We start from the raw sequence: 69,780 nt of genomic DNA on the forward strand, positions 1-69,780 counted from the left end.
TAGCTGATGTTGAAGAGTTTTTAGTGATTTCTTGAAGGGGGGGGGAGGGGGGGGGGGTCTCTGTTTTTGCGAGTGAGTTGAAGACCCTCTGAAGGCTTTGTTGGTGACACTGGGGGACGGGGAGCGGTCTCGGGTTTATTTACAGAAAGCAGACCTGTTAAAGCTTCACTTCAGTCTAATAAGAAGTTTTAAAAAAAACAAAACGTGAAAACAACAAAATAAATTTAGTAAAAAACATACAAGATATATTAGAAAATAAAAGGAAACAGGAAACGACTAATCTATTCACATTATATTTTAATCTAATATTCTCAGAGCAGAGTCACGTGACGAGCAGCGTCCGTCGTTTGGACACGTTTTCATGTAAACGCTGCAGAACGTTTCGACTGTTTCAGAGAAGTTCATTTTCTAACTTTCAAACTCAAATGTGTCGTTTTCATATCGTGCGATGATTTGATTTCAGTTTGATATATTCAATAAATAGTTCATGAGATGTGATCACGCTTTCATTGGAAACAAGACATTAGCTTATTACAGTAGAGATAAATAAATAAATAATCTTCCATTCAGCGTAATCCAGGTGAAATGTTAATTGTATTGATTTAAGGTGGTATAACGTCAGGTGTTTTACTGTAAACATGGAAAGCTGACTCGGCTCGGAGGAGGAAGATGTAAGCGTTCGAGCTGGGACATGTTAGAAAGCTTTCATCTCATGACATCACAGAGTTTCCTCATGCAGATTTAAATATTATCACAGTGAACTTATAATCGTGTTGAACTTATAATTGTCTCTGTTTCCTTGGGCCAGATAAATAAACAGTATCAATCAGAAAGGTTGATAGCTGGCTGCCTTTACGTAACACTTAAAGATTATTCAGCTGATGTGACCTACTCCACTTCGATATCAGAAGTTACAGTAAGAGGGAAACGGCGATCTGGCTGCTCACATTCAGATATGACTAAAGTCTAAAACACAGAGTTCAAGATATGAGAGAGAAGTCTGTTTGCTCTATTCTGATCCACTGATTTAAAAAAGTAGGAAGCTAAAGGTCACATGACCTCCTCCTCTTCTTCAGGTGAAATCAGTGTCAGAGCTCCTCTTCATCATGTGTGTGAAGTGTGTTGTTGTAAATCCACTCTGATCCTGTATTTGATCATGTCTATAAACCCCTCTATTTCAGCCCTGCTCAGAACAGGCTGTTTCTGTGTCTGTAGCTTTAAATATGTAAATGAGCTGTGTCTGACCACGCCCCCTCTCTGGAAGGGCTCGGGTGTACTCGCTGCTTTCTGGCTCCAGAACCCCTCCCCCACCTGGGGGAGGGGCTACTGCCCTTTGTGATGTCATGAAGGGAAAATCTCCAAACGGCCTGTTTGAGCACACATTTTCTGAAAAGTGGAGCAGGCAGAAGACGGAGAGGATGGACTCTTCTCATCATTGGGGGGTTTATAGACAGACACGTTAGAGGAACATGGAGGAGAGGAGTTTACAGAACATGTGACCTTTACACGTTGCATCAAAGTTCTCGCCTTTGCTGCAGGCGGTCTCCCCCCTGCCACAATATCCTGTCTGTCTGTAATAACACAAAATATTAAACAAGAAAACAAGGAGGCATTTAAAAAGAGGTTCTGTCAGAGAAATGTCAACCTGAACCCAGGCTGCTGGAAACACCTTCCTAAAGTACGTGCTCCTCTGATGCTGTTTCTATCTCTTTCTTGACCTTTGCTCTCAAACGTTATTCAACCTCTCAGACGTTTCCCTCGAGGCCTCAAACATCCCTCCTCTAAAGTCAGCGTCTCCCTTCTTGTCCACTTCCAACAGCAGCACTGGAGTCAGAGTCTCTTTCCTTCATGTCTGATATTGAGCGACACGTCTGCCTCTCAGGCTGCAGGTCTCTGATGCCCTCCAGCGACGCAGCTGGACCTGCAGAGGAGGAACAACAGGCTGCAGCTCGGCTCTCACTGCACAGATCGTCACTTCTCTTCACTTTGACTTTTTCTTTAAAACATGATTCAGATTTCAGTTCCTGCTTTAATGTTTTATGGTTCCTTTCTCGTGTTCCTGAACTCCCTGAGTGTGTTTTTCACTTCATGTGCCTGGGTTTAGTTTTTACTGTTTCCACACACACACACACACACACACACACACACACACACACACACACACACACACACACACGCACACACACACAAACTGCCCGTAGTTGCAAAACAGGTGTTGATCTGCAGAGTTTCCTGTTTTCTGCCAACAGATAAATCTGAAAGTCAAATCTTGCTCAACAACTTCTAAATGGTTTGTCAATAAACTCGCTGCCAACATGAGAGAGGTCATGTAGGGAGGAGCGCGCGGGGCACGACACGCAGCAGAGGGCAGATTCAAACCCAGCCTCTGTACACGAGGCGTGGGACGTAACCACTAAGCCATCAGGCCCCTGTGTTCGTACCTTTCTGACCTTTGTTTTATACAAAATAGACTGAGCGTAACACCTCGCTCTGGTTCATCTGATGAATTAAAAACATTCATCGTGGACTAACAGGTTTCACAAGCTGATAAACCGTTTCACTGGACAATGCACACACACACACACACACACACACACACACACACACACACACACACACAGATATACACACACTTCAGCCTTATACACACCCTTGTGTCGTCACTGCACTTTGATTCGACATTGAAAGAGGAAATCCCAGCCTGAGACTGAAGTCCGCCAACCGCACACTTGCAACAAGTGCACTTCCTCATACATGTGTTCTTACTGTTTCAATAAACAGTGAGAGTGAGTCCACGAGCTGCACGCTGCGGGACGGCCGGGTGTTTATCCTCCGAGGGATGATTAGGACATACATGATCTCTGATTTTTAAACCTGTCTGGGATCTGAAGGACAAATGGAGCGGACATCCCAGCAGCCTGCGGTGAGTGTGTTTCTGTCATTATTTACCTGCCGCTCACTTCACCTGTGAATCATTCACTTCACGTTTCTTTAACATGAAACTGGAAAATGAAGATGGAGCAAACCTGAACACAGAGAAACGTGCAGGATGAAAGTTTAAAACAAACAAAAAAAACATGTCATAGTTTTTATGTGAAATCATGTGACTGAGGAGGAACAGAGAGAGAACTTTGATCTTCACTTTGACTTCCTGTGTTATGAACGACAGCTCAGCTTCAGTGGGAGGTGCTCACATTTTCTGACTCTGCTATTCACTGAAAAAAAAAAAAATAATGTGACCACAGAGTTCTGTGAGCACTGAGGCCTGCGTGGTTTGAGACAATAACAAGCTGAAAGACAACGAATGCACGGTAAAGATTGCATATTGTAACATAGACTTGTCTTTCTGCGGATCTTTGAACTGACCGCCTGTCAGCGGCGTGCTCCTCTTGAACACTTCAGGGGAGCTGACAGCGTTTACTTCATCTGACCTCCATCCATCAAAAGGTCGATTTCACAGAAACGAGATCTCACAGAATCCCGCGTGATCAACCACGGCTTCAGAAGAAAAACCAACATGGAGGACGATGGGCGTCGTCACCTCTGGAGACGTTATGAAGACACTTTGTTGTTGCCATAGTTACACAAACTGCTCTTCGCCAATATTCCTCGCAGCTCAGCTGTGTTTAAGTTCACCGCTGTTTGTTTATGCTTGGGAGCTGTAAAAGTACACAACGTGTGGTTGGTGACGCCCCCTGGTCTACTCGCTCTCATTGGCTGTTGGTGGTGTTCCCTCTGCAGCAGCCGAACCATTCATATCAAACATGTTGGATATTTACGGAGGCTCTCATTTTTTGTATAAGGAGCAGTAAAATAATCGTGCTGACACCACAAACTTCAGCTGCTAATCAGCAGCGAAACGCCTCGAATCAGGCCACGCCCACAATTCTAAATCCCTAAAATCATCGTGTCAGGATCCAAAAGGAAGTCAGTCGTTACCAAGTCAAAACCAGCGCTGTTACCATGAGACACAAGACTGAATAAAGACGAGCTCTCGAGAAAACAACCAAAATGTTTGCATCACCATGGCAACAGGGAGTAAAATAGAGAGGATGCATGTGAAGATGATTGTGACCATATCGGCCGTCTTCATGTTTTATTGCAGTTATGACAAACAAAGTGTGGTTCATCGTTCTTTGCTGTTATCACAAAAACAAACACAGTGTGTGTTATAAAGCTTTCATGTTTCCACGGCAACATTAACTCTCTCGTTTCCTTTCAAGCAGCTGTCACGCCAGGTGGGGAGCCAACTTCTCTTTTACTCTTCCAGTTTATGTGTGTGTGTGTGTGTGTGTGTGTGTGTGTGTGTGTGTGTGTGTGTGCTCCGTTAAGCTGTTGCTGTGTGAACCAAACTACACATGATCTAAAGATCTAGATAACATGAAGTTATAATCCAGAGACGGAGCGTCAGGAGTGGACATGACTCAGGTTGTGCTGGTGACGCCGACCTGAGGCGCACGCCACAGCGTAGACTCAACGAAGAAGTGTAAACAAGAAGGTGCAACAGCCTTTGTGTCACACCGTCATTATGTACCTTTTATAAACTGAGTGCTGCGACATCTCAGGGGGGGAAATAATAACAGACACATGAAGGCAAAGAGAGGCAACCTTACATGTAGGAAGGGCTGAGAGGTTCGAGTTAGCCCAGCGATGATCTCTCTCACAGAGAGTGATGAAGTCTTCATCACACGGACCGGGGTTTCAGATCCGACCTTCGCTGCATGTCGTCCCCCACTCTCTCACTTCCTGTCTCACTTCTTCTGTCCTGTGTGAGAAAGGTGCCACAGGTCGGACTCAGAGTCAGGTGGATGCAGCTCAAAGACAACCGTCTCTGCACACGGGGTGCACGTAAACCCGCCGCAAGGCCGTGGGCGCCCCTCGTTCTTCACCTTTACTGTAGAGTTCAGAGGCGAAGAGGTCGACAGGAAGCAGAGTTTGGTTTAGCCATGACAGGTAGTAAAGCTGTCTGCTTTGAATCAAACAGGCGAGACTGTGGTTCATGTGGTCTGAAACCACTCGTCTGCTAAAGTGCTCAAACACACAGTTCATGGTCTCTGTGCAGTGACAGGAGATCAATCACTTAATGGAGAATTAAAGAAAGTATTTTCTCCCTTTAAGAGGAGATAATGCTGCAGGGCTGATACTGAACACGACGGCCCTGCCTGCTTTAAAGTGTCATAAAGAAAGGCACAAACATCGCCGTGTGTTGTGTACCTACAGGCGTGGTCACCGTGTCTGCAGCCTGCAGCCGTCTGAGTGATCAGAGGACGAGCGAGCTCAGACACAGCTGCAGGCCACCGTTTGTGTTTGCTCTGTGTCAGCAGGGTCCATCATCTCTGCAGACGTGTTTGCTTTCTTGTTCCTGGAAGGTTCAAAGTTCAGGCGTGTCCTGCTCAACACGACTCTTTGACTTCAACAGTTTCATATGTTCACAGTCTTATCTTGATCACCAAACACTAGAAGACTCTAAAACCACGGTTCTCAGATTGGGGGGGTCGGGACAGTCTATGGTCGGGACCCAAACGTGTTAATGCTGCACTTACAGTTCAAGGTGAAGTAACCTCACACTTTAAAACAGTAGGTGGCGGTAATGCACTTAAGAGACGACCGACTCCACCACTGAGACACTTCAGTCTCTCTGTAGATAGTGGTCCTCAGTGTGTCTCTGTATTTATTTTGTCCCTTCAGTCTCTCTGTAGATCGTGGTCCTCAGTGTCTCTGTATTTATTTTGTCCCTTCAGTCTCTCTGTAGATAGTGGTCCTCAGTGTGTCTCTGTATTTATTTTGTCCCTTCAGTCTCTCTGTAGATCGTGGTCCTCAGTGTCTCTGTATTTATTTTGTCCCTTCAGTCTCTCTGTAGATCGTGGTCCTCAGTGTCTCTGTATTTATTTTGTCCCTTCAGTCTCTCCGTAGCTCCTCCTGTTTTGCATATTCATGATGTCATTAAGTATATTCGTCCTTCCGCAGCTCATGTTCACATTTAATTTGGTTCAAAACAAACAAGAAACTTAAAACTCTTTGCTTCCTGCAGCGAGGCGGACGAGGACAGACGGGGTTTCCCAGAAGAGACGAAACATTTGAACTATTTTAGGAACTTAAATATTAAAGTCATCTTATGACAAACATCTAAAATGTCCGTCTTTAACGCACACACATAATGACTCTGTGTTATTGTCCACTGACCCGGCTCTGATGCATTCCTCTGTTACTCTGGTGGTTTATATAGCCGGGGAGTTTTCCCAAAGGGAGTCCTCATGTCCTCTCATTGGGACGTCTATAAATAGCCATCGTCGTGTCTTCCCATGCAGAGCCGATAACACTCATCTGGAGAACATGCAGAAGGAGCTCCCAGCTGAGTGTTCACACAGCTGACTGTAAAAGCTGCATCATGGAGTCTGCAAGCTGCTGGTAGAGTTTGACTCAAGAACATGAAGGAGCTGCTGACTTTCTCTCTCACAACAACAAGTCATTATAATCTTGAACTGTGCATCGAGTACACCGTCCTGTTTGGTTTTATGGATTCATTTAAATGACTTTAATGTCAGAGAAAGTCTGAAACTTCGTTTCCTCGTCAGAGAAACAGGATTACTCGTTTTAAGAGTCTGTCACATGATGAAAATGTTTCAAAGTGTTTTTTTTGTTGTATGTTGGTCTAAAGAGTAGAGGCGTGTCCAGAGGGATGTCATGAGCCCACCCCTTGAATTCTTACTGGTCACCCCATGTGCAACCCCAAAATGCTTAACTCTGATTGGCTGTTTGCCCTGCGGGAGGTGGGACTACTTTTCAAATCTGAGCTGCACTGAGTTCACACCTGACATGCATCATTACCTCCTCAATCACCCAACAACACCTCCATCTCTGCTCCCTTATCGCTGGCTCTGACCTGCTACAGCAGCCCAGTCCAGGAGTGATGAGGTCGGAGCGATGAGGCCGGAGCGATGAGGTCGGAGTGATGAGGCCGGAGCGATGAGGTCGGAGCGATGAGGTCGGAGCGATGAGCTCGGAGCAATGAGGCCGGAGCGATGAGGTCGGAGCGATGAGGCCGGAGCGATGAGGTCGGAGCGATGAGGTCAGAGCGATGAGGCCGGAGCGATGAGGTCGGAGCGATGAGGCCGGAGCGATGAGGTCGGAGCGATGAGGCCGGAACGATGAGGCCGGAGCGATGAGGCCGGAACGATGAGGTCGGAGCGATGAGGTCAGAGCGATGAGGCCGGAACGATGAGGTCGGAGCGATGAGGTCAGAGCGATGAGGCCGGAACGATGAGGCCGGAGCGATGAGGCCGGAGCGATGAGGCCGGAGCGATGAGGCCGGAGCGATGAGGTCGGAGCGATGAGGTCGGAGCGATGAGGCCGGAGCGATGAGGTCGGAGCGATGAGGCCGGAGCGATGAGGTCGGAGCGATGAGGTCGGAGCGATGAGGTCGGAGCCTGGACTCCAAAGACAAACTGCGCTCTGCCTTATTAGATATTTTGAACGATACAAAAATGAGTTGTCTGACTGAACTCCCTTTATTTTGAATTTAGATGTTTTGCAAACACCATGCAGGGAGTCTGGAGTTGGACATGCAATATGCAAGATTTGCAAAAACAAGGTAGAATACTGCAGCAACACGATCCATCTTCATATGACAAGATGCCATCCAGCGACGCCGGGCGTCTGTGTGGCGTCCCAGCCGACACTAAACGATGTGTCAAGTCAAAGTTTCCATCAACTGCTAAACCAGCTCGAGGGATCATAAAGGCACTGTTACGTTTTATCTGTAAAGACGACCGTACAGAGGAGCTGGTAACAAAGCAGATCATACTCTATAGTGCACTCAATGTATCCCACAATGCATTGTGAGAAGTAAAACCGATGTTCACGATGAACTGAGTGAATCCATCTCTGCCTTCGAACATGTTGAATCTTTCTTCTCCGTCTCCTCTCAGAGTTTGGAGCAGCAGCTCTCTCCGGCCACCAGGAGGAGCTTCAGCTTCTCGTCTCTCCGAATCAAAAGTAAGACAAAAACAACCGCGCTTCCTTCTTCTGTTTCAGTCATTACTCAGTAACTTCTTTACGCTAATGTTTGACCAAACAGAACCCAAAAGGGGTTTTTCCAAAGAGGAACATTTGAGGAGAAATTCTGATGTTTAAAATAACAAGCAGGAAGGAGCACAGGGAAACCTGAGCATGTCGCAACTAAATGAAAACTCTAGAGAGGAGGGCTCACAGAGGGCTGTTTTGAATCTGCAGTGCCCATTTTAAACACTAGGTGTCAGAGTTACACATTGCTCCTTTAACAGGCAAAGCTTCAAAGAAAAATTTAAAGACTGTAAGATCTTTATTGTGTCCTTCAGCCTCTTCAATCCCAGGTTTACAGAAAGCTTTCTTTGCAGATTTATTGAATGTGTTGTGAGAAGAATAAAGAGGTTTGTGTGTGTTGTCTGCAGAGAGAAACAACAGCTCTGAGGAGGGAGGAGGATTCACACGGAGAAGAGGCCTGAAGTCCTTCTCATCCGTCCGAGAGCGATCAAGAAAAGGTCAAATCTTTGTTCCATAAATAACCTGCTCAGTCATCTCCTCTTAACGCCTGAAATCCACGATGATGATGAAAATAATCTTCTCCTGACATCATGACAAACCTGTTTTTGTTTTTTATCGTATAGTCCCCGATGAAGATGGAGCCTCACAGGTGTTCACGGTGCGGGACAAGCTGAAGAGGACAGGTAGGTGTGAGACCATACCTGACTCTGATCAGCTGTTACGCCCTCGTTTATCAGCTGCTCGGAAAGTCAGGTAACGACCAAACACATGTTTACAGGTGTGGAGTGGATTTAAGATAAGATATCTTTATTGTCACTGTACAAGTACAACGACATACTGCTGGGTCAGAGAGTCAGTGGTGCTTCTGTGTGTTCATGAGTGAGACCGCTCTGAAGCTGTAGAGCCCCCTGTGACGCTTCCCTGAGGGTGTGTGTGTGTGTGTGTGTGTGTGTGTGTGTGTGAACAGAGGGAAAAGGGTGTGTGTTCTGGGTAAAGACAAACTTTAACATGTCAAAGATGTTTGCAGCCGCAGCTCGATGGCTGCACGTTCCTCTTGTGTGTTTTGTGTTTAATCATTAACTTCAAAGTGTTTCCACAGCGGCACAAATTCTGGAGAACTCATAATGTGCTCGGCTCTGTTGAACGCCAACATGGCGTCGCAGATATGGCTTCTCCGTCTCTCTTCTAGCAATGGGACATCACTGGAAACGTATCTTTATTGTCTTGCCTTGCCATGATTGTGTTGTAAGCTACGGTATCCAACTGTCTTTCAGAGTTCTCCAGCGTGAATGTTTAAGTCTCAGGTGGAGGGAGGGTAAAAGTTGTCCCCAGGTTACACTTCCTGTCAAGCACCCCAAGGTGTTTTTCCTTCAGAGACAAATACGACCCTCTAAGGTTCCAATGAAACGGATCAAACAAGACGACTCGTCCTTCAGGCTGTTCTTTCATTGGATAGAAGCCTGAAAGTGTTGTGTGTCTGACTCCGCCCCTGCCGGCGCCCTGAAGAGTCCTTTCGGTTGTGATGGGTGTGAGGTGGTTTCTCTGTGTGAACACACGTCGATAGGCTCCATCAGTGGAGTCAGTTTATCTGCTCGTGGCCGCTTCGGAAGGAGAAACAGTTTCTCTCCGTTTGAGAGCAGAAAGTGCTCGTAAAAACAACATTTTCCAGAAATTGCCACCTGTCAGAACGTTGTTATCAAAGTGGGGAAAAAAGAAGTCATTAAAGTGAGTGAGTCAGCTCTCTGACAGCAAACAGGTTCCTCTGGTCTGACTGTGCAGAGCTGTGAGTCACCGCCTGCTGTCTGCCTCGTAGACCTGGCAGAGAGGAAAGGAGGGCTCTCATCCTTTAACATATCAACCTTGAATTTCCCTCGGCATCAATAAAGTATCTATCTATCTATCTATCTATCTATCTATCTATCTATCTATCTATCTATCGATCAACCTGAAGACATGGGATCATGTTTGTGTCAACTGAACTTTGTTTGTTCAGGGCGGTTTGTTGTGTCAGAACAATGACATGACAGTAAAAAGACAAAGTACAAAAGTAACATAATCAACACAGTGACAATGCGAGAGGCAGCAAATATTCATAGAGGAACCACCAGTCCGGCTCACATCAGAGGAAATAAACTCTTGTGTTAAAGTTTATCGGCAATAATCATCAACTGTTTAATACTCATCAGTTGATTTTTTCTCAACATTTTTATTTAATTCTGGACTTTTTTATTTTTTTTTCTTGAAGTGTAAAATGAAAAAAAAAAGGAAAAATCGAGATTCTTCTCTTCTGATTTTCTAAACAGACTCATTACTTCCAAAAATGGATTTGTGTTGTTGTTGTTGTTGTTGTTCGGGTTAATCAGTTAGTCCCTGCTAAGCACTATATGGATCTGTAAGTCAGTCAGTTCAGCCAGTCTCACAGATCCTGAAGTAAACACACTTTGACCTATAAATCGAAAATAGACTCTAAACCGAAACATGACCCGAAGAATCGAAATCGAATGAGACTCTTAGAGATTCCCTTCTTCCTCCAAACATTCATTATTTCTCATGTCTTCCTCGTCACCCTCTTCCGTGTAAATAACGCAGCAGGAGGTGGAATAAACCTGACGTGACTTTTGTTCGGGTGTTTTTTTTTGATGTGTTCACTGAGAGGAGGAAAAAGGAAACACCGGCGGTTCAGTGTTTTTTGCGCATGACTTGAACGCAGCACAGCAGAGGAGCTCTTTGGGCTCGTGCCAACAAGCGCCAGGACAGGAGCTCGAGCCTGTGGAGCACGAGGACAGGTGGTGCGTGCTGGTTCCAGTGAGCGCGAGCCGGGATGAGATGAGATTTTACGGGAATGGAGACGACGAAGTTTGGATGACTTTTAAGAGCGAGATAAAGGATTAAAGCAGCGATGAGCGAGGCGGTGACGAGGCGGAGGAAGGGAGCCCGACTGGCGGACTTGAAGAACCGATGGAGTGAGTACTGGACCGCTGACACAGCCCAGAAACCAAACTGGGATCCACCTCACTTTTAGCATCAAAAAAATAAACTATCGTGAGAGTTAAAGACCGTAAAAGAACAAACAAGACCCCAAACAACCCCCCCCCTTCCGAGTCTGTTTTTATCGACTGTCGCTCACCTGTCTGAACGTGCACAGTGGCCTCGCGCAGGTTTGTCCGCCTGTATATCCGGGTGTCAAGTTTTCAACCTGTTCACGTTCAGAAAAACGGCAACTTAACTTTGACAGTGCAGCGAGTCCTTTACTCAGACAGGTGAATATAACCCACTACAGGTGACATGAAATACATCAAGGTGATCGATCAACACGCCGAATTGATTTATGGACTCCTGAGATTTGTTTGGTGACGTTGCCAAGTCGGTACATCAGACAGCCGAGGCGTGACGTCAAATTCACGGAATGCTGAATAAGGATTGGCCGATATTAAAACACTGATGATTAATAAGTTGATTCAGTCTGCGCTCTGCTCATATGTTAACATTCACCTGTATATATAGATACATTATTGATTGATCTGATCAATCAATCAATCAATCCATCAGTATATCCTCAGGGTCTTTGTCTCCTGTTGATTCAGTGTTCAGTAGTTTGCTGCATGTTGTCCTCCTGATGTCTCAGCCTATCGTCTGTTTGCAGGTTAAAATAATAAAAGCAGCTCTTCTTCTGTGGTTCATGTCCAGTAGATAACAACCAAGTCAAGTCCATGTAAATACAAAAGGCCTTTTTTTGAATGAATGAAATATACAAGAGTCAGCTTCCACGTCCTCTGTAGTTCCTAACATGGTGAAGAGGTCAGTGTTTAAAACAACACGTGGGACATTTTACATTCACACATGTCATGGTGAAGTTCTGCACATGTTGTCTTATAAATCATGCTGTGTTCCCCCATGTCCTCTTCCACACATGAGTTCAGTCACCATACGAGGACGTGTGTACCTGTCTTCAGTTTGTTCATGACATGATCAGTGTTTTCAGCGTCTGGACGTGAATGTCTCTCTGTATGTGCAGTGTTTGTGTCGTAGCGTCGTGAGGAGTGTTTCTGAAACGACCTGAGAGGCAGCATGAAGTTCAGATGGACGTCGTGTTCTCGAACCTGAAACCGATCATCGTCTGTATCACTGCACTCGCCCATGAACCTGTCCTCAGCTCTTAGTCCTTCAAGCCTCACATATTTATGGGATTAAATCCTGAAGTCTCGGGTACTTTGAAGCCTGTGGAGCCAAAATGACAGCCCACAAATATCTTTAGTTTCAATCAGCTGAAACGCAGGTTGTGTCAGAGGAGAAACAAACAGACGACCTCTTGTGTTTGAACTCCACAGGCGCGAGTTATCCAACAATGTGGCTGCTGATTAATGAACATTTAGGTGCTTAAACCTTCCCTCGCTCTGTGATCGGACTCCACGCACGCCGAGTCTCTCTGCTGCAGCTTTTCTAAATGTTGATGCTGTTTTACGTCAGGCTTTTGTGACTGCACCTCGTCTTCCTTCGAGCGCTGACGGCTCGTTGTTCAGACATGTTGTGCAGCCTCGGGCTGCAGCAGGCTGTTAAACAGGACTGTTATTTACACCCTCATCATCGCTCAAGCACGGCGAGGCGGTAACGTGCACGCTAACCCAACGCTGTGAAACACACGGAGCTCACACAGGAGGAAGCTTCTGCTCGGGTTTCTGTGTGTGTGTGTGTGTGTGTGTGTGTGTGTGTGTGTGTGTGTGTGTGTGTGTGTGTGTGTGTGTGTGTGTGTGTGTGTGTGTGTGTGTGTGTGTGTGTGTGTGTGTGTGTGTGTGTGTGTGTGTGTGTGTGTGTGTGTGTGTGTGTGTGTGTGTGTGTGTGTGTGTGTGTGTGTGTGTGTGTGTTTTCGATTGCAGCCAAAGTTGTGAAAGTGCAAGGCGTTGGGCGGAGACATGTCGGTGTTGCTCCTGACTGTGCAAACACCTCACCGTGGCAACAGAGCGCGTGCATTGTGAGCTTCTTTTTTGAAGGTTGTTGTTGGGAAGCAGGCAGCAGAGCCAACATGAAGCCTGAACAATGTCCCCTGGGACGCCGTCTTTGTCCGCTCCAGGTCGTTGGACACACTCAGCTAAACTCATTCATCCCGTCCTTTATTTAGTCCTCCACGTCTGTGAGGAAGAATACTGTAAGCTTTCATCAGACAGCCAATCATTGTGCGTCCACCGGCAGGAACTGCAGGTCGGCGTTCCCAGGTTGGTCTCGACTCAGTCGGGGGAACAGATCGACTTTATGCTTGTTGAAATGTTTGAGGCCTCCGGACGCTCTACTTCCTGTGTGAGTTGTTCTGTTCTGTCCAGCTCGACGCGGGCCTGCAGCGGTGAAGTGTTGTGGCGCTCCTGAGACGCACCGCGGGGGGTCAGACTCACACAAAACCTGGTTCAGGTCCTCTGAGATCCTGATTCAAGCCCCAGAGCGTTGGCTTGAATCGTTTCTACGATGCATCGTGATGCGGACGGTTCTGCATCGATACACGGGCGGAGCAGAACCGCTGCCGACCGGGTAGACGTTTCGTGAAGCGTCAGGTCAATACTTTGGTCCTAGCGGCCCACGTGGCGAGTAATCCCCACCCTCTGCTTGTTCCTCTCAGACACTGAGGAGGGGGATTAAAGATTTCAGACTCGGAGGCTCTCTCTGTGTCACTTGCTCGGTTTCAGAAGAAGACAGAAAACAGTCACTTCCTGTCGTCTTTGAGATAAGCGGTTGAAACTTCCCTGCTGAGAAATGGGTCAGCACATTTCAAAAAAATCCCACAATGGTTGTTTTGCAGTTTTGGTTGGCAGGTGGGTTTCCTTTCCTTCGAGCAGAGCCAGCTTTGCAGAGTGAACTCGTCTGCTGTTGAATGCTAAGCTAACTGCTAAGTGGGTATGGAGCTCTGTGTAAAGTCTCAGGGACAGACAGGCGACTGCTCATTTGAACCATCACAGTTAAAGTTGAACTTCAGGTGACGTCAGGTTCAGTTAGATTTTCTCTGTATTGTTGGAGTTTCTTTCTTTCACTTTTTCTTTGGATTCACCCTCCATCAGCACACTCTGCTTCTGGAGGCAGACTCAGTGAGGACTCATCAGAGCTGAAGTGTGGAGGGGATTTTTTTTTCGGGTTTGTGTAAGTGGAGGTTGGAAGGAAGCAGCTTTTTCCCACGTCACCTGAACGCAGCACAAGTGAGACATTCTTGTGTGAGAGTTTGATTTAAGCAGACAGTCGGCAGATAACGAGGATTAAGAAATGTTCTGCTTCTGCTGATGGCTGGACTGGTTCAAGATGTGTTTGTGTCCCCGCGAGAGACAATGATGTTTCATTTGATTTAAGGGGGGGGCGGGGCCAACGCAGAGAGCATCTGTCTCCCTCCAGCCTCGTCATCAGATAAGAGCCCCCTCGAGGCTGGATTTCCATACTGTGTGTTTACAGCTCTTTAAAACACAGCATGTAAAACCTTTTGAAGAGATAATCAGGAAAGTTTATTCACTAAAGTCTTTGTGTGTGTTTTCAGGCGAGCAGCCCAAAGGTCACCTCATCTCTGAAGTCCCTGAAAAACCCAGTAAGTCCAGCGGGCCGTGTTTATATTTATCATCCAAGCGAAGGGTCTTCCCCCTCTGCTCCACGTGTTCCCTCTTCTCCTGATGTTTGATGAAAACACTTACACCACGATGACCACACGGTCCTGAATATCTGAGCGTGTGCTTGTCTTCCTCCTGCAGCGCTCCCCTCTGATGAAGATGAAGGTGAACGACAGGGGGCGCTCAAGAGGTTCAGCGCCATGTGGTCGTCGTTCCGGCGAGGGAAGAGAGACAGTGAGTGTTACTGCACGACACCACATCAAACACGAGCGAGCCACAGTACTTCCTCTTCTCATCTCACACTTCCTGTTCAGCCCGAAAGTGAGGCGGGGACGATAATGAGCGCTCACATGCTGGACGTGTTATTAGAGGTTATATAACCACTGACATCACCTGATGACGAGGTGTACAAACAGCTGCTGCAGCGATCACAGGGGATGAAGGTCAGCGCCTCCTCCCACCAGGTGAACTCTCCTGATTACATCCTGCTGCCGTCTCTCAGGCCTTCTCCGCACCGAGCCGGGTTCCTGTAGAAACAAACATCCCGCCCCGTCCGTCTAGAAAAAACTTCATCCACACGTAACCACAGAAGTGTTCTAAAGCATCTATAACATAGAAATATGACTCTTTAGTTATTGTGAAAGTTGAACCTGTGATGAAAAAAGGTTTCACATCAACACATTTCCTGATTTATTGATGTATAAAGAGAGAATAGAGCAGGCGTGATTATTATAGGCTTTAAAGGGTTAAACACGTTCATGCTGTAAACACAGGTCAAAGGTCACATTTTGTCGCAGGCAGTGACTGTTAGTGGCGTCCACATGCAAACGCCTCAACGGAGAATTCACATATCTTCAGTTTGCTCTGAGGTTTTTAAAAGCTTCGTTTTTTGATGCCGTAAATCTGCGTGTTCGTGTGGATGAGGCCGGAGAGATACCCGGCTACGTGTGGGCGGGGCCTAAGTCAGCTCACTCTGACTTCCTGCAGGAGAAACAGCAGGAGGCTGGAGGAGACACATTCACACACGACGCTCGGCATCAGAACATCTCTGAACCCAAACAAACATTTAGATTCTTCACATTAAAGTTCAGAAAGGAGAGAAGTGTGAACCCTCTCTCTCTCTGTTGGCCGTGTGAAGGGCGAGTTGCATGAGCGAGGGTCATGTGACCGATCTCTGTTTAAAACCTCCGGTCACATTTATTCATCAGCGCGTCGTGTTTGGACTCGGCTGCTGTTTCACCGGGTAACGCAGCTGTTTGTTTGTCCGTCGTTTAGATTTTTCATGAATCCTTTCAAACACTCGTCTCCCGGTCGGAGCCGCCGTGAACGAAACGCAGACGTCTGGACTGAACGTCTGCACGGAGCGAGGACGCCAAAATATCAGCCGGCGCTTTTTTATTGAGTGGAAATACATTGTGCAGAGCTGTGATCTGTAAAACACAGGAGCACACACACACACACACACACACACACACACACACACACACACACACACTGAAGATCTGTGTTTAACATATTTGACTCGGAGGAAAACATGTTACTCAAAGTTTAGCTCACCTGAAAGGAACCAGTTCTTCAGGTGGAAAGTTGAATCTCTGCACACTTGAAACTTTAACGATTATTCAAGTGAACGAGTGCCAGCTCAAAGTGTTTATTCATGTCACTGAGGACGGATTACTGCAGGAAACGTTGAACACTGAGCCAAGCTGAGGACAGAGGAATCCTGGCTGCTACACAGACCTGAGCAGAGTCCGGACCTCTGCACAGAGCTGGAGAGGTTCATGTAGACAACCATGAGCTGATGAATAACCCGAGGGACGGTCAGGTGACACCTCCACTTTTTATACGCTATAAATCAGAAGGAAGACGTCTGTTGTCGTAGCGGCGTTGCTGCTGGGTCGCTCCCTCCAGGTGAGCTCTGGGTGTCACAGCAAGGCCGAGTGCTGCACGGTGAGGTCGAAACAAAACGTCATGAAGACGTGTTCAACAGACGGAGGGATGTGAGTGAGCGGTGCCTCTGGGTCGCTGTCAGATGACGACACGCCTCACACACTCACTGTCACAGCTTGGTGCTCGTTCTGTAAATCTTTTCCATGTGACGTTACATCGCTGACCCGTCTCTTGTTTCTCTGCAGAGGGGAAAGAGGCGGAGCCTGCTGAGCCGCAGAGCACCACAGTGGAGGACAAAACCTCCCGGCAGCACAAATACGTCAGCGGTCAGTACTTCTTCGAGTACCTGGTGGTGGTCAGCCTCAAGAAGACCAAAGACGGCAGCAGCTACGAACCTCAGATCACCTACCAGTTTCCAAAGGTCAGCGCTGCTGCGACAGGAGCTGAAGCTTCGCCGTCTAACCCGAGTCAGGCCTCAGTAAATCCCTCCTCCTTTTCCTTTCAGAAAGACGGGATGGCGAGGTATCAGAAGGAGGAGGAGGAGAAGACGCTGAAGGCCATCACTCTCTTTTGTTTCCCCGAGGGCATCAACTGGGCTCCTCTGACAGAGTACCACAGGTACGCCTCTCCCCTCTTCATCCACCTGTGTGTGTGCTTCACAGAGCTCAGCTGCATGTCTGTCTGTCTGTCTGCAGCGAGACCTTCTCCTTCGTCCTGACCGAGATCGACGGCAGCAGAAGAAACGGATACTGCCGGAGGTTACTGGTCAGTGTTTGGACTGAACGTGTCCTTAAAGAGGACTTTATGATGTTTATGAACTTTGTCGTCTTTTCTCTTCAGCCTGGAGGGAAAGGAGCTCGACCTCCTGAGGCGTACTGCATCATCAGCTCGCTCGCTTGTTTCGGACTCTTCTCCAAAGTGAGTTCCTGAAATCTCAATCTCAATCTCAACCGTGAACAGCTGATCTGTTCAGAGCGCCTGCTCGCTTCCTCCTCACCTGGTTCAGCCTGTTTGTCTGCTTTTATCTAGAGCCTGATGCTAATATTAGCTAAACTCAAAGTGTGTGATGGGCGTCTCTCCTGTGAGTGTGTGACACACCTGTGTCAGGTGTGTGTTCACTGAAGGTCACGGAGGAAAATGTTCAATAAAAGATGGTCTCAGATGAAGTTGGAACAGAATGATTCCTCGTCGTCCTCCATCTTTGTCAGCGTCATCAAACTGACGTTTATGACGCTCGTTTTTATCTTCTAAAGAGATTCTCTGCTCTAACCCGTGTGTGTGTGTGTGTGTTTGTGTGTGTCCGCAGATATTCGACGAGGTGGAGAAGCGGCGGCAGATCTCCATGGCCATGATCTACCCATTCATGCAGAAGCTGAGGGAGGCTCCATTCCCAGCTCCGGGACACACTGTGGAGATTAAGAGCTTCATTCCTGAGTCGGGCACTGAGGTCAGAGCGGGCGTTTATTTTCACCTCTCTGACCGCCGTCACATCACTGCGCTCACAGTTATTCACTGAACTCAAAGAAGCAAAGTACATCTGATCAAAGAAGTGAAACAATAACACAAAGCCAGTCTTTCACTTCGGCTCCGCCCCTTTTTAAAAAGTGTCTCTGTCTGATATATTTAGAAAGCATGATGTGAAAGAGAGCAGGTTAAATCTCAGGACGTCAGCCGGTCAGCTAACCACGAGGCAACCTGGGGACGTTTCATGACTCACAAACATGTCAGAGAGAGAGACGGAGAGGAGAGAGACAGAGAGAGAGACCGAGAGAGAGAGGGAGAGAGAGAGAGAGACGGAGAGAGAGACAGAGAGAGAGAGACGGAGAGAGAGAGAGAGACGGAGAGAGACACAGAGGGAGACAGAGAGAGAGAGGGAGAGAGAGGGAGGGAGGGAGAGAGAGAGAGAGAGAGACACACACACACACACACACAGAGAGACAACATGTTATCACATCGAGGAGCTTCATTGGAGTCTCTGCAGACATGGTCACATGTACGGAGGCCCAGAAGGGACAAGTGGCAGCTCGACATGTCAGCCCAGCTGAAAGCTCGCCGTTCCTCTGCGCCTCCACTGGTAGATCCTGCAGGCAGGTGTGGGTGGCGCTCTGTCTGAACATGTCCTTTACCTGCAGGCCGCCGGAGACCCAGCTCACCGGCTTCTACAGCCGTCTTCACATTCCTTTAGTAAGACGTGACATAAGAACAACACAGACGCTATATTGACCTTTTTACCAACGCCATGTGAAGTCCACACTGCAGGGCAGGAAACACAATGCAGCCGTTTGATGATGTGCACGGAGGTCATAGTGGTGGCGTGCACCGTGCAGCGATCATAGGGAATAAACGTTTCTCTGCTCCTTGACTTCAGCCCCCCCAGACTTCCTGCAGAAACCTAGAAGGGGTTTATCACTGTGAACATGAAGACCAGAGACAGATGTCTGCACAGCACACAAAGAACACACTCGGGCCGTGTTTAAAGTTGTCAGTGGACTGATGATGTGGTTGACATGTTGGTGGCGTCTCTCTCTCTCTCAGATCATCAGTCTGACTCGTCCGTTGGACTCCTGGTTGGAACACGTTGACTTCGGGAAGCTGTTCAGCTGTCTGACTGATGAGGAGGTGCTGCTCGTGTTCGCCTCCGCCGTCCTGGAGAGACGAATCGTCTTCATCGCTGATGAACTCGGGTATGACACAACACCCCCCCCCCCCCCCCCCCCAACCGTCTGACACAGTGAGCTGATCGTCTCTGTGGTGTCTCTGCAGCACCTTATCTCAGATCATTCACGCCGTGGCCGCGCTGCTCTACCCGTTCACCTGGCAGCACACGCTCATCTCCATCGTACCCGAGATCCTCATCGACGTGGTGATGGCTCCCACCCCCTACCTGCTGGGAGTCCAGAAGCACCTGCTGGACCTGGTCACGGACCAGGGGGACGTGAGTCATCGTGGACCAAAGTGAACTTCATCAGAACAAAGTCAGAATGTGTGTTTGGATCAGAAGTCAGTTTTCCTGTGTGTGTCTCAAACAGCTGCTGGTGGTCGATCTGTCCGAGGACAAGAAGGAGACCTTCATCGTGTCAGTAAGTGTGTCCACAGGTGTTGAAAGGATCTTTTCTTTATCAGATATGTCTTCTATATTCACGGTACATTTGTGTTGATCTGAACCTTTCCAGATCGGAGATGAAAGCTCCATCCTGCCTCCGAAGCTCCAGGCTGAAATCATGGAGGCTCTCAGCACCAGACAGAGAGCGTCGAGTGAGTACAAACAGAATCCAACACACGAGGATCTGATTGGTCTCAGACAAAGCACATCTCAGGAACTTAGAAACTGGGACTCGGCAAGCGTCCTCTAACAGGCAGGAACCTCCAGCTGGATTAGACTCTTGGTGAGATCTGCTGAGACCGGTACCTGAGAGATAAAGACCTGAGAGAGACACCCCCCCCCCCCCCCCCCTTTGTCCACTGAGACATTTCCAGGGCTCGTTCGTCTGTTGTTTTGACAGCCAAAGTCCTGACTCCGGGCCAGAAAAGAACGGTTCCTGAGTAGCACCAACTCCTCACTGGTCTACAAACCAGGAAGAGCAAAGCACCGCGGCCCTGAGTTTAGAGACCGGACCGTAGATAGAGTCAGAAATCAGTGAGGGAGCGAGTGGGGAACCACATGCCAGGTCAGAACCACACCCAGGGTCACCCGCCTCGAGGTCCACTGCCCCGCTACACGTGCACCGACCTCGAGGATACCAGCTCCCCTCGAGCTCCCCGTGTGGAAGAGACGAGCCGTCTCCGGGCTGTGTGCTCGTCGGACATCACTCCTGCAGAAACGCCCTCAAGAAGCTGCTTTAATCCAGTCTGGGATTTTACACAGCTTAGCTAACAGTCTTTGTACCAGACGAGTCTGTGTCCTGTTTGACGTATGACTTCTGTGTCGGCCTGTGACATCACTTAGCAACAATCCAGACTTTATAAATCTGAAGCTCTCCAACTTTATTCTGAATGTTCCTCAGGCGGTGCTGGAGGTGTAGTCTCATCATCACCTGTGTTTTCTGTCTTTTCTCCCAGCGGTGGAGGAGCTGAACCGGGTGGTGTCGGAAGCCTTCCTGCATTTCTTCGTGAGGACAGTCGGCCATTACGCCCGATATGTGAAAGAAGGTCGTGCAGGGGAGCCGGGGGTGTTTGAAAAGAGAAGTTTCTACAAGGCCATCGAGTCCAAAACCACCCGACACTTTGTCAAGAAGTTCCTCCAGACGCAGATGTTTGACCTTTTTATCCAGGACGTGGAGCAGCAGCAGCGTGGACCGCAGCAAGGTGACGACAACGCCAGATAAAAGAACTCCGATTGTTGTTGTGTCAGAACGCCCTTCCTTTCTGTTCAAGACAAAGATGAGTTTTTTTATCTGTCTTTGCAAAGCCAACAGAAACCTGGTTATTCATATCCTTGTGCACATGATGAATGGTAGCATCCTGATTTGTTGTTACTGCATCATATTTGTGCAGACTTTTCTGCAGAGATGCGACTGATTTGATTTCCTTCTGATTGTCGTCTAAACTGTGAATTTATTTGTGTTCTTTGTCCTGCAGGAATATTTCACAAGAAGATCGTTGAGTACCAGGAGAAGAAGAAACGAGAGAAGGCGCGAAAACACTAGCTGTGTGTGTGTGTGTGTGTGTGTGTGTGTGTGTGTGTGTGTGTGTGTGTGTGTGTGTGTGTGTGTGTGTGTGTGTGTGTGTGTGTGTGTGTGTGTGTGTGTGTGTGTGTGTGTGTGTGTGTGTGTGTGTGTGTGTGTGTGTGTGTGTGTGTGTGTGTGTGTGTGTGTGTGTGTGTGTGTGTGTGTGTGTGTGTGTGTGTGTGTGTGTCTGTGTGTGAGTGAGAAGAGGAGTACATAGGAGACGATGTGAATGTTGCACTGTGTGTGTTTTATGTCCTGTGTTGGTTTTAATTAATTATTGTGTGAATTACTGTACGGCTACGTTGCTGCTACTCTGTGAAACACTGGCAGAACGAGAGACTTCAGCGCCCCCTGTAGGCCACAGTCTGTCGCTGACGAGCAGGAAATCATTTCAAATAAAAGACTGTTTTTTTTAAAGTCACAGTGCCTGCAGTCTCTGATTTTTAAAGCAGCTTGAGGCGGTCCCCTCCAACCATCCAGAGGAAGCTACAGGAGCTCCAACGCACAAAAGAAAAGTTCATTAAATTGCCTCAAAGCTTTGAAGTGATGTATAAAAAAATAAACTATGATGTAATGTTCTTTTCATGTGTGTACCTTAAAACCTCTTGTTCCTCTCTCCTCCATGACCGAGTTGATTTTATGTTAGTCCTATAACATCAAGCAAACTTCATCAATCACAATCAGCTGCTGATTTGTTTAACCACATCTTTTAGATAATTCTTCTTCGTCTGTAGTTCAGAGTCACAGATATAACCAGCGGAGATTATCGAGCCTGTCGGGGCCCCGGGTAAACATTCACAGGGGGCCCCATTAAACAGCGACCATCATTGTTATTTGATGGGACTCCAAATTCTCCCGCTTTAACAAGATGGGTGGCTTCACTTATTGTTATTGACACTCTATGGTTTATACTGTAACTCGCCCATTTAGTCATTTCAGCCTGCTGGCCAAGCTAACAGTTCTACCCCTGACCCCAAGCGATGACTTGGTCATCTCTACTCACTCATTTCACTAATATTCAAGGTCTAAGAGCAAACTGCACTGACAGTAGAATGTCTCTGTCTTATAGTTCAGGCAAAACAGTAATTTAGAGTGTTAAAGCAGCAAAGCAGGATAGCAGAAGAAAAGCACAGTACAAAACTGAATTAGATAAAAATGTAAAAAGAAATGTGCATCAAACAAATAGTTAACAATAGCCAGTAACTTCAAGATGTAAGTCTGTATGAACACTGACATGCACACAGTGCACAATTTGTCCCATAAATTATTATTACAACGCAAATTAAAAATACAAACTAGATCAGGTGACATCTTATAACAGTGTTATGGCTTCATTATTGTTTATTCTTGACTAATAAAGAATTTAAAAAAAAAATGTTTAATGCTTCAGATTCAACAGAATGTGGTAGAAAATACTCAATATATAGATCTAATATTTTAAGTCTAGCAGAAAAAGAGAGTATACTAGATTCTCGGTTTGGCCACTAGAGGTCGTGTTGAGTTCTAATTTGTGGTGACGCAACAATCCGCAGAGTCGAGGAAGAGACGGCAGGCAGACAGTACCGCACCTTCGACCAAGGTAAGCGAACAAAGAGCAACTATCAAACAAAACAGAGAAGGAAAGCGACAGAAAACTTGACTTTGAGTGTTTTATTTAGTTTGTTCTCGTTCAAAAAGTGAATTAAGACGTGTTGTATCTTAAACTGTTCTGTTTTAAAACGACTCAGGCTGCTGTAGCAGATAAGTGGCTAACATCCACCAGCTAACTTTCCCTTAGCTATTCGTTTTGGTTAACTTCAGGTTGTCATGGTAGCGAAAACTAATGAAGGGATGTTCCGGTTTGTGCCTTCAAAATAAAACTCATACCAAAGAACTGACGGTCAAATTGCCTTGAATAAAGTATATTGCTTTTATTTTGAAGGAAGCATTACTCGCTAACCGAACCTTCCATCCTAGCTTGACGCAGCTTTTAACTTTAATAGCTAACTAGCCAGCTAACTGCTGTTAGCAGGTAAAACTCATTTTTAATAAGTTTCCAGATCGACTCGCTCGAGTTTCTAACTTTAAATAAGATCAAGTTTGGCTGGAGTTCATTAACTGCTGACTTGAATGACTTGTTTCAGTCTTGGAGGCTGAATTGACTTTGGTGGCTCCGTGTTGTTTACACTGTCTGAGAGAGAAGAAGTTAAAAACGTTTATAGTTTTTATCTGAGGAGGTTTCGACCCGCTGTGGAGGAACTAAACTCTGCTAATGTAAGTGTAGGAGTCTAACATGTCGGTTAATATGAGACATATTCACCAGGTTCTTCCTCCACGTCAGACTGACACAGCTGGAGTTATAAACCTGTATACATGTAGTTTATATATTAAACAAGTAAACAAACCTGTTTACACACATTTTATAGATATGTTAAACATGTAAACACTGACTGAGAGAGGTCAACATTATTATTTTTAATTATTTTGAAGTACTTTATTAATCCCTGATGGGGACATTCTGGTTCACTCTGTTGTTGAGAGACGTGCCACACACACACACACAGACCTGACACACATCCCATCAGATTTCATCATCATTTCTTCATAACAGCATGTCTCAACGTTATCAACGTCGTTCTGTTCAGGCAGCAGCTCTCCTTCCTCTTTTTTTCTGCCTCATTTCATACTTCCAACTTTGAGGGCTGAGCTGTGTGTTGTAACAGCTGACATTAAAATAACTACAGGGGTTTTTTTTTTTTGTTTCACAGTGCAGACGTTTTTTTTGGTCCAGTCGTCCATTTATTAGTCATCTTCCCTCGCTCCTTAGTGGTCTCTAACGTGGCAGCAGTCTGGATGAACATGAGTTTCCATGTTGTTACCATGACGATGTGTTGTACTGTGGGCGAGCTCTCCGTTAACTTCATTGTTGTTTGTTTTGGTGCTTCTCCAGGTAAAGCATGGCAATGACGGGCCAAAGCTCATGCTCCTCCATGAGTAACCACACCAAGGAGCGGGTCACCATGGCCAAAGTGACCCTGGAGAACTTCTACAGTAACCTCATCGCCCAGCACGAGGAGCGAGAGATGAGGTAAGACGCACATCTGTGTCATAATCTGTGAGTGGCTGCTCGAGACTTTTGTGCATGATTCATAATTTATGTTGTTGTCACAGACTGAAGATAATCTAATATACTAAAAATAAAAAGATTGCTTCTCCTTCTTAGAAGTTTATCCACAAAGAGAAAATAAGCATAATAAACGTTTTTAAAATCTGTGTTTTGTCACTTGTTAGACAAGAGTTTAATAAAGATTTATGTAAACTTGTAATTAAAAATAAGAGTTGAGTCTTTTCTTGTGTAATAATGCACATCCAGAGCAACACAGAGTTCAGCACTAAAGTCACTAAAGCAAAGAGAACGATGGCATCGCACGTTCCTCCTCTTGTGTCGGTCATTTCTCTGTCCTGTCTCTCACAATGAAATATTAAAAAAAATAAGTCTTTGAAAAAGATGAAAATGTTGGTTACATTTCTTAACCTTTAAAGCTGTATCACAGATCTTTGGTCTGTGTGAATGAGGTCGCGGTGCAGCGTTCAGCAGCGTCTCCTGGTGACTGATGTTGGTCTGCATTCAGATGGTTGATATAACAGAGTGTTTATAGTGCGTGGAGGTGATAAAAGGTAACCGTAGGTTCCCCGCGCCATCAGCGAGGTGTTGTCTGTTTGCTCTCCGTCTGACTTCTTCTGGATGTAACTCGATCGTTCGGTCTCTGAGCACGTCGTGTCAGTTGGAGGTTTATTTACATGTTTCTGGGTCACCTCCTCTCCCTCTGGTCACGTGAGCTCTGACATCTGATCCGTGCTGCGCTGTGCTTTGACTCTTCACAGAGCCGAGCGGATCTGTTTCCCAACAAAGTATTGATGACATGCTTTAGAAACGGGCGGCTCTACAGAAGGTGACAGCGGGCGAGTAATCAGCCCGACACGGACTACTCTGACAAGCGTGCTCTTCAGATTGAAGTTTTAATTTCCTCCTTTGTGATTGGCATGTCGCTGATATCCTTTAGGTGTCATGTTGTCAGTATTGTAAATGATTCAGTTGGAAACACGTCAATGTTATGGTTGACCTAAAGGTTAAAGGTCATGACCTTTGGAAGGAGGTACGAGAGTTACTGGTTGGTCAAAACAATTAATTATTTTTCGGTTTATTTGGGGCTTTTATTGTCTTTATTTGAGAGAGACGGAGCGCGTGGGGAATGACAGGAGGCAGGTTGGATACAAACCTGGGCCGCACGCTTTGAGGACTCTGTCCCCTGTACATGGTGCAAACTCAACCACTAGGCCACGCACACCCGGTTAAACAAACTCTAAAAGGCCTTCGCTGGCGGTCAAATGTGGCGCTCAAACTGCAATGCAGCCTCCCGCCACTAGCCGGGGCTGTAGCGTCGATTGATCCACCTGCTGAAAAGTGTATCGACCTTGATGTCGGTGCGTCACACAGAACCACGTGTAGCTCACGCGTGTGGGTGTTAACACGGCTGAAGGTGTTCAGAATGGTTTTCTCTTCTTTGACACACATCAGCTACACATCTGTTATTAGTCGAAACGCACTGACATCATCTCGACCAGCCTGTTCTCTGAATCACTGTTCACCTCCACCTGTGACGCTCACGGTCAGATTGTGTTTTCAGGCAGCAGAAGTTGGAGAAGGTGATGGACCAGGAGGGTCTGGCTGATGAAGAGGTGAGAGTGACGAACACCTGCCCGTGATGATCCCGTCGCCTGCTGCTGCTGCTGCTGCTAACATTTAACACCTTTTGTTTCCTGCAGAAACGAATGCGGCGTTCTCAACACGCGAGGAAAGAGACGGAGTTCCTGCGTCTGAAACGCACCCGACTCGGTCTCGAGGACTTCGAGTCCCTCAAGGTGATCGGCAGAGGAGCCTTCGGGGAGGTAAGAACCGTTCTTGAAAGACTCGTGTGAGACTGTTGGAGGTGTGTGAATGACTTCCTGTGTGCGTCTGCTCTGTCGTCTGGGACGCGTTCAGGTACTCGAGTACTTGACGTTACTACCCGAGTAACTCGCACATGTTCTTTTCCCGACTCTCAGACGCAGCCGCTGTCGACGAGTTTTTTATGTTTGTGTGTCTGAATAAACTAAGAAAAATAAAAATTCAGTTTTATTCAGCATACATGACGTGTGTGCAGCCAACCGGATTACTGCCACAGAAACTACGGAGACTCTCAAGGGACATAAAAGTCTGTTTAATGAAATCAAACCTTCAGTAATCAGAGCTGTAAATATTTACACCAGAAATGTCTTTTAATTCTGGCCGAGCTGTTATAGGCTCGTTCCCACATCTCAGTCCTCTCTCTCTTTAATCAGTGACTCACCACAGAGTCTCTGTCCGCTCAGGCTGAAGTCCGCAGACTGTCAGCTCAACAACACGTGCACTTTTAATTCTTCATGTTCACGGTTTATCAGTGAAACCTTTTTGAGGACACGTCGGAGGTTTCAGGTTGACGTGAGCGTCTCCGTGTTTGTCCTCAGGTCCGCCTGGTGCAGAAGAAAGACACGGGCCACGTCTACGCCATGAAGATCCTCCGCAAAGCCGACATGCTGGAGAAAGAACAGGTGAGGCGGCAGGATGCACGCGGCAACATGAACCCGGGTGTCGGGTGTTTGGGGACTTATTTTAAAAACTGTGCGTTGTCAGGTGGGTCATATCCGTGCTGAGAGGGACATCCTGGTGGAGGCAGACAGCCTGTGGGTGGTCAAAATGTTCTACAGCTTCCAGGACAAGATGAACCTCTACCTCATCATGGAGTTCCTGCCCGGAGGTAAGACCGGAGCCGATGGAAAACCCGCTTTAGGTCTGTGTTGTGTCGATGAAGACGGGAGCGAGGGTTCATGTCTGCTGTTTATTGTGCTGCAGGAGACATGATGACGCTGCTGATGAAGAAGGACACGCTGACAGAAGAAGCCACCCAGTTCTACATCGCAGAGACGGTGCTGGCCATCGACTCGATCCACCAGCTGGGCTTCATTCACAGAGACATCAAACCAGACAACCTGCTGCTGGACTCCAGGGTCGGTCCTCCTTCAGCATCACCTTCACCTGCACTGTCTGAGTGTTCCCCCTTGTCATAACCGTGTGGTGTTTGCAGGGTCACGTCAAGCTGTCAGATTTTGGTCTGTGCACGGGTCTGAAGAGAGCTCACCGGACCGAGTTCTACAAGAACCTGAACCACAGCCTGCCCAGCGACCTCAGCAAGCAAAGTCAGGCGACCACGTTTGTTAACTGAAAATATAAAACACCGTGACGGGTCGAACGCGTCACTAACTCATCCGTCTGCTCTCCACAGCTTTCCAGAACATGAACTCCAAGAGGAAAGCAGAGACGTGGAAGAGGAACAGGAGGCAGCTGGTAGGAAGTGTTCAAGCATCCGTCTGACTTTGTTTCTCTTTCACCTCTAACCTGCTCGTCTTCTCCGTCAGGCGTTCTCCACAGTGGGGACCCCGGACTACATCGCTCCCGAGGTCTTCATGCAGAATGGATACAACAAGCTCTGCGATTGGTGGAGCCTGGGCGTCATCATGTACGAGATGCTGATAGGTAAGAGAGTCCAGCTGATTCACCGTCGGGGCCTTCGGACCGCGCTTGACGTGATCTTAACGGCGGTTGATGTGCGTGCAGGTTACCCTCCGTTCTGCTCGGAGACGCCTCAGGAGACGTACAGGAAAGTGATGAACTGGAGAGAGACGCTCATCTTCCCCCCAGAAGTGCCTATTTCAGAGAAGGCCAAAGACCTCATCCTCAGGCAGGAACTCTCCCACTATCACCAGAAATCCTCCGCACCGTCTGACGTAGAACTCCAGGAAGTGTTTGTGTTTCGTGGTCGAGGCGTTAAAGTGATGTCGTGTTGTTCTGCAGGTTCTGTTGCGAGGAGGAGCACAGGATCGGCGCCGCGGGAGTCGAAGAGATCAAGTCCAATCCGTTCTTCGAGGGAGTGGACTACGATCACATCAGGTGGGAGCTGAACAGACGGTCACTCAGGATCAGATAGTTGAATAGACGGCCTGTGATTGGCTGAGCCACACCTGACTCGACTTAAACCTGATGTGTTTCACAGAGAGAGACCAGCTGCCATCCCCATCGAGATCAAAAGCATCGACGACACCTCGAACTTCGACGAGTTCCCCGATTCAGACATCCTCACGCCCACCGGTACGCCGCAGCTTCCTCTTCACCTCGCTTTGACTCCTCCCTCTCATCATTTAACACCTTCTCCTCCTCTTCCAGCTGCTCCGGTGTCCAACCAGACCGAGGCCGACCTGAAGAACAAAGACTGGGTCTTCGTCAACTACACCTACAAACGCTTCGAGGGCCTCACGGCTCGGGGAGCCATTCCGTCCTACATGAAGTCCGGGAAGAGATGAAGCCGGTCAACACAGGATTTAAAGCGACAGCACGGTGACACCTGAACGAGTCGTCCAAACCCCGAGAGGAGAACTCTCTGATACCTGAGCGTGACCTCAGGACCAATAATAACAGGGCTCTCTTTCTCATCTGCTGCTTTCCGCCGTAGGAACTGCCGCCTTCACCTCCGCAGTCTTCTCTTTCTCTGATTCTTCCGAGGGTACCTTTTTTTTTTTTTTTTTAATTCTTCCTGCTCGTGTGCGAGAACTGAACTGGGATTAAAGGATTCTGTGGGACGCCTTCATTCCTGATACCAGCATCATCTACATTCCCTCTGTGAACCAGCAGCAGTCTGTTGGATCTACCAAGGGCTCCTCCTCTCTTTCCACTCGTCCACTCATCAACTCAAACTTTCCTGTTTTTTTTTAGTGTCCACTTGAAGGTGACCAGGTGCTCTTCAGGGATTCTGTCCAAATGTTCCTCTTGGTTTCCTTCAGACCACCCAACCAAAGACTGTGAGCTGAACCGCGTTTCATCTGTCGCTTCTTACAAACTTTTACAGGTCGAAGGTTTGTGTGCTCGTTGATTAGAAGAGAATGATGCATTTTGTCGAGTCTTGTTACATTTTGGCAATGACCCCCCCCCCCCAACCCCCCCTCTCTCTCTGACACCTTTAGCACCTTAAAACTGTTAAATGCGACTCCAGTCCAGTCAGGCCTACAGCTCGGTAAATGTTTGCTTGCTTTGTGTGTTTTTATGGATTTAGAAAAGTCAAAGTGTGACAGCAGAATCTGCAATCTGAAGTCGACGTTTCCCCTCGAACGTCTGCACATTTAAGATCTGAGACTGAAGTGGGATCTCTGATTCCTGCTCAAATATCTGAACTTATAATGTCTGAGCATTGGGCTGATTCTGCACACGTCTGCACTCGTCTGTTCCCGTCTCGAAGCCGTGCGGCGAGCTGATGTGTCTGCTGTCTGATGGTCTATTGTGCTCTTAGCATTTAGCATTACGTTCTTCACACCACACGAGTTCCTTCAGTTATGTTTTTGAGGGTTAGCATTACGTTCTTCACTCTGAATGTTTGTGTGTTTCTTAAAGACGCTCGACCTCTTAAACAACGACTCCACCTTTCACACGTTGTTTTTTCACTTCTCTTTGCAGTTTGTAAGCACAGTGAACACAATATCCAAAATGCTGTCATGTTCAAAATGAATGTAAAAGAAACGGGGGCACAGAGACAGTTTGGTTTTTGACACAATAATTCCAAAATGCTGTTTGTGTGAATGTCGCCTGGACCTGACACCACGCTTTCATTTATCTCTCTTTTGCTTTTCCCGGCGCGCGAGGTGAAATACGGAAGCCCATTACGACCAAAAACAAGACGAGAGACTTTGTCTTTGTCTGGGATCGCAGGTCAGAAGTGCTGCACGCCCGTCCTGTCTCCATGGCAACAGTCTGTTAAATAGGGCCGCTGCATGAGCGACATTTTTTAACCACACGTTTTATATTTAAAGTTTATTTCCTGATCAGAGGCGGAGCGAGGACGATCTGTAGGAGACTGAACTACAGAGAGAAAAGAACGCCGCCTTTCTGAAAAGTTGAAGGATTTTGAAGTTGGGCACGCGGAGTGAAAAGAAGCGTCGTGCGAACATAAAACACCTGCAGACTACGACTCTGCATTTTTCTTTTAATTATATTTTGCAGAGATCAAGAGAACGCTTTCAGGACATCTGGTTTTATTTGTCATGTCATTTTTTATTTTGATATTTAATGCGATGTGAAAGGCAGACAGCAGAGGGCGCCATTACCCGTCTGCAGGAGATGCTTAAAAGTGACTTAAAACCTTTTTGGGTTTTTTTCAGATTTTTAAGGGTTAATAATAAAGAATCTGCAGGAAGTCAAAACGTGGACTCCTCGGAGGTCGTCAGTTTTTAAACTTGTTCTCATCAAGTCGTTCTTGTCTTCGTCTTTCTTGGCGTGAATGGGCTTCCGTAGTCTCGGCTCTGTCTGGTTTTTTTCTCGTCTGTCACGTGGCGCTCGATGTATTCAGGTAGTTTGTAGATGAAGCACATTTAACATGTTTTAGAGAAGCACGCCGTGGAGCTGTTTTCTATTGGGGGGGGGGGGGGGGGGGGGTCACGTTTTTTAAAGCAGCTGTCTGTTAGTTTCTGCTCCGCATGCTTTCTACCAAACAGCTGAAGAGTCGCTTAAAGCAATAGAGCTGTGCGTGTGTGTGTGTGCGTGCGTGTGTGTGTGTGCGTGTGTGTGTGTGTGTGTGCAGTTTAAATCTGCAGGTGAGGATGTGAGCATGCTCAGTAGACACGATGCAATGATGTGTATGTTGTTTTCTACACGAGACGTGTGCAACGTGTGTGTGCGCTCTGTGCTCGGGGTCACCTGTGTGTGTGTGTGTGTGCGCTCGGGGTCACCTGTGTGTGTGTGTGTGGGGGTCAGATGTGGGGGAGCGGGTGTTTGGGAAGGTGGGTGTACATTATTTAAACCACTGTTCTCCTTGTAGCGAGAGGCTGATGTTTGTTTTCTGCTATTTGACAATGAATTACTCTGCACTTCCTCCACCGTGTCCTTTTCTTCTTACGTTTGGTCGAGTGTCGCCGACGCCACGATTACGTCACAGCAACTCAAAGTACCGTCTTCCATCTTTGATTATAAACGGTGTCCTGGAAAACGCACGCAGACAAACCGTCTCACATCCCTGCTGCTGGTTGTGAGAGCTGAAGACACGATCTGATGAACTGTTGAAGCAAACGTTTTTAATCGACTTCAAACAGAAATAGAAAAAAGACAAACAGACTCAAACATCCATCGAACAACAATTTATGGCTTTAACTCGTCCTCTGGGGACACATTTCAACGCGACACAGACTGCAGACGACAGAGTAAAAAAAAAATGCCTGAAAAGAAAATAGAAAAAAACCAAGCACACTTCTTTAAGATGGTGACGCACACGTTCAGTATTTCACATCATCAGTAAGACTTGAAGTTTAATTCGAGGGACCTTCATGCGTTTCTTTTCTCTTTATTATAAATTCATAAATATTTATATTTAACTAAAACCATCCAGATGTTTCACACAAACGTGTTATTTCCATGTGATTATCAGTTTTGATTAAAGGGCGCACACGAGACAAACCGCACAGCGCCCAATCAAACGCTTCACCGCCAAAGTCCAGTTTCTGTGACGAGTGCGAGCGCTCCTCTTCCTCGCCTCTGGCACGCTTTGTCACGGTACAGTTCATGAACGGCGTGGACCGCCTTCGTCTGGAGAGCGCTGTGTTGTGTTCTCCGTGTTCATAAAGGCGTGCACATGTTGCATTGTGACATCATGATTCAGAGGTCATCGTGAGGAGGAGGAGGAGGGGGGGTAACAGTGCGCCCACACGCCACACAGACAGAAACATAAATAAGACTTCAGGGGGAAAAAAAAAAGGTTGGAAATGTTTCCATTTGGAGATTTTTTTTTTCTCACAGGACGAAGGACTCCATTACCCATGAGCCTCAGCAGCCTGACGGTTGGATGAAGAGAAACGCCTCTGTTGGCTCCTCCTCCTCGAGTCTGTGGAGGACGAAGAACGTCCCAGGAAGTGATGATGTCAGTCCTCGATGGGCGGCACGGCGCTCACGGGCACCCGGCGGAAAAAGAAGCTGGATCCTCTGAAGAGGTGACCCTGACAGGAAGTGACACAAAGCGACTTTACACGACCCGTTAGAATGACGGCGTCCCTCCTGAATGTTTCACCTTCTTCACAAAATGAAACTTTTCAGATGAGAAGAACAAAAGATGGATGAACGTAAGGTTGATTAAATATGCTCAACAGCAGAGTCTTTTATTCTGAAAATACACAGGATGTTTTAATGTCTAACTTCCTGTCTCACTCGCTCTGAAGCGTTGTGTAGTGAACGAGACGGGCTGCAAACGCACACGCAGGATGTGTGTGGCGCTCCCGCTAGGCGTGGCCTGTTGCAGTTTCACAAAACCAAAACGCAACAGGAAGTCACAGACCGGGACGCCAACGCACGCCGCTGTGGAATCAACAGTGATGTCTTTAGGCGGTAGTGACGGCGCCGCTTCGTTACAGCGCTAAAGACTAAAAGCGTAACATAGTTTGTTCCATCAAAGTGGGGGCGTGGTCACTGTGGCGAGCAGGATGTGACGTGTGACGACTGTGTAAAGAGGGCGCCGCCGTGCGGCTGAGAGGCGTTACCTGTCGGCTCAGGTGATTCCAGCAGTGCAGCCACGAGCTGAAGACGGGAGAGCGAGGAGGAAGACCTGCAGCCAAACTGACGACACAGAGCCACGCCCACATTAGTCACGTCAACAAACCTGATGGACAAACGGACGCAGTGACTCACCCGCAGTCGTTGACCGCCATCAGGTCGGACACCAGCATGAACGGATACGTCAGGACGCTGACGGCGATCTGCAGAGGAGAGCTCGGTCAGTAAAGGGTTAACTCTGCGGAGGAGGAGGAGGAGCGGCGGTCTGAACTTACGCCCATCACGAACTTGGTGTAGCTCCTCACCGCAGACGCCTGCCTGAACTGAAACACAAAGACCACAGAGTGAACGCCATCGCTCTGCACGCCGCAGGACGTTTAGCGTTTGTAAACGTGAAGCACGGGCCTTTCTGATAGGACGAGCAGAGAGGACGTAGAGGGGGTGTGGTCATGACATCATCAGGTCACGACAGGATGTGAGAGAGTTCAGGCTCGTCCAGGAGGGGCGGGGTGCAGAGACCATGAGGAACACAGACACGGGGTCGACGGCGGCGTGCAGCAGCCGACCTACCTGAAAGGCCGCACTAAAGACGACCACCATCTTTGTGAGAGAGTCGAGCACTCACGCTTTCGTCCACGGCGTAGGTGTTGATGAAGTGAGCGAGGAGGTTACAGCACCACAGGAAGAGGACTTCTCCCAACACGTGAGGTACGATCCCTCTGCGAGCACGCCACAACAACACGCCGTCAGAAACCAGGGCGCTCACCACATGTTTACATGTTTCCTGATGAGGACTTACACGTAGAAGCCGGCGACGCCTTCTTCCTGAAAGATCTTCACCATGCAGCTGAACATCCCGCTGAAAGACACAAACACGCCGTCACTCATGAAGAGAAGAAAAACCAACGAAGAAGAACCTTCCCCTCGTTCTGCTGCCGTGAACGTCGTTCATATATTCAACCGCGTGTCTGAGCAGTTCAAACACGACAGCTACAACTAAGACGAAGAGGGATCATTCGCAATGGATTATGGGATGTGTAGTTTCTTGACTCTGGATGATTAATAAGTCCACAGTGTTTAACCTTTGACTTTTTTTTAACGCCTTTTTTGGCGCCGAATCAAATGTTTAACCATCAGGAGTCTCAGGGGATCTTAAAGATAAATCACGTCTCATCTCTAAAAGTGTAAAAATGCACAACTGGGACCAATCATAAAACAGAGATATAGTTTATAAAATCTCTAAAACTTTAGTTTATACACTTTTTTAATGACTGCTGATGTAATAAATATTTCCTCTTACCCGTACTTGACCTCTCTGCCGACGAACTGGGCCATACATCGCACCGACATGACTGTGAGAGGAGACAGAACAAACTCTGAGTCACTTTGAAGGAGGAGCAGGAGGAGGCTTTCACTACGACTGTAAATATTACTGCACGACATCACCTGTCTGCTCCTGCAGGGGGCGCCAGAGTCCCCATGGACGGCGGTCTTTAAATGCTGTCTCAGGCTAACTCTGAGTCAAGCTAACGACAGGCTGAGAGCTGAGGCGGGTTTTAAGCCTCCTGACAAACCGTTACACGGCGCCCACCTGTCAATCAGCTCAGCTACACGCCTTATTGTGAATAACTCTGATCCTTCATCCAATCAAAACTGCTGAGTCATCAAAACATTCCCCCCCCGTACAGTGTGTGTGGATGGAGACATGAGCTAATCACACCTATTTGGTTTTTTGAAGCAGGCTGTAAACATGTTCATGTCTGCTGTAAAAACAGGCTGTTTGAATGGGTGTGTATGTGACTTCCTGTGCTGCTGCAGCCAGCCTCTAGTGGACACTCCAGGTACTGCAGCCAGCCTCTAGTGGACACTCCAGGAACTGCAGGATTTTAAAGTTGGCTTCATTTAGACATACCATGAAAAGGATGAGTGGCTACTCTGGACAGGCACTGAATGATCATCTCCTGTGACGTCTGAAGACAAAACAACGACGTGTTTAAAGGTCACAAAATAAACGGGAAGAATTCAAATGTTGTTTGACATCGTGTGATCGCTCACCTCCTGGAAAACCTTCCTGAGAGAAGTCTGCACGTCGCCTTTCTTTGACAGACGCTCCACCTGCTGAATAAAACAACCTCCATCGTTTTAGCCTTCTTAAAGGAACAGTTCATGTTTTCATAGAAGTGGGTGTGTCATAAGATAACAGTCAGAATGGCGCCTGTCTGAAGGAGACGGCGGGATGATTGGACACCAAACGAGTGAAAGGCTTTTTATGTTTCAGTTACACATTGTGATGTTTCATTTCATTGTCCATGATTGTAATAAATTATTCATCGTATCGTCATATTCTTCTTGTTATTGTTTGCGACGTCTCGTGATATTTACGCCCCCGGACCGCTTTGTGGAAACAGGTCTGGACATGTTTCACGTCTCGTCAGTTTCACCTGCTTGACTTTGCTCCTGACCACGGTGGAGATGGTGCTGGACACGATGCGAGGCGAGAGGCCGCGGAAGAGTCCCCTCTTCCCGTCCACCTTTACGATGTGCTGTGCTGAAAACAAATTCATCTCCTGTCAACGTCTTCACAACGTCACAAAGGTCCAGTGAAGCCATGAGACTACGGGGGGAAAGAGAAGACGTCGCTCACCGTAGGAGAAGAAGCCGGGCAGGTATAAGACTCTGCGTCCAAACATGGTCGAGCCCACAGTCGGAGGAAGAGGTTCATGACCCACCTGGAAACAACAGAACAGGGTCAGGGTCCTGGTCCTGGTCCTGAGATCATCTTTTTAAACAAATCAAAGAAGTAGGTCTCTCAATAATAAAGTGGAAAACCAGAATCTCTCTGGGATTAATAAAGCATGTAACAGAAGACAGATCTGGATTTGGGGGGACCAATCAGATTTCAAGACTGCGGTCAAGCCAGCCGCCCGATCGACATACGATGTGTGTCTACTCAGGGACTGACGGTATGGGTGCTTGGAGAGCCCAAAAAGCAGGAGAACGGCTGCATATTTTCGAAATATGACAATAAAATAAACAGTGAATTACATTAATTATTATGGCTCTTGACAGAGTTATGTATTTTTCTAAACAGTTTTAATGATATTTCAAGTTTAATTGACTCTAAATTTCAAGGAGAGATATTTTGGTCATATTTAAATGTTTTAATATATAACAAAATATAAGACCTGTGAAAGGTGACAAAGATCTTTCAATGGATCATTGCACCTGATGCACCTGACTATTAGCCCTCGAGTTTACTGTAAAAAATTTTTTAAGAAAATTAAAGGCCCTGTGATTTTCAGCAGATTTTACTGTATAATCTTTGAGAAAATTAAAGGTGAATTCTGCTAAATTTTCAACAAGACATTTGAAATTTGAGTTATATTCAGTATTTTATTTTGAAAAATCTAAAAGAGGTGACAAAGATCTTTCAATGGATCCTGGTACCCAAAGGCCCTGACTATTACCCCTGTGATTTTTATCAGATTTTACTGTTTAGTCTTTGAGAAAATTAAAGGTGAATTCTGCCAGTTTTTCAAAAAGACATGAAAGGTGAGTTATAATCAGTATTTTATTTTGAAAAATCTAAAAGAGGTGACAAAGATATTTCAATGGATTATTGTACCCAAGGGCCTTGACCATTAGCCTTGTGATGTTCAGCAGATTTTACTGTTTAGTCTTTGAGAAAATTAAAGGTGAATTCTGCCAGTTTTTCATTGAGAGTTAAGAAATGTGAGTCATATTCAGTATTTTATTTTGAAAAATCTGAGAGGTGACAAAGATATTTCAATGGATCCTGGTACCCAAGGGCCCTGACCAGTGGCCCTGTGATTTTAAGCAGATTTTACTGTTTTTTACAGGGCCCTTGGGTACAATAATCCATTGAAATATCTTTCTCACCTCTCTCAGATTTTTCAAAATATAACACTGAATATTACTCAAATTTCTTATTTCTCAATGAAAAATTGGCAGAATTCACCTTTAATTTTGTCAAACATTATACAATAAAATCTGCTGGAAATCACAGCGGCAACAGAGAGGGCCCTTGGGTACCAGGATCCATTGAAAGACCTTTCTCACCTCTTTTAGAACCACGAATACAGAGCAACAGATTGTTTTTTTAGGGTTGTAAATAGTTGAAGAACTAAAAATTTACTTTATTTAAATCCATGTGTCCTTCCACTCGTGGACCACAGGGTGTCCTCCTCAGAGATGGGACCCAGGGTGTCCTCCTCAGAGATGAGACCCTAGGGTGTCCTCCTCAGAGATGAGACCCCAGGGTGTCCTCCTCAGAGATGAGACCCAGGGTGTCCTCCTCAGAGATGAGACCCCAGGGTGTCCTCCTCAGAGATGGGACCCCCGAGATGGGACCCCAGGGTGTCATCCTCAGAGATGGGACCCCAGGGTGTCCTCCTCAGAGATGGGACCCAGGGTGTCCTACTCAGAGATGAGACCCTAGGGTGTCCTCCTCAGAGATGAGACCCCAGGGTGTCCTACTCAGAGATGGGACCCCAGGGTGTCCTCCTCAGAGATGGGACCCCAGGGTGTCCTCCTCAGAGATGAGACCCCTGGGTGTCCTCCTCAGAGATGAGACCCAGGGTGTCCTCCTCAGAGATGAGACCCCAGGGTGTCCTCCTCAGAGATGGGACCCAGGGTGTCCTCCTCAGAGATGGGACCCCCGAGATGGGACCCCAGGGTGTCATCCTCAGAGATGGGACCCCAGGGTGTCCTCCTCAGAGATGGGACCCAGGGTGTCCTACTCAGAGATGAGACCCTAGGGTGTCCTCCTCAGAGATGAGACCCCAGGGTGTCCTACTCAGAGATGGGACCCCAGGGTGTCCTCCTCAGAGATGGGACCCCAGGGTGTCCTCCTCAGAGATGAGACCCCTGGGTGTCCTCCTCAGAGATGAGACCCCAGGGTGTCCTCAGAGATGAGACCCCAGGGTGACCTCCTCAGAGATGGGACCCCTGGGTGTCCTCCTCAGAGATGGGACCCCAGAGATGAGACCCTAGGGTGTCCTCCTCAGAGATGGGACCCAAGGGTGTCCCCCTCAGAGATGAGACCCCAGGGTGTCCTCCTCAGAGATGAGACCCCTGGGTGTCCTCCTCAGAGATGAGACCCCAGGGTGTCCTCCTCAGAGATGGGACCCCTGGGTGTCCTCCTCAGAGATGAGACCCCAGGGTGTCCTCCTCAGAGGTGAGACCCCTGGGTGTCCTCCTCAGGGATGGGTGTGTTGTTGTTAGCCTGTTAGCTTCGTTAGCTCCCTGTACCTGTATGAGCAGCTTCACGTAGAGCAGCGGGTGAGTGATGGCCGTCACCCCGGCTCCCAGCACGAACACAGCCGTGTCCACGTCCACGGGATTCGGTGTAGCTTCCTGCTCCACATCGGCCACCTGACCGGACGGGCTTTCAGACGACTCCATCTTTATTTATTTTTATAAATCACCGTGAAGGAGAAACACGGTTCATCACGTTCACCACTGGCTAACGTCAAGCTAGTATGCTACATTATGCTACATCGTCAACTTCCGGTCTGAACTTTCAAAATAATAGGACATGTTAGAGGCAGTAAGCGCTTCTGTCTAGACCAGCTGTACTCTACGGAGGGATTAATGTTATTTTACTGTCTACATTATATTAGCTTTCAACCAGTTAACGGACACACGCGGAGTTTGGCACATGAACACGTTATTATATTATATATTTATATATATTATATAGATTTATGTCAAACATCTTGATCACTCTCTGCTCTCAGAATATGTTTGAGTGGTTATTCTTTTCTAAATTTCAACATACATTGATAAGAAGGTCATTAGATATAATACTTATTTTTATTTCATGTAGATTAGATATGAGTAGCGCTTGGCTTCCAGCAGGCGGCGCTATCAGACTGTAGATGGCCCCGTGTTCTGCAGTTTTAACCTCAGGATGCACCAAGACTGGTGGCGTTTAGATCAACACTTTGATTTAAGTAACCTTGATGTCACCTGAAACAAACAGGACTGTGTGTTTACTACGAACAGTAGTTCTCAGTTTGAATTATAGGAATTCAAGAAGAGAAGTAAGAGACCATCCTGTGCAGCTTTGAACCTAAACTCTGTGCATGTGGTTCCAACCAAACCATCATGAAGGAAACCTGCTGTGTTGAAGCGTCTCTGACAACAATGCAGCAGCCAGTATGTCCTCCTTCTAACTTTAGATTCTGCTCCTGAATGCTCTGGATCTGATTGGACCAGAGGAGGTAGGCTCTTTGAAGAAAAGTAAAGCCCAACAGAGATGTCTACGGCTGTAATGGACTGAGCTCCCTCACAACAGACAGAGATAAAGTAATAAAGCAGCACTGATTCATGCATAAATAAAACCTTTGATTCCCTGAAGGAGAAAACAGAATGAAAGCTGCGCTGGTGGAAATGTCAAGGAGACTCTTTCATTAACGGTCATCTGGTGTCTTTGTTTGTTCATCTTCAACATGTCTTTGACCGGGATCTGTTAACAACATCCGTACGAATGTGGATTTACATCACAGAGACGTCAGAGCTGAAGTGTGTGTGTGTTGGTACACACACACACACACACACACACACACACACACACACACACACACACACACACACACACACACACACACACACACACACACACACACACACACACACACACACACAGAGGCGTGATTGAGCTGCAGACTCTGTGGGTTTGGATGATTTACCGTCATGATGTCTGATGGTGGTTTCAGCTCACTGACTGTCTCTGTTCTCTGACAGACTGAAGCTGGTTCATCGTTTATCTCACTCCGCCGTCGAGCTAACACAGATGAAGTGGTTGTAAAAAAAAAAAAATGAGGCTTTAAGAAGAAATACTCTCTGCCATCATGAAACACCCGGTGCTCATGTCTCGTTCCTCGGTCTGACACTTTTATAACTCTGATGTTGTTTCTTCACGTCAAAGAGCCGGTTATTCTCCAGGTGATGATTCAGAGGGAAATAACACCAACCACAGTCAATGATCATTAAACACTTCAAGATTATTGTTCACTACATCTATTTTATCAATGTATGCTAACCAAAACAGGAGCAGCCAGCATGTTTCCTTCCCCTCTGATCACAGAGGAAGGCCTGATGGACACTTCTGTAGCCTTCTATAAATGGTGGATATAAAAATAAAAACACTCCTCTTTAATAATGCATGCATGTTATCATGTTTCGGTTGTACTGTTTTGCACGACTATCCATCCAGTAGTTTGACTGCCGGCTCTTCTCTCCCCTCAGTGTTCAGGACTGAAAATAGACACATGGAGTTGACGTGACCTCTCACGTCTTATTCGACTGTTGCTGAACGAATGGATCCCAACTGATAAAAAAACATAATGGCGTCAGGACTCTGTGCATCAGCTGACTATAAATTAAAATGATGAAGTGTGCTCTGATCGTTCAAACATGCAGCCGGTTAAATTTCCCCTGACTCAGTTTAATTAAAATGTGTTCTTCTTTCTGTTTGTTATTGATCCCGGGGGAATCGTTCATGCTCGTGACGCAGCGTCTCGTGTTTTATGAGCGGCAGGATGTGGATGGATTTGTGCTGAACGTGTTTCATCCAGGAGGGTCGGCGTGGTCGTCGTCACGTTCACACCGGGTCAGACTCTGACAGCAGGTCAACAAATAGTAAATTAGCGTATTAAAGTGAGCGCTCTTCTCTCTGCCTGTCAGATCGTTGACATACGGAGAGGCATTACTGTGAGCAGACGGAGTAAAGGTGGTAGAGTTGATCTGAAACGGAAGTTCTGGGCTTCCATCCCCAGTTCCTGCAGCCACATGTCCGACGTGTCCTTGGGCAAGGCACTTAACCTCAGACCGCTCCCCCTGCCTTGTCTGCAGCGTGTGAATGTGGATGAATGGATGAGTTAAAGGTGCAGCCTGCTATCACTTTCTCATTCCCGATGTGTGCAGATTTTGAAACATAACTGAAAACTACAAAGATGTCCGTCTTCCTCCACAGTCTACGACTCCCCGTTGATTGATTTTTAATCGGGTTAAAACTCCAATCGAGCTAAATTCTTTATTATTGTTACTTCCTGCATCTCCAGGCAGCTCCTCCTAAGTTGCACGGTCTGACTAATTGCATCATTCACTGTCCAAACAGCCTGAACCTGTGCAGAGCTGTCCTCACATATCTGAAGCTGTGATGGAACCTGCAGGCTGCACGGTGTGAAATGAAAACGTCTGCGAGCTCAGATTGATATAAAGCAGCTTGAACAAGCGTGCGTCTCACTAATGTTTCTTCTGACGAACACATTTCTCAAGAAGTAAAGTCCTGCGCCGACATTTTGAAAGAACCTTGTGAGAGCTCATCAGGAGTTTGGTGTTGAAAAGAAGTCCATTCATCAGTTTGCGTGAACACTGAACAGACTGCAGCCTGACAGCGTGTGACGCACGCTGGATCATCATGACGCAGGAACAAACGTGCACGACATGCAGAATCAGCTCCTTGTTGCAGCACGCTGGGAGTCACCATGACCAAACGTTTACACATCCAGGAAGTTTTAGTTTGGAGGATGCATTTCAAGTTCTCATCATCGTGTTTGTGGACATCTTGAATGGTAAACGGACTCGAGCCTCTCCGGAGTCTTTACACCCACTAAGGGGCACTACTGCTGGACGTCTTCATCGCTGAAGAAGAAGGCCCTGCCGCTCGCTGCTTCTCGTCCAGATAAACAGTTCGAAGGACGTTTCGTGTCCTTTAGTCTCGTTTCAGTCGTGCGCCTGAAACATTCTTCACAGGTTGAGCGTGCTCCTTTCTCGTACCTACACATTCACCCTCTGCAGTGTAAGTGACCATCAGTTACTAACTCATCTATTCATATTCAATCGTACTCCTCCGAGGAAAGCGTTCCTTTATCGTGTTCCAGTGGTGCTGAGGTCATGAGGTCGTTCGTCACCAGCGTCTCGGAGTAACAGTCGACCGTAAACGCTCACTAATGAGTGTTTCTCCGTCCGGCTGATTCATCTCTGCAAACAGAGATTCCCTTCAGAGCTGCAGTGAAGGATGATCACCCAGACTGTGGTTAATAACACTCTTCAGCACTTCTGTCAGATCATCACTGAATCACCACCTGCGTCTCACGTTTGTTTAGTAATCAAGTTGTGGGAAAGATCAACCAATCAGGGATTTGTTGATTAAGATGACTTTGTTGTAAACAGCTACATGGAAACCTGCTTCCCTTCCTTCTAACGACCTCGTCTATTAAATACGTTGATTCTGACATTTCACCTCCCGCACGCTCTCAATCTGCGATCTAAATGATGTTTGTGCACTTCAGTAAAATCATCAGTGAATACGAATCACCAGCAATCAGCCGCCACGCCACCCATCAGCGTTTTTTGTCCTCTGAGCCGCAGCCTCGCCTCCCAGCATGCTTTGTTCTGCAGGCTGTTTAGATGTCCTTCTTATGTGCAGAGAGCGGCTGATGAGAGCGTGATCCTGCAGGCCGCTGATGAGGACAGAGGACTGAAGATGGCCCCGCGCCTGAGATGTGACGGACTCATCAGCAGCGGAGACCTGTGCCTGCCGAGTCGAGAGACACACACACACACACACACACACACACACACACACACGGTGAGAAGTCTTTGGTGTTGATCGTCATCAGGGTCGAGTTCTTCGGGTCTGGATCTGATAACTGAGAACATCACAGCGGGAGTTTTTCTCTGAGTGCAATCAGTCACATCCTGCAAGTCCAAAGCTCGTTCCTTCATCTGAAGAGTCGACGGAGAGTTTGAGAAGTTATTCTCAGGAGGTCTCAGGCTGCCTTCAAGTGCTCCTCAGAGGTATCATGTTTATACTACATACAGGTCAGGAGCAGATAAATGGCCTTTCAAAGTTGTAATTACATGTGGGAGATTTGGAAGGGCGGGTGTCAACAGTTGACAGAAAAAAATATGCAAAATTTATTATTGCTAAGTGTTATGTGTCTGTTAGCTGACGCAAGCTAGCATACGTTTGACTCCTAAGCACGCCAGGTGAGTTTAAGGTCATTGATAAAAACGCTTACCTGACGTCTGCTGAAGCACGATCCAGCTCAGGACTCGTTTGTGTTTCAGCCAGAAATAAAAAAAACAAACTAACTTCTTGCATCAATGTTTTTTTTTTCCTTTTTTCAACCAGAGCACATTTTTGTTGTACAACTGGGAATCACGATATTCCCGAGGCTCCAGCTCGTCTACAGGCTGGAGGAGGGTGCACACAGTCAACTGGTTCTTTTAGACCAAGGCATGTTCTGTCCAAACGGAGAGAGAGAGAACGAACCAGGTGAAGCCAATCTGCAGTCACAGGTAGGTGGGCGGAGTCTCCCAAGTAACCATTAGGCAAACCATAACCAACCGCCAGAGGACGCCAAAGATCTGAACCAGAAGAGAACAACAAGCAGACCAGCAGAGGCAGCATCAGGACCAGAGTGTGTGTTCAACCTGATGATTCATGCTGCCTGAGTTAATAAACAACCGAACCTTTGACCTTTGACCTCCACTGAGAGACTGTGTTTGGAGCCCCACATGACTCTGCATTTATCTCACATTCAGCAGCTGATAAAAACAGGTTTGTCTTAGATCTACAGAGAGAATCCAGTCAAAACAGTCGGACATCACAAACGTTTTTCAGCTCCGTCTCTTCCGTCCCTCGGCTCGGTTTTAAAGGAGGCTGAGCGGTGGGAGCAGTCGTCGTGCTGCAGAGATTAGCCTGATCCTAAATCAAACCGGCTCAGCGTCTCTGCACAAGGATGTGAAGCATAATTTTTTTATGATCTGTGCTGACAGAGACCGACAGGCGGGATTAGAACAGGAACACACAGATCAGTGTGATTTACACTCTGCTTTCCCCGTTTAACCTCCTGATCTGCTCTCAATAAACAACGCACATAAAGGCCGTGATACTGGAGCATCTCGCCCTCACTGTGTTTGACCCTGCAGCACAGCAGCAGCTCTGAAACCGGCTGACTTCATGTTGCTCCTCATGAATGTGACGTTATCGTGTCAACACCGTCGTTAGCATAAAAGACAGATGAGATTCATCTTCACTGGATGCATCTGAAGATTGCAGCATATTTATTGATGCTCTGCAATATTGACAAACTTTAAAGCTCCACCCTATATTCTTCTCCATGTTTTATGTACGTCTCCTGTGTTGTTGTTTGTACAAAGACAGAGCGACAGAGTGTTTACTGACTTTGCAGCCCTTCAGAGCTTTTAGGCCTCTAACATGTATCTGGAGTCTACAAACCCCCCAATGATGAGAAAAGTCCATCCTCTCCGTCTTCTGCCTGCTCAAACAGGCCGTTTGGAGATGTTCCCTTCATGACATCACAAAGGGCAGAAGCCCCTCCCCCAGGTGAGTGTATGTTCTTGGTTACATTCAGAGCAGATGAGTATCAGCGTTTCTTTAACTGCTGCTGTTTGAACTCCCCACACCTTCGACAGTAAATCTCCTTCCTCACGCCTGTCAAACAAAACACTTTGATTCTTCATCTAACTGATTTACATCTCGGAGTTATTGATTATCTGAAGAACTGACGCGTCACAGAGAATGAAAATGACACGATCAGAGGCGCGAGAGGTTTATTATAATCAAATATTGATCCGTCAGATGTTGGAGAAGGAGTGGTGAGCTGTTTGCCTGGATGTGTATCATTGTTCACCACAAGAGGGCAGTCTTTAGCCACGTGTCCTCAGTGGCAACCTGCAGCCTTTAAGACTGCAGAGACTGGAGGACGGTTCACACACACGACAAATCGAAATGACAAGGAGTTATTGGAAAAGTTATTGGGGGGGGGGGGTTATTAGAGAAGGAGCAGGTTCAATCAGGATCCTCCAGAGCCTGGAGTCTGGGGCCTCATAGGGGGGCACCAAAGACCTCAAGGGGGGGCAACACCTTTTAGAACTGAATTTCCCCTTGTGGGATTAATAAAGTGTAAATTATTATTATTATTATTATTAGATAGTGTTTTTAAACGTGTTCCACTCTGTGATGCTTCAGTGTGTTTTATGTGTTTTGTCTTTAGTGCTGCCCTGTAAATGTTTGTATGCTCTCAGTGCAAAGACAAATTCCCCTCGGACCAATAAAAGTTTCATTCATTGGTTCTCTGCTCCGAGGTTGTAAAAACGATTATTCCATTGATGAATTTAAATCATCATAACACATTTGTTAAAGGTTTCTTGGTGTCTCGGCCTGTTTCGTAATTTAATCAACGGTAACAATTAACAGTGATATTAATTCTTCACAGCAATGACGTGCTTGTTTCGTGGGGGTCCTGAGGGGGAGGGGCTTAGCCTTTCTTAGCTCTCAGCCTGTTGGTAGCTTGACTGAAAGTTAGGCAGCATTTCCAGTATGGAGACCACCATTGAAATGAACCCTCCATGGAACATTTGCTGGCTGGTTTAAAATGTCAGATATCATAAATGATGACATATTTCCTGTTTATAAGAAAGGACATAACCTCAGTAATGTCAACCACTGGTTTTCTGCAGAGCTGTTTTGAAAACCTGCGTACTCTCCAACATCCTTGGCTTCAGTTTAAAGTGCACACTGAAATAAAACAACAGAAGAAGAATATAGAAAGTAACTGTAATTAAAGTAAGATGGGCTGTGTATGGTCTCAACTCAACTTTATTTATAAAGCACTTTAAACAGCCGTAGCTGTGACAAAGTGCTGTACATACATGAAGAGCACAAAACATAAAACAGAAGTAAAACACTAACAGGGTTAAAACAATAAAAACACTAAAACAAGAACAGAGTCTCATGCTGGGTTAAAAGCAAAAGAATAAAAATGTGTTTTAAGATGAGTTTTAAAAACGGACAGTGAGGGGGCGTGGCTTATGTGCAGTGGGAGGTCGTTCCAGAGTTTGGGACCGGCAGTAGAAAAAGCCCTCTCCCCTCTGAGCTTCACTTAGACCTGGGTACCTCCAGGAGCAGCTGGTCAGCTGACCTGAGGCACCGGGCAGGAGTGTAGGGATGGAGCAGCTCAGAGAGGTAAGGTGGGGCGAGACCATTTAAAGATTTAAAAACAAATAAAAGAATCTTAAAATGAAGTGCACAGGAGGGAGGCCAGAATGGGTGTAATGTGCTCCCTCTTTCGTGCTCCGGTTAGGAGGCGAGCAGCAGCGTTCTGGACTAACTGGAGCCGTGTGAGGGAGGACAGGCTGACTCCAAAGTAAAGAGCGTTGCAGTAATCCAGCCGAGATGTAACGAAGGCGTGGATTACTGTTTCAAAGTGCTTGTGCGAAAGAAAGGGCTTCACCTTTGCCAGCCGCCTCAGGTGAAAGAAGCTGGACTTAACAGCTGCACTAATTTGCAGATCCAATTTAAAATCACTGTCCATCTTAAAGCCCAGGTTTGAGACCGTTGGCTTCATATAGTCAACAGGGGGGGTTTCAACAGAGCCACTCGGGCCAAACACCAACACTTCAGTTTTGTTTTCATTAAATTTTAAAAAGTTCAGAGACATCCAGGACTTAATGTCTTCAAGACATAACAGAAGTGGATCCAGACAGAAGGCATCTTTCTTCTTCAGTGGCAAATAAATCTGACTGTCGTCATGGTAACAGTGAAAAGAGGATTTGGTCGGATTTGTTTACAGGTAGTAGTATTAATAAATTATAAATAGATAATGCAGAAATATAAAATGAATATTTGCACAGTATGAAATGTAAACTATTGCAGAAATATGAAATAGATATACAGTAATATCAAACAGCAAAGTAATGGTGACATAGAAAAATCCAAAGAAATCACAAGAAACTGTGACCTGCAGTTCAAATATGAGTGATGTGTTGTAGTTCCTGTGCTGGCAGACAGGGGGCAGCACCGTCTACACCCTGGGTGTGTGTGTGTGTGTGTGTGTGTGTGTGTGTGTGAGTGTATATGTGTGAGTGATGTGAGCCTCATTGAGCTGCCGTCAGTTCACTGATGAGGACACTGAGCTGTAAATGTGCTGGGACATCGTGTACTGAACAATGTGTGCTACTGTTGCTACTGAATACACACACGTGCACACACACACACACACACACACACACACACACACACACACACACACACACACGCAAATAACCCAAAAACTCTGAACCGCTGTCATGTAGAAGCCTCATATTTACGGAAAAGTTCATTAAATTTTTTGTTTTTGGACATTATGTGCAACTTGTATTGAAATAAATGTAAAGAATATTTTGCTGTAAATATTTGATGTCTGTTTATTTTTTCACTTTGTTATATTTCATGTTCAGTTTACTACTTAGTTTTCTCATTAATTATCTGGTGATGAGATGCATGCTGCCCTGTGCGAGTGCTGCATCCTCTGAAGCAGTAAAGAAAAGAAATGACTGCATCAAGCGACAAATAAAGAATTCTGTATATTAAAACACAGATAGACGTTAAAGGTCAAATCTCTTCTTCAGGTGAAATCAGTGTCCTCGCTCCTCTTCAACATGTGTGTGAAGTGTGTTGTTGTAAATCCACTCTGATCCTGTATTTGATCATGTCTATAAACCCCTCTATTTCAGCCCTGCTCAGAACAGGCTGTTTCTGTGTCTGTAGCTTTAAATATGTAAATGAGCTTTGTCTGACCACACCCCCTCTCTGGAAGGGCTCGGGTGTACTCGCTGCTTTCTGGCTCCATGTCCTATTGTTTACAGTGAGAAGGCAGACTCAGAGGGCAGAACAAACACCTAGCTGTGGGAGTGTCACCCACCTGGGGGAGGGGCTACTGCCCTTTGTGATGTCATGAAGGGGAGGGGCTACTGCCCTTTGTGATGTCATGAGGGGAACATCTCCAAACAACACATTTTCTGAAAAGTGGAGTAGGCAGAAGACGGAGAGGATGGACTCACCTCATCATTGGGGGGTTTATAGACAGACATGTTAGAGGAACATGGTGACGTTTGTTTACAGAACATGAGACCTTAAAGTGATTCTGTGGGATGAAAACCATCTTTGCTCAAGTTTTTTAAGCTCTAAAATTTAGTGATATCACTTTGCTGTGATTTAAAAAACAAAAATTCAAACAGTTTTCTGACAAAATTTATGACACAAATTGTTTTTTAATGCGTTAATATTCAGCCGTGCAGCCCGATACTCAGACAGAGTGGACTAACGTTGGCTCTTATCTTTCTCCTGAAATGTAAAGAATGTTTACACACCCCTCCTCCTCCTCCTCCTCCTCCTCCTCCTCCTCCTCCTCCTCTGCAGACCTTTGACCACATTCAGCATTTTCAAACTTGTGCAGAGAGCAGAGTTACTCTTTAACCTGAACATGTTTAAAGTTTACAGGATGACGGAGGATTTCTGCTGCTATAAAAACATGACTGTTTCTGGATCCTTTTCATGTCGCAGTGAGACATTTTATGATAAAGATCTTCACACTTAAAACTAACCACTCAGTGACTTTAGTGCCCGCCCTCTTGTTTTGACTCGTGACCTGATTAAACCTCGAGTCAGGCTCGCGTCAGCAGAAGAAACCATGTTTGACTCACGGCTCCTCTCTCTCCTGTTTTGTTGCACCTGTCGGAGTGGGACAAATATAACCTGACAAGGTCATCCCGGGGGAAAAGAGAACACGTCAGAGCCTCTAAAAATGTAAACATACCGACCTCTCTCCTCACGGTAAAGTGTCAGGGTGCAGGATCAGGTTCATGCATGTTCTTGTTTAAGTTAATCGCCATGTTTGAGCCAAAAATTCCCTCACGGCATGATTCTGAGAAATGTTTAAGAGTCTGTGCCAACTTAATATGTTCATTAAAAGAATAACAAAAATTATCAAATGTATAAGTTTATCCTTCAGGAATTTAAATAAGTCTGCCTTTAAGCTCCACTTTTGATCTGTAGGGGGAGCATCCCACTTTTAAGAAGATGAACAAAAGATGTCTGATGATGAGTTTGAATCACAGTCTCATTTATAATCTACACTCGGTACAAACATGGGGGCGAATGGGACAGCGATACAGACCATGATTCAGACTACGATACAGACTTCAACAAGGAAATGAAGATGAACTGTGATACGGACCACAGTACAGATCCTTCTGCCTGTTTGTCCTGAAAGAAAACAGACACAGATCCAACGCTGCAATACCGACAGAACACACGGGGCAGCGATGAGCATTTAAGCTAACAGTTCAAACAAGACCAGCAGGTTAAAAAGGAGGTTTTAATATTGTCCCGCTGTGTCATCCTCAGAGGAAACATCAGGAGGACAGAGCAGGCCGGGCCAGCCTGCGTCAGAGTCACAGTTTGTTCTCACAGCAGATTAAAGTAATGCAGGTGGATTAGGGTTAGATTAGCTGTAACACTTCCAGCATTTAATATGGGTGGGAAGAGGAGAGGTCAGGAAGTGAGGAGGGTGTAGGAAATTAATCAGTGACCCGGGTCAGAGGAACGGCGTGCTGCAGGATTTACTGTCTGGTTTTAAAACACACAGACACACCGAGCTTCAACAAGTCCCAGACCGAGCAAAGCTAGATCACAGAGCCGCCAGTTAGCTTGTCTCTGTGCTGTCTGAAAGGACGTGAGAGAGCTGAGAAGCTAGGTCACAGAGCCGCCAGTTAGCTCGTCTCTGTGCTGTTTGATACGAAGTGAGAGCAGAGAAGCTAGGTCACAGAGCCGCCAGTTAGCTCGTCTCTGTGCTGTCTGACAGAACGTGAGAGAGCAGAGAAGCTAGGTCACAGAGCCGCCAGTTAGCTCGTCTCTGTGCTGTTTGATACGACGTGAGAGAGCAGAGAAGCTAGGTCACAGAGCCGCCAGTTAGCTCGTCTCTGTGCTGTTTGATACGACGTGAGAGAGCAGAGAAGCTAGGTCACAGAGCTGCCAGTTAGCTTGTCTCTGTGCTGTTTGATATGACGTGAGAGAGCAGAGAAGCTGGGTCCCAGAGCCGCCAGTTAGCTCGTCTCTGTGCTGTTTGACACGACGTGAGAGAGCAGAGAAGCTAGGTCACAGAGCCGCCAGTTAGCTCGTCTCTGTGCTGTTTGATACGACGTGAGAGAGCAGAGAAGCTAGGTCCCAGAGCCGCCAGTTAGCTCGTCTCTGTGCTGTTTGATACGACGTGAGAGAGCAGAGAAGCTAGGTCACAGAGCCGCCAGTTAGCTTGTCTCTGTACTGTTTGATGCAGATATTAGCCTGTACCGTTAGCGGCGTCATCGTTGTCTCGTGTTTTGCGGCATTACAGTCTGCAGAAAGTCGTCTAACCCGAGTCATGTCTCATGTTTGACACGTCTCACATGTCAACAGCCAGCATGTCAGGAGCAGTCCTCCTGAAATGATTTAGATATTTTCAGGAGTGCGTCTGTGAAAACAAGTCATAACAGACAGAAGCACTGAGCTGGGTTTGTTTAAGACTTTACTGCCTTTTTCACTTCTTCTTCTTCTTCTCTTTGGGTTGATGAAGCATTCATCGATGTCAAAAGGATTCATGTAAACAAGGCACGAAAAAACGAGGTGACATTTAGGACGGACCGACACAAAGAAAAAAAAACTGAAAACAAACCTGAAAGTCACGTAGCATCAGAGCGCCCTCCTTTCACCGAGATGACTCAGAGAAACAAGCATCAGGCGTCTGCATGATTTCAGAACAGGACAACACAAACAGATCAATACTCATGAATCCATTAGGTCCATTAATGAGACACACCATGTCTGCTTTGATATGAGTCAGGGCTGCAAAGAGCTCACCACATTATCAACGCACAGCTGAAAGGACGACATCTTTAAATGGTGCCTCAAAGGCTTTCTCTAAAAATCTTTAAAAGTGCTGAATCACCTTTGAGATGTTTTTATATTCAGACTCATCACGGATCAATGTGCAGGTTTTCATTATTAATCCGCTAATGAGGAACAGAAGACGGTCGCTGGATGGATAATACCTTTGAGTAAAAGCAGATTTCAAGGCCCAGCTGTGCTGATGATCATCCTGATGCTGTGTTCATCTTCCCTCATTTAAAGGAGGATTATTGTCCTACAACTCCTCGGCAGAGACGTAAATGTCTGTGATCGTCCTCGCTCGTTAACAGGACTGAAAAGGGCGAAGTGTGATTGAAGATTTTGGCTGTGGTCATGGTGGTCGTTTGGAGTCTGAGGAGATCACGTGTGGACGAGTAGTTGGAGCAGGAGCACAGCGACGGGTCTGTGAACGCTCCAGTAAATAATCAGGGACCCATCGTTTATGCTCAACTTATTCATTTCAGTCTCTTTCTTCCCCACAAACATTCAACATTTTTCAAACCTTGAGTTGGGACGTTACATAATCATTACTGCGACTCTCTCAATGTTGAAATCGGCTGATGTAACTTTGGCCCCGTTTACACGGAGACGCTGTGACAGTAAAACGAAACAGTTGAGTATCGGATTGGCCTTTCGTTCACACGGCGTCGGTGTTTCACGGGGGTGAAAACTCAAGCTGTTGAATTCGACCTCCAGAGTGGAGCGAAACGAATACGGGGGGGGGGGGCGTATCACAGCCATGTGAACGGAACGGACTCTCTGGCAGCGATGACCTCACCCCCCCCCCCCCCCCCCCCATACATTTGGACATGCGCAGTAGTCGAGAACAAACATAAACAACAATGGCGGTGGATTCGCTTGTTCTATGTGCTTCAGCAGCTCATTGTATAAACTGAACCTTGATATGAGACATCGTGTGTGTCGCCGCCCAAAGAGCATCGAACACCTGCAGCAAACAGTTCAACCTTTACCCAAGCACAGGGCGACCATACGCAGGGCGACCATACGCAGGGCGACCACACGCAGGGCGACCATACGCAGGGCGACCATACGCACAGGGCGACCATACGCAGCGTTTAGATAAGACCTGGGAGAACTAGCCGCTAAACAGGATGTTGTGGAGGGAGTGGTTATACTGGTGAGTGTCGCGCGCGTCGTGTTGTAAAGTTCCACTGCCCACTACTGGCCGGGAGTGAGAACTACATCGTTTTCACTCAGGCAAGACCTACTGTGTAGACGGTCTGTAGTTTGAATCCGGAGTGGGGTCGTTTCTGTCACAGCGTCTCCGTGTAAACGGGGCCTTTGACATGAAGACACACAATCAGTAAAATCACTCACTAACCCGGAGCCTCGAAAAGCTGCCTGCAGAGATGGATCCATCACAGCAGCGTCCTTTGCTCATGATTCCCCCTTAACAGTGTCTGTTTGTGTTTAGGTGGCAGCGCCCTCTAGTGGTGGATGTTCTATCAGCCAAAATGTGCGCTCTGTTAATTTATTTGGAGGCTGATGTTGGGCTGTCTCATGAGTACATTTTTACTTTGCATCTTCCCAGCAGTTCAGACTCTGAATTGAAAAAGTTTAAACTTCCAAAACACAAGTCCCGACTCGTCTGCCTGTGTTATTAAAGATGAAGTCATCAGATAAAACTGGATATGTTGTGTCGTTGACAGACAGCTGGCACACGTCTCATGCATGTGTTTTTCAGTGTGCTCACACATGTGGGCGGGGACTGTTTCCTGTTGTGTACACTGACACCAGGCTACTATATGATCCCTGAGTGTGTGCAGCCCCTCCCCCCTCCTATACGTCGAGGAACATGTTGTTCTCTGGCGGCGAGCCTGAACACACAGCAACGTGTCGGCCGCCTGCTCACATATGTTCAAACATGTTGTAGTCATGACTGTGAGGAGTTCATACAGAGAGCGAGGGAGTGTGTGTGTGTGTGTGTGTGTGTGTGTGTGTTCTAAACAAAGGAAAGATCATGAAGTCATGTTTAGGTTTGACATGTGAGATATAAATATTAGTTGTAAATGTTTATTATTTGATGAGAGGGCTCAGATCCTCTTCCGCTCTTTTCTGTTCGTGAGTTTTGATTCAGTCAAAACTTCTGGTTTCACTTTGAATCAATAAAAGTTCCTTTCAGGTTTCTTTATGACCACAGTAAGACCTGCACGGTGCTGTCCCCTCACAGAGAGGAGGTTGCTGGTTTGAATCCCATAGCCTGGGTTCTCTCGTCCCACGGTCCAAACACATGATTGACAGGTGTCACTCACAGGTTGAGACACTGAGACAGGAGTGGGTATAAAAAGTCTCGTGACAGGTCCGACTAGAAACAAGAACAAAAGGAGAAGAAGGGATTTTTCTGACACCAACGTGAAACGTTGATCTTTGACTGATTTCACACGTAAGTCATTTAAATCCACATTTACAGAAACAGAATGTAAAATCCCACTTCTGCACATGAACATGTTTTAGGCTCTTAAATGATGTTAATTAAATATGAGACTGAAGACCACCCTCACATTAATAAATAAATTCCTCTTGTCTCATCACTGCTGTGTTGTCTGGGATTGTGGATTTCATGGGCTCTGATTGGCTGCTTTGTGCTCAGGTCACAGCTGTTTCCTTCTTCCTTGATTCATTGGCGTCTCCCACGGACCCCCCCCCCCCCCCCTTGTTTTCAGCTCTGTTTCCCAGCCTATAGCTGCACCTCCCCCTCGCTGCTCCTCCTCAGCACTCCGTGTTCCCTCTGAACATACAGACGTCTGAACGCTGACATATTGTTGTCTGCTGTGTGCCGCATTGTGTGAGCTCTACTGTAGGAAGTATCACCCCCCCCCCTCCCCCTCCCCCCCCCCCTCCCCCCTCCCCCCATTAATCTACACATTAAAGATCATCCAGCAGGCTAATGAGACGCTCCGGCCTGCAGCACGGCTTTGTCTCCTGCAGAGATGTTTACACTTTGATTGGTACTTATTGTAGCGGGGGGTCTCCCACTTTCCCCCCGGCCAATAGGATCACTGCCCCCCTGTTACTCTTACTGGATTATCCCCATGAGCTGCAGCTGCTCCTGAAGGCTACAGACCGACTGTATGTCCATACCTGGAAACACAGGAACCTTCAGAGTCTGAACAGTTTTTACAGCGACAGAAATATCTCTAGATTTTTATTGAAGTCACTTGTCCCTGGCTTCTCTTCACCTGCAGACATGTTGACGTGTCGGAGCACAGGAAAGTGACCTGTCAGTGTGAGCTGTGTACTTTGGGGCTGACGATAGAGAGAGGGAGCATACATGCGGGTGTCTCCGTGCTGATGAAACAAACCCTGACGTGATGATCCATCCAGGATTCAGGAGATTACTGACAACTGTGGGAAACTGAGTTTGAGCTTAAATAAACAGTGACCAGACACAGACTCATTCAGCGTGCTTAAAGGAGCAGCACAGTCACAGACTCCCACGCCGCCGTGACATTTAAACATGAGCGGCCAGAGAAATCAGCAGGAGACTGTGCTCCAAACTATTTGAGCAAAAAGACGGGATGGAGGTACTGAGCTGTCTGCACGTGCATGTAGGTCCAAATGCCCGCTGAGCCTCCATTTATGGGGGGCGATCAAACCGTTAAGTCATCTGCGCCCCTATTGGACTGTACTTTTAATAGCTCAGGGTCCGCTAACCCCTCCAGCAAACTGTTAATTTTCCAAGGATGAACTCTCAGTATAAACTCTGTCATCAGTGATGAGCTTTGAGTGTGAGAACGAGCAGGGAGACAGGGAGGCTGTGATTGGTTCATCAGAGAGCAGGGAGGCTGTGATTGGTTCATCAGAGAGCAGGGAGACAGGGAGGCTGTGATTGGTTCATCAGAGAGCAGGTAGACAGGGAGGCCTGTGATTGGTTCATCAGAGAGCAGGGAGACAGGGAGGCCTGTGATTGGTTCATCAGAGAGCAGGGAGGCCTGTGATTGGTTCATCAGAGAGCAGGGAGGCCTGTGATTGGTTCATCAGAGAGCAGGGAGGCCTGTGATTGGTTCATCAGATTGGTACCTCGTGGCAGACATTGGTTAAAGTTTTTACAGACTTACAAACTGACACAGATGATGGATTTACTTTGTTCCTTTTTCAGAGAACCTGAGTTATTCATTTCTGTCAGGACCTAAAGACAGTTTAGACCTGAATCTAAAAAAATGTGGATCTGGAAGAAATGACCGACTCTTCCTTTAGAAAAGGACGTCCACATACTAATCCACGGTTTGGGCTCATCGTTCACACAGTCAAATAAAAACATGAAATCAAAATATTTTTGATCATTTATTCCAAGAAAAATTGTCAAACATATTTACAGCAAAAAAAAACAAAAAAACATGATGCTTTTTCAAACATCTAATGGCTCCTGTCAGCGTCATTATTCAACACGACTTTATTTATGAACACACTGGAAATATGCACTACAAAGATTTCATACACAACGTATTGGAGAACGGTGCGGCTCTGAACGGTGTTTACAGTGAGGCAGTGACACATCTTGCATAGTGAAAAGTGATTTCAAGTGGGTTTGTTCCTAGTCTGAAGAAGAGTGATGAAAGGAACAGAACGATACAGTGACAGCAGGTAAGCAGAGAACGAGGTTCAAAATCAAGATCCTCAATTAGTCAAAAAAACAGAAACGCCATTTACAGTCTCCAACCGTTGAACACTTCACCACACGATGCTGAGCTCAGCTGGTCTACAGCCCGAAGAGTAAACCTTCATGTTTAATAACGGCGTTTAGTGTTTGCGTTCACAAACTGCAGCTCACACGAGTGTCATCGGCGTAGAATGAAATACAAGCACAGCGATCGTCGTTTCGTGAATCTTACTTTCGCTGCACGGCGAGCGGCGAGCGGCACAAAACGAGGCGTCGAGTCGTCTGTGTTTTTATCCACACACAGTTTTCTGCTTGATTTTTTTGACGTGAGAAAACAACTGGAATAAGTGTCCAAGAGCTTATTTTTATCGCCACGTGCTAAAGCGGCGTGAGGCGTACGCTTGTAAATATGATCTGAATCCACCTCATTAAGCTTTAACTGCAGCACGACTACAATCTGATCATCTCGAAAGCATCGCTTGCTGCACTAATATCCATATCGGTTGGATTATTTATCAGCCGGGCTTTCAAAGGGAACGACCAAAATAACAATTTCTGACCCACGTGCCTTGAATGGACATAGTCCATGTTTCAGGTTTGTGTTTCTGTTTCTGCACTGCTTAAAACAAAGTGCGTACGAAGTCGAGCACATTTCTGTCCGGCGCAGAGAAGCAGAAAAGAAAAGACTCGTTCGGACACTTTCTGGGAGCTGTAGTTGTTGTAACAAACACGAGCGAAGCTTTAAAAGAAAAACCGCACACAGAAGTCTGAGGTAAAAAGATCAGAGACTGAAGCTGCTAAAGAGAAGTGTTCAGGTAGATTAGATATTTCAGAGTGTTGAAAATGAGGTAGGACCACAAAACGCCTCAAAGTTTACTACTGCTACCTTGGAGTCATTAAGACTGAACCTGAACGCCACACAGTGCTATGAAACTACGCCGGGGAGTCTGGGTAAAAAAACAAACCTTTAAATAATTCAGCTTCCCACCGACTGCTGTTTGAACTTTAGCATGTTGTAAGTACTGACTCGCCTCGGGATCAGACGACACGTAGTGATCAGACTGTGAATAAGAAAGTGGACGTACCATTTCTGTTTGCAAAGTGAAGCCAAGAGCTGGATTTGATAATTGGATGTTTTGTGAATGATGGTCCCGTCTCGAGGAAAATGATAAGGTGCTAGCAACCTTTGGTTAGAATGTGTTAGTGTCAGGTTGTCATGGTTACAGATGCTCGTTAAAATCTAATGACCTGCTTTTTGATACCACAGCATTGAATAAATAAAGTCCCGAACAACCAATGTTGCGTAATTTTGTGTTTTTTTGATCAACAGAAATTGCAGACAAACAAACGGCAGAAATGCGGCGGCGCTGAGCGTTTTCGTACGCTTTAGTTGGCGTCCGTTCTCTCAACAGAGCTTTAAAGTGTCGCAGATGATTCTGAGCAGCGCCGTCTCGATACCACGATTTTATACTTCGATATAACAGCATTGAATGAAATGAAACGATAGCGATTCCTGTTTCGATGCAACAACAACGTCAACGGGAGTCAAAGGCATCAAATGTTTAAAAATTTCGTGCTTTTTATTGATGCAAAAATTGCAGATTCGTAAACACTGCCAATGTGTATCTGCGATAAAGAGCTAACTAGAACATTAGCTGATAACTGAACACAAACGTTTCACCTGGCAAAACTGGAGTTGTAATTTTTAAAAGTACGGGGTACCGTTAGCTGTGCTAACCACACCTAGCTTAGGTTAATTTGGCCCGTTAACTAGCTCGCCTGATTAACTCAGGTTACAACTCCAAATGAAATCCTGCAGCTCTAAAAGAAAAAACCAAGATGGAGAAGCTGAAATGCATTAAAATGGAGGCTTAGAAACAAAAGGTCGTCCATCTCTTATAAACAGTCTATGATCAGAGAGCGCTCCAGCCAAACGCTGCCTTGGCGTGCTGTCCACTGCATAGCGTGCCTCTGCTAAACGCTTGAAGCGACTTCAACGCAGCGCTGAAGGAATGGAGGAAGGAAGGGACAGTCAGGATGGATAACCATGGGAGCTTTAGGGGATTATTTCCAGATGACAAACCTTCAAATGTGCTCTGAAAGTCCCTTTAAAAAAAACAAAGATTCAGCCGCAGAGGGCTCAATACTGCTGAGGTGTCACGACTCGATATCTCTTCATGACACGTTGGCAGGTTAAACCACCGACTCCATATCTTGGTTTCAAAGCGTCACATGACCTCGAGAATCCCGTAAATGCCACACTCAACATCCTCAATGTATAAAAAACATTCAATACAAAGTTACCAAAAACCCACCAACTGATGCAGTGATGATACAAAAACACAGAGTTAGTCCAGCAGGTTGTCTTTGGGTTGAACTCCTGACCAATGAAACCAGTTTGAATTCCCTGCTGGACGATGTTTGGTTATAAAAACATGGTGTTATATGGAGTTTGAACAGGCCTGCTACTTCTTACATGGGCTCAATCTGTTTACTTTAAACATTCACATTTTCCTCTGCAGCGTCACAGAGCGGCACAGGTGTGTCACAGGTGTGTCACAGGTGTGTCACAGGTGTGTCACAGGTGTGTCACAGGTGTGTCACAGGTGTGTCACTGATGAAATCCTCTTTTTTTTAAGCTCAGGGGTTTGTTTGTTTTTTTACGTTTTTTCCCGAAGTAGAACGATTCACATTCATTTTTGCATTATTGCAGGTTTTCCTGACATGTTTTGAAATCAACAGACTCCACTTGTGAAATTTCTGCGAGACAGAATCGTGCACGAGTCAAACGTAGATTCAGACCCAGGAAGCGAAGTCATTTTCAAGAGCCAATCGCACTTTAGTGAATCGTCTTTAAGGCACGCGTTCGTCTGAGGGGGGGGGGGAGACCGTGGGACTAAAGATATAAGCCATACTGACCACGCTGTGACCACATGACCGCCACCTGTGCCCGGGCAGACTTCACTCCTTATTAAGAGAAGAGCAGGCCTGTGATGGGGAAGCCCGGAACAATAAATCAACAAAAAAAACAAAAACAACAAATGTTTTGAACGTGGCGTCACATCCACCCAGCTCTCAGAGACATCAGAGACGCTGACGTCCCGTTTGCATACACGTCCTTATTGTCCCAGAGTTTTGGAATCATCACCTCTTCTTCCCGCTCAGATTCTGATTGTGGTTTCTTCACAGTTCAATTCTGTCACAGTCCCTTTTTTTTTTCTTCTTCTGTCCATCGTCCGAGTCCACATCCAGGTCGTAAACAAAGCTGCAGACACAAAAAGAGGAAACCGGTTAGCGTGCCATGGATAGACAAAGCTTTATTTTTAATGAGTCCTGACCGAGCCGCGTAGAGAATGTTCCTGAAGAACGTCGGACACACTCGGAGAGTTTGGAGCTGCAGAATGTAAACATGTCACCATGTGTCAGGACTTTATATTAAATCTAATCTAAGACTCTTTAAGGATCCAGAGTGGGAGATGGAGGCGGTGTGAAACATGAAGGTCACAAACTGTTTCCTGCTCCGTCATTTCATTTACAACCACCTGTGCCTCTTATATAACGCATCAAGCATTCTTCTTCTGTGAATTCCTCCGAGAGCTGCAGGCGGCGATGACTCAGCAAAGCCTCTAACGACTCATCAATAACAGCTGTGCCACGGTGTGAACGCACGCCGGCGGCCCCTGCGTCCACCTGCAGCAGAGCGACACCTGCCTGTCCGCGTTTAGCTCATGCTTAGCGCCGCGCTCTAATAATAGCCCAGCGGCTGACACGCGGCGGTTTGTTCCTCTTTTTTCGGGTTGCATAACCTCTCAGCACATGGAGCGAACACAAGTGGGTCAGCTTAGCAGGCAGCACGCAGGCTGGAGATGGTGAATAAAGGATGATGATGTGCAGAACGGGGACACTTATGTCACCACTGAGGCCGAGCGCTCTGAATCAGAGCAGACGTAGAGTCAGAGAGTTTCTACAGGAGGATCCAAACAGATCAATAACAACAGCAGGATGTTGACATGGAGTCAGGTTTGCACTTCTTCTGCAGAGACTTCCTGACAGATGATTTCTTCCCAGTTTGTGACCGACAAACGGACTTTTTATAAGTGTGTTGTTGTTGTTGTTCTAAAAGCAGCAACACGTGAGCTCAGCTTTCAGGGGGGACTGTTGTTGTCTCTGGAGCAGCTGTGGGTGACCTCTGACCCCCAGACGCTTTATGAGCTCTCGTACCTGAAGAAACGCCGCTCCATGGACATGTTACACAACGCTACACACACACACACACACACACACACACACACACACACACACACACACACACACACACACACACACACACACACACACACACACACACACACACACACACACACACACACACACACACACACACACACACACACACACACACACACACACACACACACACACACACACACACACACACACACACACACACACACACACAGAGCTGTATTGAACGCTTCCTCTGGATGAATTATTGGCGTACTGATGTGATATAAGTGAAGCAGGGAGCGTCCTGTGATCTCTAACGGAGCCGCGCAGCCCTGATGCTAGCTCAGTTAGCTTAGCTAGCCCCGACGGGAATCACCCGTGCAAATCAGACGACACCCGCGCAGAGAGCCTCGAGGTCATGATGCACGCCCCATGTACGTCCAGGGGTCATAGTCTTTGTCATAAGAGGACGCAGGTTCGAATCCGACCTGGGCCCTTTGCTGCACGCTCCCAACGTCTCTCTGCTCTCTTCAGCTGTCCTAAAGCTGCCAGAGATTCTTCTGATTGCTCGGCAGCAGGAGGTCGGGGCCGTGGTCGGCACCCGTTGACCCCGGTACACTATGCAGACAATGAGACGCTATGTAGCGGGAATGTTGCCCTACTTTCAAACGAGTCGTGTGGCTCAAAAAAAATCAGGTCAGAGATGGCGTGAATTCAGTGCACGCCCGGCCGGCGAGTCGAGGATTTATAGAAGTATGGACGTGAGAGACACTTCCTGTTAAGTTTGTTGGACGCTCAGTGAGAGTGTGCGGGTTGCACTCTGCATCAGGACAAAGTGAAAAGGTAATTCGACCTCAGGAGAGCTGAGGAGCTGTTGGAGCCTGACACCCGAGCTTCCTGCACAGGAGAGGCCGCCGTCTCCTCAAAGCGCTCTGCAGGCTTCACGTCCAACCGAACATTTAGGAGGCGTGTTGAAGAAGCTCGACTGTCTGTCAGCGAGGAGGAAACATGATTTTAATTTGATCAGCGAGGAACCTGAATGTGTGAACCCCGACTAAACCAAACAAACGTTTGAACTTCGACAGCAGACTCTGGCTCGATTCATCCCGGCTGCGTAAACAAGCAACCGGCTGGAGGCGCGGCGGAGGTGGAAAGCCTGAAGACGGGGGACAGACTGAGGCCTGCTGCGTCCTCTGCCAGCCACTCGCTGTTGCATAACCCCAAAAGCAGAGAGTCTCGTTAAAAAACCAGCAGAGACCGGTATCTTTGGGGAAGTGGTGGGGGCTGGGCCGGCACGCCGTGATAAACGCTTAGAGAGGGAGTGTTGGCGTTTTACGAGCTCCGTGTGGTTTGGTGGTTGCGTGGCATGCGATGTAACACATTCCACTTGGCGAGCACTCACGAAAACGGCTCATTATGTAAGATGAGGTGTGTGCGCCTTCGAGTTCCTCTTTGTGTGAAACAGACAAACATCCAGAGAAGACGAGGACGAGGTTTCTGTGATTTCTCAGTGAAGAACAATCTGAGCCCGTCTGAAGTGGACGATCACACACAGTGTGTTCATGAACAGATGCCCGCCCCGCCTGCTTCCATCTATTATTAACAGCTCCCAATGAACCCCGTCGACAGAGACATTTAAACAATGCTTCGGGTCCACACGGGCAGCACCTGCAGCACGTTCTGTGGGGAGAGTGACCCGGCGTTACAGCCGTCTGATTGGACGCAGAGCGCTGTGGGACTCTCTGGATCATTCCTGCTTCTTGAAGCCAAACGTTTGTTTTTGAAGGAGAAACGACCTCGGCGTGAGCCTTCCAGGGCAGCGAGTAAACAGAAGGAAACAAAGCCGGGTTTCATTTGTGCAGGAACTCGTTTTTGCAGTTCCAGCTCTGAGGCCCCGAGGGCCCGGAGGAAACGTTTACAAGCTTCTCGGCTACTGAAGGCTCACTTTTACGAGCATGTTGCATAAGAAGGCCGATGCGATCGTCACACCCACTCCGCTAAAATCTAATAAAGGTGGCCTCCCTCTGGCGAGTTCCTCCGAAATACCCCCTGCTGTCTGAGTGTGTTGAGAACACAGTGTTCTTTCCTGCAGGGGGCTCGAGCTGCAGCGTCTCCGACTGACCGGCTTCCTCCGCACGCCTCCTCCACGTCTCAGCACACACGCCGTGTACGCCGAGGCATCTGTGCTGACGGAGGAATTCATGCGTGCAGTGCAAAGACAACACCCAGAGAAATGCCTCGACTTGTCGCCTGCTCCGGCTTTCAATTAAATAAATGAAAAAGAAAGTAAAGGCTGCAGCAGCAGGGGGGGGGGGGAGGGGGGGGGGCCTGTTGGCGCTCCGTCCTGCTGGAGACAGGCGGCACACGGCAGCCAGCGAGGGGACAAAATGTTCCAGACGTGAATCTCTGTAAGCTGTGAACCGGGGGCAGCGCTCTCATTGTGCAGCGGAGACGGGGGGGGGGGGGGGGGGGGGGGGGACAGATAAACATGGTTCTGTTTTGATGCTGAGCTTTCACATTTTAAGGGACTTCCTGCTCCGGGTTCGTGCAGTAAAGATTCTTAATGACACCAGCACCCCGCTCTCCACACGGACCGGACTCTGACTCTTCAAACACCTGCTCTGATTGGTCGGCAGTTTTTCAGCTCGTGTTTTGTGTGAATGTGACTGGTCTCTGTATCCCAGCCCTGTGATTGGCTGGTGACCAGTCGAAGGCTGTGACCCCGCCTCTCGCCCAATGACAGCTCTGGGACCGGCTCACCTGAACCTGGACGGATGTTCTGTGTTGGTTCTGATTGGACCCCCTCTAAGATTTGAAATCCTGCCATAACAAAGTGAAGCGGGCTGCTCGAGTCGCTCGTGTTCTGAAAGCTGGCGTTCCATTGTTTGCGCCCCCGTGAGCCCCTCCCTCGTTGACGAGGAGGTCGTCACTTCTTCTCGTCAGGAGCAGGAAACAGCTCTGATGATGAAGTGATCAGGAAATAATCCGATCACCGATTCAAAAATAGACAATGTGAGTCGGATCTGTTGTGTCATCAGTTTCTGTGATTCTGTCCGTGTCACGACTTCTCGCTGTGCTGTCGTCAGCTGTCCCCCCCCCTCGCCCCCCCCGTGTGTTTACAGCCTCTAATCCCCCCTCCCAACAGATGACAGCTTCTCCCATTGAAGCAGAGCGAGCGAGGCCTGTTGCATAACTCGCCATCCCATCATCCCGCGAGAGAATGAGGCCAATCTGCAGCACGCAAACTGTTCCTTCAGAGACAGCTGCGAGCCGGAGCGCGGTTACGTCACAGAGCGAGGGGCGGGGGGGGGGGGGGGGGGGGCGGAGCTAACGATGCTGTGCACTAATTGTGAGAGACAACACACACAGGGCGGAGGACCTGGTCGATGGAGGGTTCAAGTTCAGACAACGGGCGCACGCTGCGGGTCAGTGGACATCAGCTCGCCGTCTGATTGATGTGCTGCGAGATGTTTCCGCTCCAAATAACAAAACGCACGCAAAGAGCGTCTTGCCGGGACACTTTCATGATGTCACTGCAGCAGCAAAAGTGACTTCCTGCTGAGCGTGCTGTTTGTTTTAGAGGGAGGGGGGGGGACGGGGGGGACGGGGGGGACGGGGGCTTTGTCAATAATATCCAAAATATTATTCTAGGAGTCGGTCGAGACGTCGCGTCTTGATTCACTTCCTGAACTTAATAAAATCTTAAAATAAAAGTTTAGCATGAGATGAGATGTTTGTCTCATCAGCATCGACGTGGTCACGTTGTTTGACTTCATCGTTTTTGGTCGTGTGACGGAGCGGCGCTCTGAAATCCTCGCACGCCAGAGTCCAACGTGGGAGCCGAGAAACGAGCGGCGAGTCCGTCATCACGACACTTCAGTTTGTCGTTTCTCGAGTGAAGCGTTCAGAAACATTTCAGAAATATATTTTCTAACTTTTCGTTCGCTCAGAAACTTCGCTTGTAAACGTCTTTTAAAGTCCGATGAGCGAGCCGACATCGATGTCGTGCGCCGAGCCGTTTTGTTGTCACGGAAACAAAAACAGGAAGTGTTGAGAAAGGCGTGTAAACATGGCGGTGTGCGCTCGGATGCACTCGATGATTCTCATCTGGTCGACGAGGAGCGCCTGAAGGGATCCTCTCTAAGTGTTTTCGGGTGTGAACGGCGCAGAGAGGCGTGGTCAGGGCAGACGGCGCTTTGATGATGTCACATTTCTGTGTTTTCACCGGCGGTGTGATGAACTGTCAGCTGTAATCATGAACTTCATTAACTTCATAACCACGACAGGTTCAAACACCCGTGTCTTCTGCTTCACGCCCTGACTTTGAACGCCACGTCAGCCCTCAGGCGGCGGGCGCACCCCTCCTCGTCCCTCCTCCTTTTACATTTGTTCTGTCTTCATGGCGCGGTGACGTGGGCGGCTCTCTAAGCCTCCTGTTCACCGTGTCAGCCGCTGAGTTTGGCGTCCTGACGTCAGCGCTCTGCGGCGGACGCTTCGGCTCCTGCTAATCCTGATTCCTGGTCGGTGGCGAGGGCGGCTTAGGGGCTATTTGTAGAGAGGTGACGAGGCCGTCGTCTGAGAGTTCCCACGGCGTCTTAGAGCAGACTGATCCGCTTCATTCAACATTTTATGAACGTTTAAAGTTGACCTAAAAATAACTTAACGAGCTCTTTCCTGTTTAAACGTTGACCTTTGACCTCGCTGTGAGGAAATATTAACGAGCTAAAGACTTTCAATAAGACGGATTATCGTTATTATTTCATCGTGACAAACGGGCGCCTCGTGTCCAAGCTTCACACGCTGGACTGTCTGCATCGTCATCGTGAATACGAGCGGTCGAATAGCGTGCACGACAACGAAGACGCCACTCTCACTTTAACAGCTCACAAACATGGCGGCGAACATAAACACAACTGAGCCCTGAGCGAGGAGGGACGCTGGTCGTCCTCCTGAAGCCACGTTTGACCACGTGAGTTTCTGCGTGTATTAAATGGTTACTACAAACATCAGGCGTGTCGTCTCGGCTCGCCGCCTCGTCTCGTCGTTGGTTGAAACTGTCCTCGTGTAAAGACGGGAGGACAGGAGGACGGTAAGTGTAGAAAGTCAGACACGGGTCTGCAGGACAAAGACGCCATGTGCTCGCCATCAGAGCGGCTCCAGCGAGGTTTTTTTTTAACGTCTGAATGTGGTTGAACGTCTTTGAACACACACGCCTCTGGTTGTGACGTGCTGGAGTCTGGGCTGAGAGGGACAAACCAGTAAAACCATCAGAACCAGTACTCTACAGCAGCCTGTAACCGGGGCAACAGAGGCCTAACGGTGTCAGCAGATTAAGTGTGTTCAGTCCTGTGTCATGGTTTTAATTCCCTCTAATCACAGCACCGGCTCAGGTCGGGGTCGGGAAGGTGGATTACTCAGAGAAACTAGCTGCTGTTCTATTTCTTCTATTTCTATACAAAACCTGCAGCTTCTTCTTTCCTGCAAGACCGAAAACTTTCACTTATTATTCCAAGAGTGTGAAAACTCCACAGGAAGGATCCCAGCAGGGAGACGACCATTTGGTTCAAATTAAGATTTTTATTTATTTATTTTTAAACCAGAAACAGAAGAAACAGAGTTTCTGTTCTACCGCTGCATCGACCCGTCGGACCCGACACACGCAGGTCACCGACCCCTGAACTCTCTGAATGATTTGTGTGACGTTGACGCGTACAGACAGACAGAGTGGTGTGTTTGGAGCTCACCTGGGGAGGTGAAGGGTCCCTTCTTTGATTGGTTGGGATAAAAAAAGGGGCGTCGTGGGGACGTGGGGTTCTGTCACGCCGCACATGTGACTTGGTCCATCCGCACCTCCAGCTGGAAGGCGTCCGGCCGGTCCTGAGGGTTGACTGCGAGCATGTCCTGGAGGAGCTTCTTCACGCCCTCCGACATGGAGCTCCGGGCCTTCTGCGGGATGTGCAGAACCATCTTCGGGTTCTCCAGCAGAGCCTCGCCGACGGGGACGATCTCCGTGCCCTGCCGGATGTAGGTGCCCAGCAGCTCGCGCTTGGACTCCGCATCGATGAAGGTGATCCGCTCCAGCATGGCCCAGATGATGATGCCCAGGGCGAAGATGTCGGCCTTCGCCGTGTAGTGGCCCTCCCACACCTCGGGCGCCATGTAGAAGTCCGACCCGCAAGCCGACGACAACCAGAACTTGTTGATGTTGACGATGTTGTTCTGGTTGCTCTCTTTGCCCGCCGCTCCTCCTGCAGGCGGCTCCTCCGTGTTCTTGGAGTTCATGCCAGCACAAACTTTACTGAGTCCGAAGTCCGCCACTTTGAGAACGGGGGCGCCGGACTTCTGCGAGATGAGGATGTTGTCGGGTTTCAGGTCGCGGTGCACGATGTTGTTCTTGTGAAGGAACGCCACGGCGCTGGTCAGCTGTCGCATAAAGCTCCGGTTGGTGTGCGGGTCGGGCCGGCGGGACAGGATGTACTGGTTGAGGTCGCCGCCCTCGCAGAACTCCATGACGAACCAGAGATAGCAGGGCTCCGCCGGGTGGCCCAGGATGCGCTCGCCTGCAGACAGACAGGGGAGACAGATAAAGGCCACTGGGTCGGTTTGAAACCAGTTCAAACCAGTAACAAGAGAACAAAACCAGCAGCAAGGAATCAAACACAGCCGTGTGTTTGACCTTTCAAAATAAAATGAATCCGAGCACTTAAAAAACCAGCTTACTGAGTTTGTTATGAAAAGATTTTAAAGACCTCTACTTCCTTCCTGATGACATCACACGACCACACGTGGCGAGTGATCGCATGCAAACCGTGATATCACACCAGCGTTTGTTCTCAATGTGCCACTTCAGAGAGCGTCGCGTGTGAAGTTTCTAACCACAAGCCTTGGCGGGTATCACGCATGCAGAGAAAACAGCCGTGCACGAGGGTTCGATTCTCAAAGAGGAAGAGGAGCGGCGACATGACTGGATGCTCCGCCTGAAAGATTCAACACGGAGGGTCGACAAACGTCGGATCTCTTCTCACTTCCTGTTTTCTTGTCACGTATGTTTAATGACGTGTTTACGTCTCTCTCTCACAGAGTCGTCTCCCGGGGACACGGTGGACTGTGGGAGGTCTCCGCCCCGTCTGCAGACTTTACAAGTAAACATCTCACGATCAATAATAAGTTGACTTCATCACAGTGAACAGACCTCAACCTGCTGATAACGGGAGAGGGCGGACTTTAACGGACCAATCAGCTGAGAGAATGAGGTGTTAAAGTTTGTCCCCCGTCTGACTTTAGATCCTGGTCCTGAACGGTCCGGATTTGTTTGGACCGGAGAAAGAAAATAAAAGCCTGTCAGTGTTTTCTATCTGAGGGATTTTCAACCTCGTGATGGACGTGTGTGTGTGTGTGTGTGTGTGTGTGTGTGTGTGTGTGTATGTGTGTGTGTGTGTGTGTGTGTGTGTGACCTGGAGCCTTGAATCATGTAAACACTCCACCTGAGCTGCTTTTCACTGTAAAGACTTTCTTGTACAGATGATCCATAACTTTCATCGTCATTCCAACATGTTTGGTTTCCTCTCTGATCAGTGTGTGTGTGTGTGTGTGTGTGTGTGTGTGTGTGTGTGTGTGTGTGTGTGCGTGTGTGTGTGTGTGTTACTCCCCCTCTTCCCACAGCTCTCTGAGGAATGTCACTTCTAGGAACAGGCTTTCAAAACGTGCAAAGCTCTCCTCCCCCACACCGACCTGCTCCCTCTCTTACTTAACACACTTTACAGAACCAAAGACAAAGACAGAAGAGAGGCCGTTCAATCAATCAAAAAACGCCACACACGGCCCGATGTGATCGCTCTGAGAACACGCCGGCTTCAGGTGAATAAAGTGACGTTTTAAAAAGACGAGCTATTTAAAGAAAAGATGAGAAAGCTCATGTCCTCTTGTGTTACATCAGCATTGTTCTGGCATTAAGGAGTGTCAGTGGAGAGCAGAGGCCCTGAGCAGCTTCTACAGGATCTATAGGCTCGGCTGTTCAATAACAAAGGAGCTGATAAGTAGGTCAAACTGAACTGATGACAACAAGGACTCGAATAAAAGTGATTCACAGTCAATAAATGTGCAGTTTTTCTTCATCAGATCCAACAGCACCCTGACACTTCATCGTCTGGAGTCTAAATATTCAGTCAACAAGCAGCGGGTTAAAACGCTGCCAACTAGAACACCGTGTCCTCTTGTGAGCCGACACACAGCCAGCTCTGTATAGGCAACGTATAGCACACATACATCCATACATCAGTGACCTGCAGGAGCGTCACTAACACCTTCATCTTTCCCCTCAATAAAACACGACAACCTGACATATTAAACACACAAACAATGCACGTGATGTAAACAATCTGTACATTAAAAACAAACACAGAGAGATGGAGTCTGATGGTTGTTTGGGTGGAAATCTTTGAGTGAGTGAGGCTTCAGTAAACTTGTGTCAGGACTCAACAGACCCACAGGGAGGGTTTACATAACTGCACACTAAATGTAACCCACTTTGAGATGCATTAAAGGGGTTTTACGGAACCACAGGGATGTTTGGGGAGTTTGGATTTTGCATGTTGGGGGGTCACGAGCCTTTTCTTCAGACATCCTGGTGTTATGCATCCTATAGGAGAGCAAACATGACGTGCATATATTACCTTTGAGTGAGGTCTCCACCAGGCGCAGGTACTGTTTGGATCTCAGGTTCCCGTGGCTCATCTTCTGGGCCATCCCTTTCCTCTGCAGGACGCACTCCTCCAGCTGGACCACGTTCTGGTGTCGGTTCTCCAGGCTCGTCAGGGCCCAGAACTCGGCCAGGGCCAGCTCCACATTTTCTGGGGCGTCGCACTGGAGCCTCTTAACCGCCACTCTGGCTCCTGTTTTGCGGGCTATGGCTTCATACACCACCCCGTAGCTGCCCCGGCCCACCTCCCGGAGCAGGCTGTACCGGGGGGCGACCACCACGGCGGGCTCCAGGCGCTCACTCCGGGCGAAGCTGATGGAGAAGCAGTCGTCGTCGTCGTCCTCCTCCTCCATAGGCTCTGTGTGGTTGTTGTCCTCCAGCGTGCGGGAGCGAAGCACTCTGCCCACCTCACGCTTCATTTTTGCGGTCACGTTCCGCCTGCAGGCCCGCAAACCGAGCCCGAACCCGCCGCCTCCTCCACTGTCGCCGCTTACCTTTCTCCTCTTCTTCCCGTCGCGAATATCCATAACTTCTTCTTTGTTGAAAGTAAGCATGAAGGCAGGACGTGTTTCTCTTTCATTACTTTAACTCAAACTGCTTTATTTTGACGTCCTGACGTCTTCCTGCGTGCGCGCGTGGAGCTTAAACGCCAGTCTGTCCGGAAGTGTTTAAAGTTTGTTTTAAAAAAGGTGGAGAGAGGACGAAGAAGAGCTACAGGCTTCACCCCGCTGCAGGAACTAGTTCACCTTCATAACAAAATGTTCCAGCAGCAGCCCGGTACGTGCAGGGAACAGAGGGCGGGGCTTAGCGAAGCTCTGCCGCGCGCTGATTGGCTGAGAAAGAAAACAACTTGCGGAGATCCTGTCTTGCTCAAAGAGGAGGAGGAGGAGTGCATGCTTTATTTAGTTTTATTTAGAATTTAAAGCGTGCTGTATCAGTTTTCCTATCGATTCTGACTTCATTGAATTGATCAGATAATTAAAAAGACAACAGATAGGAGGATTGATGTTTTTTAAAGGGCCGAGGGGCGGGGCTTACTTTATTTCAATGAACAAGGCAGGGTCACGTGCTGTCAGGCATGGACAGAAACACACCGTCACACATTCATCAGTAATGAACTGAACAAAGGCTGACAGGGAGACAGAAAAAAACACACTTTATCATGACATTTATTCTGCTTATAACGTAGAAAAACTAACATTTAAACAAATTAAAAATATCTTTATCCCCCTGTCATCCCTCTGGATCATAAGAAGAAGAATATCCCATCATAGTGGGAGTAACATGAGACTAAATAAATCAACATGAAGCTCAACAACACTTTGATACCATTTAGCTCTTTTTTCTGTTTTGTTTATTTTACATACTTCATTTAACACACACACACACACACACACACAGGTTCTGCGTCAGGGCTGGGGGTTCGACACCTTGCTCAAGAGCATCTCTGCATTGCTGAATTGTTGAATTGACCGACCTGACCGACTTCCATGTTTTATTCTGCACAAAGACTCGAGCCGACGGCCATCTGACTCCCATCTGATAAACACACACAAGCTGGAAACAACTCACTCTAACAACCCCTGTTATAAAACCCTCTGATCCTTCCAATATAAAGAACTGACTTTGTGCAGTGACATGTTCACGTCTCATGTGCACGCGTGTCTGCGTGATGCTACATGCGACA

The 69,780-nt window shown here is 47.4% G+C and overlaps 4 protein-coding genes across 6 annotated transcripts; 2 read left to right on the forward strand and 2 right to left on the reverse strand.

Annotated features, from left to right (window-relative positions):
- The first annotated feature begins 2,807 nt into the window (after nt 1-2,807).
- Nucleotides 2,808-21,572, forward strand: dennd2da (DENN/MADD domain containing 2Da). Its single transcript, XM_079358847.1, has 17 exons — nt 2,808-2,923; nt 7,929-7,995; nt 8,430-8,519; nt 8,646-8,705; nt 14,528-14,575; nt 14,736-14,828; nt 16,730-16,905; nt 16,990-17,102; nt 17,180-17,249; nt 17,325-17,402; nt 17,791-17,931; nt 19,020-19,168; nt 19,248-19,419; nt 19,514-19,564; nt 19,658-19,739; nt 20,544-20,789; nt 21,063-21,572. The coding sequence occupies exons 1-17, from the start codon at nt 2,897-2,899 to the stop codon at nt 21,128-21,130; spliced, it is 1,731 nt and encodes a 576-aa protein (XP_079214973.1). The 5' UTR covers nt 2,808-2,896; the 3' UTR covers nt 21,131-21,572.
- Nucleotides 21,573-22,644: 1,072 nt separating this feature from the next.
- On the forward strand, nt 22,645-31,122 carry LOC306833799 (serine/threonine-protein kinase 38). Of its 2 annotated transcripts, XM_079359333.1 has the most exons (14): nt 22,645-22,730; nt 24,081-24,218; nt 25,819-25,870; nt 25,958-26,080; nt 26,678-26,761; nt 26,844-26,967; nt 27,063-27,217; nt 27,295-27,406; nt 27,493-27,554; nt 27,626-27,743; nt 27,825-27,948; nt 28,062-28,157; nt 28,261-28,355; nt 28,431-31,122. In XM_079359333.1, exons 2-14 carry the CDS (start codon nt 24,088-24,090, stop codon nt 28,565-28,567), a joined length of 1,413 nt encoding a protein of 470 aa, XP_079215459.1. In that variant the 5' UTR covers nt 22,645-22,730; nt 24,081-24,087; the 3' UTR covers nt 28,568-31,122. The 2 variants fall into 2 exon arrangements, with proteins under 2 accessions (XP_079215459.1, XP_079215458.1); XM_079359332.1 differs by having other exon boundaries at nt 28,261-31,122.
- A 464-nt stretch (nt 31,123-31,586) lies between these two features.
- LOC306833836 (mitochondrial carrier homolog 1-like) lies at nt 31,587-38,331 on the reverse strand. 2 transcript variants are annotated; one of them, XM_079359410.1, is made up of 12 exons: nt 38,058-38,331; nt 35,431-35,515; nt 35,228-35,334; nt 34,842-34,901; nt 34,699-34,756; nt 34,087-34,138; nt 33,586-33,645; nt 33,412-33,505; nt 33,062-33,109; nt 32,922-32,989; nt 32,774-32,849; nt 31,587-32,236 (listed from the first exon to the last, which is right to left on the reverse strand). In XM_079359410.1, the coding sequence occupies exons 1-12, from the start codon at nt 38,208-38,210 to the stop codon at nt 32,162-32,164; spliced, it is 936 nt and encodes a 311-aa protein (XP_079215536.1). In that variant the 5' UTR covers nt 38,211-38,331; the 3' UTR covers nt 31,587-32,161. The 2 variants fall into 2 exon arrangements, with proteins under 2 accessions (XP_079215536.1, XP_079215535.1); XM_079359409.1 differs by having other exon boundaries at nt 34,842-34,904.
- A 16,508-nt stretch (nt 38,332-54,839) lies between these two features.
- Nucleotides 54,840-68,908, reverse strand: stk35 (serine/threonine kinase 35). Its single transcript, XM_079360118.1, has 3 exons — nt 68,068-68,908; nt 65,140-65,955; nt 54,840-58,433 (listed from the first exon to the last, which is right to left on the reverse strand). Exons 1-2 carry the CDS (start codon nt 68,645-68,647, stop codon nt 65,213-65,215), a joined length of 1,323 nt encoding a protein of 440 aa, XP_079216244.1. The 5' UTR covers nt 68,648-68,908; the 3' UTR covers nt 54,840-58,433; nt 65,140-65,212.
- Between the last annotated feature and the right edge of the window lie 872 nt (nt 68,909-69,780).

Source organism: Symphodus melops (assembly GCF_947650265.1).
Source record: "Symphodus melops genome assembly, chromosome: 13".
Classification (NCBI taxonomy): Eukaryota; Metazoa; Chordata; class Actinopteri; order Labriformes; family Labridae; genus Symphodus; species Symphodus melops.

Excerpts from the sequence above, each read along its gene's own strand:
- stk35 (XM_079360118.1), bottom strand. The coding sequence starts at position 68,647 with ATGCTTACTTTCAACAAAGAAGAAGTTATGGATATTCGCGACGGGAAG. Across the intron at positions 65,956-68,067 it reads GGTGGAGACCTCACTCAAAG|GCGAGCGCATCCTGGGCCAC; the intron begins GTAATATATGCA and ends GTCTGTCTGCAG.
- LOC306833836 (XM_079359409.1), bottom strand. The coding sequence starts at position 38,210 with ATGGAGTCGTCTGAAAGCCCGTCCGGTCAGGTGGCCGATGTGGAGCAG. Across the intron at positions 34,757-34,841 it reads TCAGGAAGGTTTTCCAGGAG|ACGTCACAGGAGATGATCAT; the intron begins GTGAGCGATCAC and ends TTTTGTCTTCAG. Across the intron at positions 32,850-32,921 it reads ATGGCGGTCAACGACTGCGG|TTTGGCTGCAGGTCTTCCTC; the intron begins GTGAGTCACTGC and ends CTGTGTCGTCAG.
- dennd2da (XM_079358847.1), top strand. The coding sequence starts at position 2,897 with ATGGAGCGGACATCCCAGCAGCCTGCG. Across the intron at positions 17,103-17,179 it reads CCTCTGACAGAGTACCACAG|CGAGACCTTCTCCTTCGTCC; the intron begins GTACGCCTCTCC and ends GTCTGTCTGCAG. Across the intron at positions 19,169-19,247 it reads TTCATCGCTGATGAACTCGG|CACCTTATCTCAGATCATTC; the intron begins GTATGACACAAC and ends GTGTCTCTGCAG.
- LOC306833799 (XM_079359332.1), top strand. The coding sequence starts at position 24,088 with ATGGCAATGACGGGCCAAAGCTCATGCTCCTCCATGAGTAACCACACC. Across the intron at positions 26,081-26,677 it reads GCAGAGGAGCCTTCGGGGAG|GTCCGCCTGGTGCAGAAGAA; the intron begins GTAAGAACCGTT and ends GTTTGTCCTCAG. Across the intron at positions 27,555-27,625 it reads AGAGGAACAGGAGGCAGCTG|GCGTTCTCCACAGTGGGGAC; the intron begins GTAGGAAGTGTT and ends CTTCTCCGTCAG.